At 47.7% G+C, this 72089-nt stretch overlaps 1 protein-coding gene across 1 annotated transcript; it reads left to right on the top strand.

The window, feature by feature from the left end:
- The first annotated feature begins 49187 nt into the window (after positions 1–49187).
- Positions 49188–69863, top strand: LOC140492524 (G-protein coupled receptor 83-like). The gene is made up of 5 exons (XM_072591456.1): positions 49188–50444; positions 53686–53811; positions 55584–55717; positions 62895–63492; positions 66274–69863. The coding sequence occupies exons 1-5, from the start codon at positions 50118–50120 to the stop codon at positions 66301–66303; spliced, it is 1215 nt and encodes a 404-aa protein (XP_072447557.1). The 5' UTR covers positions 49188–50117; the 3' UTR covers positions 66304–69863.
- Positions 69864–72089: the final 2226 nt, after the last annotated feature.

The following is a 72089-nucleotide window of genomic DNA, read 5'->3' as shown; positions in this document are numbered from 1 at the left end:
AACTGGTTGCTGCCTTTCCCTCCCAACAGTGGGTGCTCTTTAAAAGTTCTTCAAGGTCTGCAAGAAGTGCTTTGGTACGGACTGAGGTAACGAAAGGCGCTACAGGAAAGCAAACCTCCCTTCTGTTATGACAGACCTGTTTGTCACTGCTGGAGCCTTTCTGACCATGTGACAAATTGCATTAATGTCAGACCTCCCCCCCCCCCCCCACTCCCCAGCCCCTGAGTCAAAACCCCAGGGGCTGTTGTCTTTGCTTCTGACATTGACACGTCAATAACATCAGCGCACGGTTCTCCATTCCTGTGCCGCCTGACACAAGAAATTGACAATAATCTTGTCTCAGCATGGGCAGAATGTCAACGGATTTGCGAGATGTTCACAACCGGAGTTGTTGGAGTGGGGGGAGGAATGTGGAGAGGTGCTGTGAGGCTAATGTCCTCAGCCAGCTCACTGTGCGCAGTGGTGTTGCAGTAACATTCAGTGTAGATTAGGTTTGGAGATAGAAATAAGCTACATGTCATTTGCTATGGAATCCACATTTGAGTATAAGCTCACATGCCCAACCAATTTCACAGCACAGCAGACACAGCAGGTCAGCGCATGTTGGCCATTGGTACGAGGAATGACGCCTTGTCTCAGTTGTGCATTGGTGTGGTGGCTCAGTGGTTAGCGCTGCTGCCTCATGGAGCCAGGGACCCGGGTTTGATTCCAGCCTCGGGCAACTGTCTGTGTGGTTTTTGCACATTCTCCTCGTTTCCTCCAGGTCCTCCAGTTTCCTACCACAGTCCACAGATATGCAGGTGAGGGTGGATTGGCCGTGCTAAATTGTCCCATTGTGCCCAGGGATGTGCAGGTTAGGGTGGATTGGCCGTGCTAAATTGTCCCATAGTGCCCAGGGATGTGCAGGTTAGGGTAGATTGGCCATGCTAAATTGTCCCAGTGCCCAGGGATGTGCAGGTTAGGGTGGATTGGCCGTGCTAAATTGTCCCATTGTGCCCAGGGATGTGCAGGTTAGGGTGGATTGGCCGTGCTAAATTGTCCCATAGTGCCCAGGGATGTGCAGGTTAGGGTAGATTGGCCATGCTAAATTGTCCCAGTGCCCAGGGATGTGCGGGTTAGGGTGGATTGGCCGTGCTAAATTGTCCCAGTGCCCAGGGATGTGCAGGTTAGGGTGGATTGGCCGTGCTAAATTGTCCCATAGTACCCAGGGATGTGCAGGTTAGGGTAGATTGGCCGTGCTAAATTGTCCCATAGTGCCCAGGGATGTGCAGGTTAGGGTAGATTGGCCATGCTAAATTGTCCCAGTGCCCAGGGATGTGCAGGTTAGGGTGGATTGGCCGTGCTAAATTGTCCCATAGTGTCCAGAGATGTGCAGGCTGGGTGGGTTAGCCATGGGATGCTCTTTGGACTTTGAAGAGAAGTGTCTTCACTTGGAGGTTTGTGAGTTGTTGGAATTTCTACGAATATCCCATTAAGGAACAAGAGTAGGCCAATCGGCCCATCATGACTGCTCTGCCATTCATTAAGATCATGGCTGATTCAAGTGTGATCCCCCATAATCGTTTATCCCCCTACGGTCGTCAAGAATCTACCTAGCTCTGCCTTAAAAAAAGGGAAACATTCTGAATCCTTGGCCTTTTGAGGGAGAGAATTCCAAAGACCCTCAATCCTCTGAGAGAGAAAAAAAAAACATCCTCATCTCTTTCTTAAGTGGGGTGATTGTTTAAACGAGGGGAGAGAAGGCTGGGGATGCTCGCTCATCGACAATATCCGAAGGTGAAATTGATCGGAAGTTTCAGGTTCTGGGGAAATCGACAGATACCAGGATGAGGCAGGAAAGGGGGAGTTGAAACTGCAGTTATCACTCAAGAGAAAGACTGAGTGGTTTTGCCAGACTCCTATTTCTCTTTGTCATTCACCGATGTCTGCTCCTTCAAATGTCTGGAGTCACGCCTGGTGTCTGCTGTCTTTTTGGGACTATCTCTAGCCATGCAAGCTGCCTACCCTGACACAGGCAGATCAGTCACAGCCCGGCGGGGTGGGGGGTGGGAGGAGGTTGGGGGATGGATGCAGTGTCTCTGACATCAGGGTCAGCAGACCTGTTATTACAGTAATGGAAGATGTGGAAGGTGGAAGTACTAATCTGAGGCTTTTTTTAGGCACTGGGCAGAGGGAGGAGAGATTGGACCATCATCGTGCAGTTAGCCCTGAATGTCATCGTGACAGTACTGTAGCTCTGAGGCTGATGCTAATTTCAGGGGGTGTGGGGCCTTCAGTTAACCTCAGGGATCTTACTCCTCCAAAACAAGAGCAACAGGTGATGGCTGGGACATGAGATAGAGAAAGGGGGCCTGAAATCTAACTGAAACTGACAAGTCCTTCTCCTGGGACTCTGAGGCTTCAGGTGGTGTGGAGCTGATTGCTGAATTTGCCAGAGTCTGCGTTAATTCAAAATGCTGGCTGCAATTAATTCACAGACCTCCCGAGTCTGTCACTGTCCTACTGTCGGACAGCTACCGAGAACTGGAGAGGCTGGAAAGCTGACGGCGATATTTATAAATCACCTTGTTTCTCAGAGAGTCATCCAGCACAGAAACAGGCTCTTCGGCCCAACTCATCCGTGCCGACCAGGTTTCCCGAACTAAACTTAGTCCCATTCACCTGCGTTTGGCCCATAGCCCTCCAACCCCTTAGTTCAGAAGAAGGGTCACTGCACCCAAAATGTTAACTCTGCTTTCTCTCCACAGATGTTGCCAGACCTGCTGAGCTTTTCCAGCAACTTCTGTTTTTGTTCCCTCTCGGCCCTTCCTGTTCATGTACCCATCCAGATGCCTTTTAAATGCTGTAACTGTACCAGCCTCCACCACTTCCTCTGGCAGCTCATTCCATACACGTACCACCCTCTGTGTGAAAAAACCCTCAGGTTCCTTCTAAATCTTTCCCCCTCATCATAAACCTATGCCCCTCTAGTTTTGGACTCGCTTACCCTGGGGGAAACGACCGTGACTATTCACCTTATCGATGCCTCTCATGATTTTATCTCGATGACTGCTTTGAGGCCATTGGCAATGAGACCCTCTCAAGCTCTGGAATACACTTTCCCTTACACCTTTTCCTCCTTTAAGACACTTTGCAAAAGAATATTATTTTAACTGCTATCCCATAATGACATTGTTCTTTATTTGATTATTTAATTAAGCAACTAAAGGTTTCCTGAACTGCACTGGTCCCATTTGCCTGTGTTTGTTCCATATCCCTCTTAAACCTCTTCATCTCCCTGTCTTTTAAATGTTGTAACTGTGGGAGCAGATGAGCCTGGTATATTTGGAGAGGGAACAATCAACATCCAGAGATTTCCTCTCGATCTCCTCTGACTGACTGGCCACGCGGGCTAAAGGATCTCATCACTTTGCAAAACCACACTCGCATTGAGATACAGAACATTTCCTTTGGAGTTCATGTTTTTTTCCTGACAGTGCTCCCTTTATAGTTTTTTTTTTGTTTTAAGAACATATCTCTGTGGCCTTATGTGAACCTAACCAGCTTCTCAGTCAACTGGGTTCGCACAGGATAGGAGCTTGGGCACACGTGAAAGCAAGAGTTGCATTCCTATAGCATCTTTGATATCCTCAGGACACCCGAAAAGCGTGTGACCACCAGTGACAGATTGTGCCAAGTGGAGTCTCTTAAAACCTTAAATCATGGGTTGTGGGCACCGTTGACTAGGCCCAGCATTTACTGCCCATCCCTAATTGCTCAGACAAAGGGTTTAAGAGTTAACTACACCGCTGTAGGGTGTAGAGTCACATTTAGGCCAGACACTGTAAGGGATGCAGATTTCCCCACCTCAAGGGCAATATTTCGAGTTGATTTATTATTGTCCCATGTATGTTGGAGCAGTGAAAAGTTTTCTTTTGCGTGCAATACAGTCCAATCATACCGTATAAAGTGCATGGTGATAGAACAGAATGAGGAACACTATGTTACAGCTGCAGAGAAGGTGCACAAGTAGCGAAATCAACATTAAATTTGAGAGGTCCGTTCAGAAGTCTAATGACAGCGGGGAAGAAGCTGTTCCTGAATCTGTTGGTACATGGGTTTAAGCTTCTGTATCTTCTGCCCGGCAGAAGAGATTATAACGGGGGTAGGAAGGGGTCTTTGAAGATGTTGGCTGCCTTCCCGAGGCAGTGGGAAGTGTAGACAGAATTAATAGATGGAAGGTTGCTTTGCGTGATGGGCCAAGCTGTGTTCACGCCTCTCTGTGGTTTCTTGGGATTTCGCCACAATTGACGGTGGTCACATGATTGCCATTGGTCAGCTTTTGAATTCCTGCGTTTTACTAAATTCAAACGTCAACATCCACTATGGTGCGATTCGAACCTGTGTTTCTCAGACATTAGCCTGAGGTTCTGGATTACTGGTCTGGTGACATTACCACAATGTCACAGCCTCCCTCCAGAGTGAAGACATCACTGCAAAAGAGAGGTAGGGAGTTGGAAATAAACACATCTCCACCTTCTGCATCTCTTTATATGGGGATTGGTGTGTGGAGTGAACTGTGAGAAGTGCTTAAGGCGCGTGCAGTTACAAGGACAGGGACATGAATAGGAAAGGTTTAAGAGGGATATGGACCAAGTGCAGGCAAATGGGGCCAGTGCAATTTAGGAAACCTGGTCAGAATGGATGAGTTGGGCTGAAGGGTCTGTTTCCAAGCTGCATGACTCGATATGATCCCAGTCCTGAATCGAACATCATAATTTCCCCTCTGCATCTTCAGTAATTTAATCAACAAGCATTGACAGTATTATTCAGTAGTGTAGGAGCTAGAGCAGCAGAATGGAACACAGCAAGATATGATAGTTGACCAGATAATGGATTTGTGTCTCATTGCCTGAATACTGGGGGTGGCAGTTACAAGACATGGATTTGTAAGGCTGTGCCTGGCTTGGATATGCTTAACAGGGGTGGTGGGGGGGGAGCGGTGGCAAATGTTGTCCCGGCGCATTGGGATATAACAATTCCACCTCTCTCTTTCCAAACGTTTTGTGTGATCTTTTCCCAGAGTGAGGATTGGAAAGATCCATTAAAGCAACCAGAGTGGCCACGTGTCAGCAAAGACAACAGCAGGGTATACCAGTCAGGCCGAAAGGGATCAGTTGAGAGTGCAGATGGGACCTGTCCAGAGAGGCAGCTCCTTGGACAGCACCACACCCCCTCTGCAGTAGTTGTTGGAGAATCAGCCTGGATGAGGCAATCCCATGTCTTGAATGAAACTTGAATCTGTGGCCTTTCTGACTCAAGTCGAGTGCCCTTCCCCTGGAATCGTGCTAAGCAACTGTTACCGGACAGTTTCACTGAATGCTGGCTGAGACCTCCACTGGTTAATCCCATTCCAGGGAACTGCCCATGCAGTTGCCAGAGAGTGGGCAAGATTTGCCCCCCGAGGGAGTGCAGGGAAGCTTCAAGTGTGATTACTCAAACATCGCGGTACTCATATCAGCACAACATGTTGGCTGGGAGAGGGAGATGCAGGGAGAGAAGTTTAGGCTGGAACGTTTTTCCCTGGAGCAGCAGAGGGTTGAAGGGTGACCTTGTAGAGGTTTACAAAATCATGAGGGCTGTGGATAAGGTGACTAGCCAAGGTCTTTTGCCAAGGTTCAAAACTAGAGGAGCATAGGTTTAAGGTGAGAGGGAAAAATTTAACAGGGACCCGAGGGACAACCTTTTCACGCAGAGGGTGGTGCGTGTATGGAACAATCTGCCAGAGGAAATGTTGGAGGCTGGTACAATCACATTTAAAAGGCATCTGGATGGGTACTTTATTGGGAAAGGTTCAGAAGGATATGGGCCAAATGCAGGCAAATGGGACTAGTTCAGTTTGGGAAACCTGGCCAGCACGGACGAGTTGGGCCGAAGGGTCTGATTCCACGCTGTATGATTCTAAAGTGTGGGATCTTCTGTAGGTTTGGTGAAGTTTTGGTTTAATATTGAGAAAAACACATCCAGAACCTCTTGCAGGAACCCACTGTAAATGTCAGCAGGTCAATGGGAGATGTTGGATGTAAGGTCTTTATAACTGGTGTGTAAATATCTTCATGCAGCGAGACATTGGGATATGGAATGTTCTGCTCAAGATGATGGGGGAAAGAGATTCCATTGAGGCTTGCGAAGAGGAAACAGGTCATTATTTAAAAGGAAAGAGTGTGGATGGGGCAAAGGCGGGGTTATGTGCACTGCTCAATCAGTGAGCCATGCAGGGATACTGGGCTGAATGGCCTCCCTCTGTGCTCTGGGGTAGCAATTGAACCTTCTGACACAAAGGCTCAGCTGATAACGGGCGTGGAATTGCCATGAGAGCCCCGAATGGGATTCTTGAGTGTATTCAACTGGATGTCACTGATAGATAATGATTAGCTTGTGAAGTGAAAGGTATCCATTAAAGAGAAAAGGGCACTCAGAGAGAGAGAGTTTGTGTTTTTGTGTGTGTATTTGTGTGTGAGAGTGAGAGTGTGTGTGTCCCTGTGTCTGTGTGTGTAAGTGTGTGAGCATGTATGTGTGTGAGAGTTTATGTGTGTCAATGTGTGTGTCAGTGAGAGTGTGTGTCTCTGTGTGAGTCTGTGTGTAAGTGTGTTTGTCTTGAGTACATCTGTGTGTGAGATTGTGTGCATGTATGTGTGCCTGCATGTGTGTGAGATTGTGTGTATGTGTGTGTGTCTGTGTGCATACATGTGTGAGTATATATGTGAGTATGAGAGAGAGAGAGACAGACAAACAGTTAGTAAGGCTAGGTACCCATTGTCAATCCATCCATGGCTGTAATATCTTGACTGCAGGCAGTCAGCTGTACCTCGGTAGGTGACAGTCACACCTCCGAATCAGAATGCTGGGGGGTTTATGTGGAACATCAGACACATGAGCACTGAACTTGGGCTGACACTGAAGGCTCCTCTCTTAGCTAGAGCTAAACCACGCCCTGTCAGAGGAGATTCCCCCGGCATCCTGATGATAGGAAATACTGCAGATAGAGACCATTCAGCAGCTTGATTCTATTCTGCCATTTTATAAAATTGTGGCTGATCTAATCCGGCCTTACCTCTACTCTCCTGCCTTAACCCTCTACCTATTACCAGTGATTCTCTTGTAGATCAAATACCTATCTAACCAGACCTGGAATAGATTCAGTGACGTACAGCATAGAAGATAGAACATGGAATGTTATAGCGCAGTACAGGCCCTTCGGTCCTCGTTGTTGCACCGACCTGTGAAATTAACCTGATGCCCATCTAACCTACACCACTCCATTTTTCTCCATATGTACGTCCAATGCCCATTTAAATGCCCTTAACGTCAGCGATTCTACTACTGTTGCGGGCAGGCCGTTCCACACCCCTACTACTCTCTGAGTGAAGAAACTACCCCTAATATCTGTCCTATCTCTACCACCCCTCACTTTAAAGCTGCGTCCCCTCATGTTAGCCTTCACCATCCGAGGAAAAAGGCTCTCACTGTCCACCCTATCTAACCCTCTGATTATCTTATACCTCTCGATTAAGTCACCTCTCAACTTTCTTCTCTCCAATGAAAACAGCTTCAATTCCTTTCCTTGTAAGACCTTCCTTCCATACCAGGCAACATCCTAGTAAATCTCCTCTGAACCCTTTCCAAAGCTTTCACATCCTTCCTATAATGTGGTGACCAGAACTGTACACAATACTCCAGGTGCGGCCGCACCAGTGTCTTATACAGCTGAAGCATGACCTCGTGGCTCTGAAATTCAATCCCCCTACCAATAAATGCCAACACACCATATGTGTTCTTAACAACTCTATGAACCTGGGTAGCAACCTTCCAGCGATCTCTGGACACCGAGAATCCCTCTGTCAAGAATTTTACCATTAGCCCAGTACTCTGCATTCCTGTTACTTATTCCGAAGTGACTACCTCACACTTTTCTGCATTAAACTCCACTTGCCACTTCTCAGCCCAGTTCTGCATCTTATCTGTGTCCCTCTGTAACCCAAAACAATCCTTCGGCACTATCCACAACTCTGCCTACCTTAGCATCATCCGCAAATTTACTAACCCATCCTTCTACGCCTACATCCAGGTAATTTATAAAAATGACAAACAGCAGTGACCCCAAAACAGATCCTTGTGGCACAGCACTGGTAACTGAGCTCCAGGATGAACATTTCCCATCAACCACCATCCTCTGTCTTCTTTGAGTTAGCCAATTTCTGATCCAAACCATTCACTCAACTTCAATCCCGAAACTCCATATTTTGTGCAATAGCCTAACATGTGGAACCTTATCAAACACCTTACTGAAATCCATATACACCACATCAACTGATTTACCTTCATCCACCTGTTTGGTCATCTTCTGGAAGAACTCAATAAGGTTAGTGAGGCACAACCTACCCTTCACAAAACCGTGTTGACTATCCCTAATCAACTTATTCCTTTCCAGATGATTATAAATCCTATCTCTTATAACCTTTTCCAACATCCTACCCACAACTGTTTTTACCTGTTTTTACCTACTCACAACTGAAGTTAGGCTCACTGGCCTATAATTTCCCGGGTTGCCCCGACTCCCCTTCTTAAACAAGGGGACAACATTTGCTATCCTCCAGTCTTCTGGCACTACTCCTATCGACAATAGTGACATAAAGATTAAAGCCAAAGGCTCTGCAATCCCCTCCCTGGCTTCCCAGAGAATCCGAAGATAAATTCCAGCTAGCCCCAGGATCTTATCTATTTACAGATCTTCCAAAATTGCTAAAACCTCCTCTTTGTCAACCTCAATCCCATCTAGCCTTGTAGCCTGTATCTCTGTATTCTCACTAACATTGCCCTTTTCCAATGTGAATACTGAGGAAAAGTATTCATTAAGCGCTTCCCAATGTCCTCAGATTCCACACACGAATTTTCACTGCTACCTTTGATTGGCCCTAATCTCACTCGAGTCATTCTTTTATTCCTGATATACCGATAGAAGGCCTTAGGGTTTTCCTTGATCCTATCCGCCAACAACTTCTCATGTCCCCTCCTGGCTCTTCTTAGCCCTCTCTTTAGATCTTTTCTGGCTAACTTATAACTCTTAAGCCCCCTAACAGAGCCTTCATGCCTCATCTCATATAGGTCTTCTTCTTCTTCCTCTTGACAAGAGCTTCAACTTCTTTAGTAAACCATGACTCTTTCTCTCGACAACCCCCTCCCTGCCTGATAAGTAAATACTTATCAAGGACCCACATTAGCTGTTCCTTGAATAAGCTCCACATTTCAAGTGTGACCTTCCCCATCCTGTGCATCCGAAATCGTGCCTAATTGCATCATAATTGCCTCTCCCCCAGTTATACCTCTTTCCCTGCGGTAGATACCTATCCCTGCGCATTGCTATTGTAAACATAACCAAATTATGCCCACTATTGCCAAAAGAGTGGCTCCTCCTGCTCTCTGAAGGGAGAAAATTCCAAACACTAATGCCCTTCTGAGAGAATAATATTCCTCCTCATTGCTGTCTTAAATGTGAGATCCTTTATTTTGAATCCGTACCCTTGGTTCTGGATTCTCATGAAGGGAACCGTTCTCAGGTCAAACCCCCATGGTACCTTAAAATAAAATCACCTCTCATTCTCCTAAACTTTAGTTCGCACTATTATGATTTATTTAAAAAGGTCAGTTGTGGGATGTGGTTGTGAGCTGCTGTTTTGAACTGCAATATTCCCACCAGTTGAGGGTTGATCACTAGGGAGGGAATTCCAGGATTTTGACCCAGCGATAGTGAAGGAATAGCGATATGTTTCCAAACAAGATGGTGTATGGCTCGGAGGGGAACTTGAAGGGAGTGGTGTTCCCATGTATCTGCTGCCATTGTCCTTCAAGATGGAAGTAGGGTTTGTACAGTGCTGTCTCAGGATCTTTGGTGAATTTCTAGTGGTTCCAACCCAGCTGATGGCACCGGACTGTGAGATTGCTGACAGAAAGCAAGCTTGGTAAGACCGTGCATTTTATTTTTATTTTGTTTCTTAAGTAAGTGAATTTTTACTAAAACGCATGCGTGCAATCTTTGTGGTCTTTGTTTTAACCCCAAAACAAATCAGAAGTTTATTAACATCAGAAATGAAGGTAGAGAGGGAACAAAAAAAATGCACTATTGCTTTGTAATACAGATTCAAAAACATAGTAAAAATACCTAATGCCTTATCTCCAGAAAGACCCAGCCCAGTTTATCTCTAAATACTTTGATGGTTGCAGGTTTTGAGAAGATTTGTAGCTCAGGTTGAGGTTCTTGATGCAGATTTGCTCGCTGAGCTGGAAGGTTCATTTTCCGACGTTTCGTCACCATACTGGGTAACATCTTCAGTGAGCCTCCGAATGAAGCACTTATGTGTTTGGGTTTCCTTGTATTGGTGGTGTCATTTCCTGTGGTGACATCATTTCCTATGGTGATGTCATTTCCTGATCTTTTTCTCAGGGGGGTGGTAAATGGGATCCAGTCAATGTGTTTATTGATAGAGTTTCGGTTGGAATGCCATGCTTCTAGGACTTCTTGTGCATGTCTCTGTTTCCATGCTGTATGACTCTATAACTTTGTAACTCAGCATAGAGAAAGGATGATTGGGGATTGCAGCGAATTGACTAGGTATATGAAACACAATATGCAATACAGTCAATGGTGTTTTTCTTTGGGGTGAAGCTATTAAATGATGACCTTCCATCCCACCCACTGTCCTCTCAGTTACCTGGCATAGGGGCAAGGTCTAAAAGTCCATCAAGTCAATCAATCACGTCCTTTAGGGAAGGAAATCTTCCATCCTCATCCGTCATTGCTTAGTTGCTTAAGCCTGGGTATGGGCTGACATTTGGATTTCCAATAGCCTGTTCCAAATGTTGAGGCATGGAGTTGAACCACTCTATTTTATTTTGCACTTGGTGACCTGATGATGAAAGCACTAAACTTAGGGGTCGAGAAATGGAAAAATAAACAAAACCAAAAAAAAATCGCAGGGAAACTCTAGGGACAGGAGAAGCTCAGCAGTTTCTGGAGACATCTGCCGACAAAAAGAGAGGGGAAGGCAAGACTCCTGCGAGACATGCTTGGACGTAAGTCCTGACAAAGGGCTTTGGCCTGAAACATTGTCTCTCCTGTTCCTCGGATGCTGTCTGACCTGCCGTGCTTTTCCAGCTCCACGTCTATTGACTCTAGCTTCCTGCGTCTGCAGTCCTTACTATCTACAGGACTTGTCACCAGTGAGGTGAAGAACAACGGTGCTATATAATCTACAACCTGCTATGGTATCATTGAAGCCAAGCTAACTTCCTTTCATAAGCAATAGCACTTCCTTATATCAAAGCTGTGCTCAAAAGGGGGTACAGTCAGAGCTAACCTTCAATACCACAGTAAGTACATTTTTTCTTTTAGTGAGTCATAGTACAAGGAAGATAGTCCTCCGTGCAAAAGCTGGCTTCTCAAAACCAGCTCCTTCATGGATGAATTGTAACTGAATATAACCGAACATTGACACAGATGTGAAGATGAAACAGAAACGATTACATTTTCCAAGCCCAGTAACAGAAACGGCTGGAAAAATGACTAGCAAGTCTTGTGATAAAGAATGTAATCGTTTCTGTTTCATCTTCACATCTGTGTCAATGTTCGGTTATATTCAGTTACAATTCATCCATGAAGGAGCTGGTTTTGAGAAGCCAGCTTTTGCACGGAGGACTATCTTCCTTGTACTATGACTCACTAAAAGAAAAAATGTACTTACTGTGGTGTTGAAGGTTAGCTCTGACTGTACCCCCTTTTGAGCACAGCTTTGATATAAGGAAGTGCTATTGCTTATGAAAGGAAGTTAGCTTGGCTTCAATGATACCATAGCAGGTTGTAGATTATATAGCACCGTTGTTCCTCACCTCACTGGTGACATTAGTGCAGTACATGTACAAATTAGAGATCTGAGACACCTCCTCTCTGTTTGCAGAATTCCGGGAACAAATGTTGACCTGCCAGATTGCCAATTTTGGATGTTAGCTTCACAAAAACACAAGCAGCGCTCAGGATGTACACTGATCATGACATGTTGTAGCTCACCCGAGGTGGGCTCCAGGTTACTGTGGTGGTATGCAACTTTTCACACAATCTGACACCTCAAGAGATGTGGGCAGACATACCCATTCTCTTTCCAGCGCATGGACTCGTCCGGAATCTCTCCCTCTCTTACTTCCTGCTCGTGGCATGTGCCATGCTCAGGTATCAAGTCCTGGAGTGGGTCTTGACATGGAACCTCTGAGCTAGAACCAAGGACATTACCCTCTGAGTCATAAGATGTCAATGTGATAGGATTAGGATGTTTAATCAGTCATCATAGACCGCTTTTGAAGTGGGAAAAAGTTTTTACTTTTGTATCAAATGTGTGTGTGTGTGTGAGAGTGAGTGTGTGTGTGAGAGAGAGAGTGTGTGAGAGAGAGTGAGTGTGTGTGTGAGTGAGTGTGTGTGTGAGAATGAGGGTGTGCGTGAGAATGAGTGTGTGCGTGTGAGTGTGTGTGTGTGTGTGAGAGAGAGTGTGTGCGTGTGTATGTGTGTCTGTGTGTGAGTGAGTGTGAGAGTGTGTGTGTGAGAGTGTTTGTGTGAGTGTGAGAGTGTGTGTGCGAGTGAGTACGTGTGTTTGAGTGTGAGGGTTCAGAAAAGATTTAACCCACCCTCCCATCCTGTCACCTTCCCCTGCCACCGCAGGAACTGCAAAACCTGCACCCACACCTCCTCCCTCACCTCTATCCAAGGCCCTAAAGGAGCCTTCCACATCCATCAAAGTTTTACCTGCACATCCACTAATATCATTTATTGTATCTGTTGCTCCCATTGCGGTCTCCTCTACATTGGGGAGACTGGACGCCTCCTAGCAGAGCGCTTTAGGGAACATCTCTGGGACACCCACACCAATCAATCACACCACCCTGTGGCCCAACATCTCAACTCCCCCTCCCACTCTGCCGAGGACATGGAGGCCCTGGGCCTCCTTCACCGCCGCTCCCTCACCACCAGATGCCTGGAGGAAGAACGCCTCATCTTCCACCTCGGAACACTTCAACCCCAGGGCATCAATGTGGACTTCAACAGTTTCCTCATTTCCCCTTCCCCCACCTCACCCTAGTTCCAAACTTCCAGCTCATCACTGTCCCCATGACTTGTCCTACCTGCCTATCTTCCTTTCCACCTATCCACTCCACCCTCCCCCCCCCCCCAACATATCACCTTCATCCCCTCCCCCATTCACCTATTGTACTCTATGCTACTTTCTCCCCACCCCCAGCCTCCTCTCATTTATCTCTCCACCCTTCAGGCTCTCTGCTTGTATTCCTGATGAAGGGCTTTTGCCCGAAACATCGATTTTCCTACTCCTCGGATGCTGCCTGAACTGCTGTGCTTTTCCAGCACCACTCTAATCTAGACTCTGGTTTCCAGCATCTGCAGTCAATTTGTTTACCTATAGGGAGAGGCTGAACAGGCTGGGGCTGTTTTCCCTGGAGCGTCGGAGGCTGCGGGTTGACCTTATAGAGGTTTATAAAATCCTGAGGGGCATGGATTGGGATAAATAGACAATGTCTTTTTCCCAGAGTCAAGTAATGCAAAACTAGAAGGCATAGGTTTAGGGTGAGAGGGGAAAGATTTAAAAGGGACCTGAGGGGCAACAGTTTCACACAGAGGGTTGTACGTGTATGGAACGAGCTGCCAGAGGAAGTGGTGGAGGCTGGTACAATGACAGCATTTAAAAGGCATCTGGATGGGTACATGGATAGGAAGGGTTTAGAGGGATATGGGCCATGTACTGGCAAATGGGACTGGCTGAAGTGGGGATATCTCGTCGGCGTGGAAGAGATAGGCCGAAGGTCAGTTTCCATGTTGTACAACTCTATGACTATGAAATATTTGAGATGAAGGCAAAAGGTGCTGGAAATACTCAGCAGGTCGGGAGAATGTGTGGACACAGAGAAGAAAACAGAGTTCAGGTTTCGAGTTAATAAGCTTTTATGAGTTCTAATTTCTGGCAGAACGGAGAGATCATTAACAGAACGGCCATTTTGTATTGGCTGCTAAGTATTTTCTTAGTTCGTCCTCTTGGAGTTTGACAAATTGACACAACTACATGGCATTATGTTGAAGAAATTCTCCAGACTCAGTCCTTGAGCATTGACAAACTTTATTGCATGAGATCATGGGGACCATACCTTTCCTTAGTATGGTCTAGCGCTACTTGAAAGTGCTGCAGATCGCCGCACTTTATATAGTACAACAGATTTTGAGCTGACAGTTGCTTTATCAGACACAAAACCATGAGATAGTCACTAGATAGTCACAATCGTTAAAATAACCAATTGCTATTCATTTGCCCTTTGGCCTTTGTTCTTCACCAACCTCTTTAACAAACTTAAATAATCCCTTTTATTATGAACAAAATTTATACTTAAAGCAAGTGGCAAACACAAGCTAATGCCTACGCTGTGATCTGGAATTAAAATTGTACCCATGTAGTCTCTCAGACAGACACCCTCACACAACACAAAAATACAAGTCTGCAGAGATGGTGAATTCGTTAATAAAAAGAGGCAAAATGGGGAAACAGAAAACTGTTCTTGTGGACCGAGGGTTGAAGGGAAAAGACTTCTCACATCCACAGGTTTTTCTGTTCATGAAAGCCAAATTTCTGAAAGCAGTAGATTAATAATGGATGTCCTCATGATTCTAGTCAACTTGGATTTGAGTTGTTGGTTGCTGCCCACTTGTTCCAGTTTTACCATATTTGTATATGGAAGCTTGATCAGGTTTGCTGGAGCTCAAACTAAGAAAGGAAATACAGGAAAGGTCGCATCTTACCTTTTTATTACTTTTGGATCTGTAACATGGAAATTTTAAGACCAGAAAAAGTTGTTAGGCAACTAATTGTAAACAATCCCCCCCCACCCTAGTCCTCTCAAAGCTGGGCTTTCCCATGAACTCCATCTGTTATCTCTTTGAAAGCTTTGCTAGGCTGTTTTCTCCAAAGTCGCTTGATTTCCTGTCAACAGGAAGTACGCCACAACACACTTGAAACTCGTGGCTTTACATTTCCAAGCAATCCCATGGTTCAAAACCTTTTTTTCATTCCAGAGAATGCCTAAATAATTCAAAATTGTCCTGTATTTCCTAGATGGCCTTAAATATAAGTAAGTTTTCCCAATAGATGTCCTGATTACAGTAAGATGCAGTGTCATGTGCCTGTTGGTATTGGGAACTTTGAGTTATATGATCAAGAGTAAGGTGCTGGGATCATTTATCTGAGTGATAATTCTAAACGCAGGAAGTAACCCACAACCACTTCCAGTTCTAACACGGATACTTTAAGACTTTAATGTAGAGGGGAAAGACCATAATATGGTATTTTGGTAAAACAAATAAGGACAGCACTTATGCAATTAAACACAGGGCCTTGGGTAGTGTTGTAGAACAGAGAGAAACCTCAGGGTTCAGGTCCATAATTGTTTGAGGTTTGTATCATACGTAGACAGGGTGGTTAAGAAGGCATTTAGTGCGATTATCTTCCTTGCTCAGACCTTTGGTTGTAGGCGTTGGGAACGTCATGTTGAGGTTGTACAGGACATTGGTGAGGCCTTTTCTGGAGTGGTGTGTCCAGTTCTCGTTGCCCTATTATATGAAGGATATTATTAAGCTTCAGAAGAGATTTACCAGGATGTTGGCAGGTATGGAAGGTTTGAGTTATAAGGAGAGGCTGAAAAGGCTGGGGCTTTTTCTCACAGGAGTGTAGGAGGTTGAGGGATGAACTTATAGAAGTTTATAAAATCATGAAGGGTATGGTTGAGATGAATAGCAGGTGTCTTTGTTTTTCCCCAGGGTGGGAGATCTCAAGACCAGGGACATATTTTGCAGGTGAGTGGAAAAAGATTTAAAAAGGACAGGAGGGGCAACATTTTTACACAGAGTGTGGAATGAACTTCCTGAGAAAGTGGTGGATGTGGGTACAGTTACAATGTTTAAAAGACATTTGGAGAAGTTCATGAATAAGAAATGTTTGGAGGGATACGAGCCAAGTGCAGGCAGGTGGGACTAGTTTGGTTTAGGATTTCACTCCGCATGGAATAGTTGGACCGAAATGTCAGTTTCCGCGTGACTCTATGATTTGAGGAGATATGGGAGCTGAAGGAGGCCATTCAGCCCACTGAGACTGCTCCCAACATTTGATATGATAATCCCCACCTCCACTTCTCTCTCACTTCTATATAACCCTCTTCAAATCCCGCCCAACCCACCTCCAGCAGGATGTGTGAATCCAGTATCAGACTGCTCAGTCACCTCAGGAGTGGAAGAAAGTTATCTTCAATCATGGGAGTCAGTTTGGAGAAGGTTTGTGAGGATTGTTGGGGTTGTCTTCTGAAGCTAAACAGATTGGGATTCCACTCCCTGGAGGTGAGAAGGATGAGAAGCGATCTCTTTGATTCTTATGGGGCTGAGAGGATGGGAGAGTCTCGAATCAGAGGGCACAGTCTCAGAATAACGGGCATCAATTTAAGACTGGAATGAGGAGGAACTTCCTCTCTCAGAGGGTTGTGAGTCTGTGGAACTCCTCACCATAGAGAGCGGTGGGGGCAGAGTCGTAGAGTTGTACAGCACTGAAACAGAACCCTTCGGTCCAACTCGTTCGCGCCGACCAGATATCCCAACCCAATCTAGTCCCACCTGCCAGCACCCGGCCCATATCCCTCCAAACCCTTCCTATTCATATACCCATCCAAATGTCTCTTAAATGTTGCAATTGTATTGAAGGCTGAGACAGAGGTTCCTGATCAGTTGGGGAATCAAGGGGGAAAAGGTAGGAAAGTGGAGGCATGTTGGATCAGCCTTGATCTTACTAAATGGCAGAGTAGGCTCAAGGGGCTGAATGGCCTCCTCCTGTTCCTATTCCTTAGGCTGTTACGGTCACAACAGAGTTGGCTAAGAAATAAAGAAGCAAACCTATTTTTGTACAAAACAACTTTTGTGCTAAACCTTTTCGACATGATTTAACATACCCTAGAAAAATCTGTCACTTCTCCTGATTTGTCTCTGAGTGCAGTCTTGCAACACTCCACACTCTCTCAGAACACTCCTTGATGACCTTCCAAAACTCAAGCTTGTCATCTGTAACTTTCGTAATCGCTTCATCAGACTCTTAACTGATCACTTACATTCAATCATTTACCATATTCAGGAAATCTCATCACATCTGAAGGAGTGGAAAACACTCCCTTTGCAATTGGACGCAATTTGCAGTCAACTCACAGAGTCGTACAGCACGGAAACAGACCCATCGGTTCAAATTGTCCATGCCAACCAGATATATAAATTAATCTAGTCGAATTTGTCAGCATTTGACGGGGGACAGTATGAAAGGAGCTTTACTCTGTATCTAACCCTGTGCTGTCCCTGTCTTGGGAGTGTTTGATGAGGGACAGTGTAGAAGGAGCTTTACTCTGTATCTAAGCCTGTGCTGTCCCTGTCTTGAGAGTGTTTGATGGGGGACAGTGTAGAGGGAGCTTTACTGTGCATCTAACCCCATGCTGTCCCTGTCCTCAGAGTGTTTGATGGGGACAGTGTAGAGGAGGTAAAAACAATGACTGCAGATGCTGGAAACCAGATTCTGGATTAGTGGTGCTGGAAGAGCACAGCAGTTCAGGCAGCATCCAAGTAGCTTCGAAATCGACGTTTCGGGCAAAAGCCCTTCATCAGGAATAAAGGCAGTGAGCCTGAAGTGTGGAGAGATAAACTAGAGGAGGGTGGGGGTGGGGAGAGAGTAGCATAGAGTACAATGGGTGAGTGGGGGAGGGGATGAAGGTGATAGGTCAGGGAGGAGAGGAAGCTTTACTCTGTATCTAATACCCATGCTGTTCCCATCCTGGGGAGTATTTGATGTGAACAAGGTAGGGGAGGTATTACTTTCAGAGTCAAAAAGTAGGGTAAGCTTTACTCTGTATCTAAACTTATGCTATATATGTCCTGGGGATTGATGATGATAGTGTGGAAGGAGCTTTACTCTATATCTAAATCTTTCCTATTCATGTACCCATTCTGATGCCTTTTAAATGCTGTAATTGTACCAGCCCCCACCACTTCCTCTGGCAGCTCATTCCGTACATGCACCACCCTCTGCGTGAAAAAGTTCCTCTGAGATGCCTTTTAAAGCTCTTAAATCTTTCCCCACTCACTTAAATCAATGCCTTTAGGTTTAGATTCCTCTAGCTTTGGGGAAAAGACATTGGCTATTCAGCCCATCTATGCCTCTCTTGATTATATACACTTCTATAAAGTCATTCCTCAGCCTCTGACATTCCAGGGAAATAAGCCTCTCCTTATAGCTTAAACCCACCAATCCCAGCAACATTCTTGTAAATCTTTTCTGAATGCTTTAAAGTTTAACAATATCCTCCTACACTCAATGCACTGACCAATAAAAGCAAGCGAACCAAACGCCTTCTTCACTATCCTGTCTACATGGGACTCCACTATGAACCTGCACTCCAAGGTCTCTTTGTCCAGCAACGCTCCCCAGGACCCTCTGTGACTCACAGGGCAATTTGGCAACAGGCAATGTTGTCATGTGACAGCTGTGGTGTCTCTTGATTCACCTCCAGGCTTTGGCTTTTTAGTAGGAACAGTATAGAGGAGGCTTTACGCTATATCTGACCCCGTGCTAACTCTGGTCTGGGACCGTTAGTTGGGTACAGTGTAGAGAGAGCGTTAATCTGTATCTAACCCCGTGCTGTCTCTGTCCTGGGAGTGTTTGATGGAGGGACACCGTAGAGGGAGCTTTACTCTGTAGCTAACCCCATACAATCCCTGTCCTGGAGGTGCTTGATGGGGAACAGTGTAGAGGGAGCTTTACTCTGTATCTAACCCCATGGCAGATTTCCTTCCTTAAAGGTGAACCAGATGGACTTTTCCCACAATCGATTCATGATCATTATTAGACCCTTAGTTCCAGACTTTTTTCTATTGAATTTCTGCCATGGCGGGATTTGAATCAGGGTTCTCAGAATATTAGCTGGATCTCTGGATTAATAGTCCAGCGATAATACCTTGAGGCCAGTGCCTGCCACTATTTTACCATGGCCCAATCTATCTAACCTGACACTGGGAGGAAACTAGACCACCTGCCAGAAACAGAGGAGAATGTGCAAACTCCACAAAGACCCCCAGTTGTCCGAGGCTGGAATCGAACCCGGGTCCCTGGTGCTGTGAGGCAGCAGTGCTAACCACTGAGACACCCTTCTTCAGAACTAACACAGTGGTCAGCTCCTCCCTGAACAACTGTCTTTTTCCAAAAGATTTGATCTTATCTTGGGGTGTTAGTAAAGCCTCCCAATCCCTGCCTGCCTTTTCCAGTAATAATGGACACCATAACGCTACAGGACCGTAGGCAAGGCTGTGAAGGAGAGGAAACCTCATGATAACCTCAGCTGGTGTGGGAATTGAACTGACACTGTTCACAGCAGGCTGCATTGCTAAGCAGCCTTCCAGACAACATTTTTCATTTATGGACGTGGGTGTCGCTGGCTAGGCAGCATTAATTGCCCATCCCTAATCGCCCAGGGGGCAGTTAAGAGTGAATCCCATTTCAAGTGATGAGGATGGGGCAGATGTTGCTTGCAATTGCTGATTCTCAGCATGCATCGTAATCCCCAAGCACCTCTGGGGGCTGATGCACATCAAGGGCTGTTAACATGGGCAATATTCTTCTATCCAATCCATTCAGCCTTGCACTGAGAAACAATAGCATTTGGCTGCTGCTGCCTGGGACTCACCTTGGGGCCCCTCCCAGGACCTTCACTGCTGCTGCTATTAGAGGCCCACCTCCACCACTGCTGCCCGGGACTAAATTTTGGGGCTGCCTGGGACTTGCCTTGGGGACCCTCCCCAACAGGTCTGCCCCCACCGCTGTGACCAGGGGCCTGCCTGGTCTGGGACCGTTAGTTGGGTACAGTGTAGAGGGAGCTTTACTCTGTATCTAACCCCGTGCTGTCTCTGTCCTGGGAGTGTTTGATGGAGGGACACCGTAGAGGGAGCTTTACTCTGTAGCTAACCCCATACAGTCCCTGTCCTGGAGGTGCTTAATGGGGAACAGTGTAGAGGCAGCTTTACTCTGTATCTAACCCCGTGCTGTCTCTGTCCTGGGAGTGTTTGATGGAGCGACGCTGTAGAGGGAGCCTTACTCTGTCGTTAACCACATACAGTTCCTGTCCTGGAGGTGTTTGATGGGGACACTGTAGAGAGAGCTTTACTCTGTATCTAAGCCTATGCTGTCCCTGTCCTGGGAGTGTTTGATGGGGACAGTGTAGAGGGAGATTTACTCTGTATTTAACCCCATGCTGTCCCTGTTCTGGGAGTGTTTGATGGGGGACAGTGTAGAGGAAGCTTTACTCTCTATCTAACCCTGTGCTATCTCTGTCCTGGGAAAGTTTGATGGAGCAACGCTGTAGAGGGAGCCTTACTCTGTCGTTAACTACATACAGTTCCTGTCCTGGAGGTGTTTGATGGGGACACTGTAGAGAGAGCTTTACTCTGTATCTAACCCCATGCTGTCCCTGCACTGGGAGTGTTTGATGGGGGACAGTGTAGAGAGAGCTTTACTCTGTATCTAACCTTGTGCTGTCCCTGTCCTGGGAGTGGTTGATGAGGGACAGTGTAGAAGGAGCTTTACTTTGTGTCTAACCTCGTGCTGTCCCTGTCCTGGGCGTGTTTGATGGGGACAGTGTAGGGGGAGCTTTACTCTGTATTTAATCCTGTGCTGTCCCTGTCCTGGGAGAGTTTGATGGGGGCAGTGTAGAGAGAGCTTTACTTTGTATCTAACCCCGTGCTGTCCCTGTCCTGAGGAGAGTTTGATGGGGACAGTGTAGGGGGACCTTTATTCTGTATCTAACCCAGTGATGTACTTTAGCTGGCAATGTATCAGGGTTGTGCCATGGTGTGCAGCGAAACACAATCCCGTGGAGTAACACTTTGACTTACTTGCCAGTTAAAATCTCAAAGCTCATCTTTTGTGCATCACACTTCAGCAGTCATTTACATGCTCAGACCTGCAGAGGCAAAGCATAGCACTAAGAGTTTAAGTCGGCCTGATCATTTGTTTGATCTCTGCGCAAATCATGCGATTACGTTTAGTTTATCATTTTATTTTGGATTATTGCCACTTGAATAATTTCGGACATGCAGGACGGGCTGCTGTCTGCCAGCGCTCACAGCAATGGAGCTATGATTCCTCTTTGAAGGCCTTGCGTGGCTGAGATGATTTTCTCACTGATGTAATTACCTTGTTATCAAGAAACGAGCTTCATTGAACCCTGTTGCAGTGAACAATTCAGTCTCTTGTCTCCACTCGAGTGAAGAGGCTTTGTTTTAATTAAAATGCCTCTACCACTCAGCTTTTAATCAATAATGTTGCCTTTGAAATATATGCTTTTTATTCTCAGGGGAAGAGTTCCTTCTGTCACAATAGAACCAAATGTTATTGTGTATTGCAGTGGTGGAGATCCTGGGAGGGTCCCAATGCGAGTCCCAGGCAGGCCCCTGGTCACAATGAGCTGCCAGAGGAAGTGGTGAGGGCTGGTACAATTACAGCATTTAAAAGGCATCAGGATGGGTACATGAAATAGGAAAGATTTAGATATAGAGTAAAGCTCCTTCCACACTATCGTCATCAACTCCCAGGACATGTATAGCATAAGTTTAGATACAGGGTAAAGCTTACCCTACTTTTTGACTCTGAAAGTAATACCTCCCCTACCTTGTTCACATCAAATACTCCCCAGGATGGAAACAGCATGGGTATTAGATACAGAGTAAAGCTTCTTCTCCTCCTTGACCTATCACCTTCATCTCCTCCCCCACTCACCCATTGTACTCTATGCTACTCTCTCCCCACCCCCACCCTCCTCTAGCTTATCTCTCCATGCTTCAGGCTCACTGCCTTTATTCCTCATGAAGGGCTTTTGCCCGAAACGTCGATTTCGCAGCTCGTTGGATGCTGCCTGAACTGCTGTGCTCTTCCAGCACCACTAATCCAGAATCTGGTTTCCAGCATCTGCAGTCATTGTTTTTACCGCCTCTACACTGTCCCATCAAACACTCTGAGGACAGGGACAGCATGGGGTTAGATGCACAGTAAAGCTCCTTCTACACTGTCCCCCATCAAACACTCCCAGGACAGGGACAGCACAGGGTTAGATACAGAGTAAAGCTCCTTCTACACTGTCCCTCATCAAACACTCCCAGGACAGGGACAGCACAGGGTTAGACACAAAGCAAAGCTCCTTCTACACTGTCCCCCATCAAACACTCCCAGGACAGGGACAGCAAGGGGTTAAATACAGAGTAAAGCACCCTCTACAGTGTCCCCATCAAACAATCCCAGAACAGGGACAGCATGGGGTTAAATACATAGTAAATCTCCCTCTACACTGGTTCATCTCCCTCTACAAAAGTCCATCTGGTTCACCTTTAAGGAAGGAAATCTGCCAACCTCACCTAGTCTGGCCTACATGCGACTCCAGATCCACAATGTAGTTGACTCTTAACTGCCCTCTGGGCAATTAGTATTGGGCAATAAATGCTGAGCCTGGCCAGTGGTGCCCTGATCCTGTGAGTGAATAAAGAAAAATCCACCCAAAGTATATCTGACAACACCAGAAGTGGTAACAGCACAATGCAAGTGTTAGGAGCTCTGTGTTGTACATGACCTGATGTGCTTCAGTAGCAGACACTGCATTCTCTGCCAATTTGGCTGAAGTGGGCTGACCTATTGCATTTGTGCTCACCACTTCCTTCAGTCAGTTTGTAGCGTAGAAATTCTAAGTTCTGAACTCCCATGAAATGGACAAAGTTGGTGCACAGTATCGTCTGCTTCTCAACTTGTGAAGTGTTTCAATGCTTTCAATTTAAAACGCAGTGGCATTAGTCAAAACCCAACTGCGTGATTGATCATTGAATTATTATCATGAACATGATATATAAACAAACAGATGGGTCAAATAGCCTGTCTTTCTGTTGTAGATTAAGGTCTGTTTCTCTATCCAGGAACAAATGTTGTCACTCTCTGAAGCCAGACCCCTTGCTTTTTCGTAAATAGGGAGTTGCTTCTGCGTTGAAATGGTACAGCACAGCTCAAGCTAAATGGCTTTCATTTATTCTATTTTATAATGGGTGGGTGGGTATGTGTCACACAGATCTCCCAGCTCCTTTCTGACACCTATCTTGTTTGCAGCTATGAGATCTTATGGACTGTATAAAGAAAATGAAAACGCTGAGTCATTCAAACACAGTTTATGCCTTGCTCCATTAATGCTACCTCATTATCTCTCTCAATAAGATGTCATTATGCAATCAGCATGATCCCAAAGCTTTTAGCAACTATGACCTTGTTCCACTTACCTTGTACCCACCAGACTGACACATCTACCTATTCACGTCATCCCTCAATATATTATATCAACGACCACAAGACTAACAAGTCATCAGGAAGGGAAGTGCACTGTTGGCCTTTATTTCAATGGGATTGGAGCGGGAAGGCTCTACAAGTTGGATGGTGAATTTTCAGGACAATGGAGTAAGCTTTTGGCACACTGGCTTTCATCAGTCAGGGCACTGAGTTTAGAGGTTGAGATGTCATGTTGCAGTTGTCCAGGACTTTGGTGAGGCCGCACTTTGGAGTAGAATAGATTAGATTCCCTACAGTGTGGAAACAGGCCCTTCAGCCCAACAAGTCCACACCGACCCTCCAAAGTGCAACCCACCCAGACCCATTCCCCTACAGTTACCCCTTCACCTAACACTACGGGCAATTTAGCATGGTCAATTCACCTGACCCGCAAATTTTTGGATTGTGGGAGGAAACCGGAGCACCCGGAGGAAACCCACGCAGACACGGGGAGAATGTGCAAGCTCCACACAGACAGATTCCTGAGGTGGGAATCGAACCCGGGTCTCTGGCGCTGTGAGGCAGCAGTGCTAACCACTGAGCCACCGTGTGGCTCCGTGGGAGGGAACCTGAGGGGAAACTGTTTTACACAGAGGGTGGTACACCTATGGAATGAGCTGCCAGTGGAAGTGGTTGAGGCAGCTTCATTAACAAAAACGAAAAGGCATTTGGACAAATACATGGGTAGGAAAGGTTTAGGAGGATATGGGCCAAGTGCAGGGAGATGGGGTTAGTGTGGATGGACAGTCTCTGTACTGTAGGACTCTATGACACTAAATTTTTAAAATTGTATCTGCCTCCACCCTTTAAGATCTATTCCCTCCATCACTGACACTCAGTAGCTGCACTGTACCATTGCCAAGAAATCCACTGAAGATCCTCAGACAGTACTTTCCAAACCCATACCCTCTACCAGCTAGAAGGATAAGAACAGCAGATACACAGGAACGCCAGCCCTCTGAAAGTTCCTCTCGTAAGCACTCAACATCCTGATTTGCAAATATATTGGCCGTTCCCTCAGTGTCGCTGGGTCAGAATCCTGGAGCTCTGTCCCTAACGGCGCTGTGTGGGTGTCCCTACACCACACGGGGCTCTGACGGGTCAAGAAGGCAGCTCACCACCACATTCACGGGGGTGGGGGGAGCATTCAGGGATGGGACACCAAATACTGACTCAGCCAGCGATGCCCACATCCCACAAAAAAATAAAAATAAATCCCCATGACACTTTTCAAAAAAAGATAAGGGCATGTTTGGACAGGACATTGGTGAGGCCTCTTCTGGTGTACTGTGTCCAATTCTGGTCACCCCTGTTATAGGAAGGATATTATTAAACTGGAGAGGGTTCAGAAGAGATTTATCAGGATGTTGCCGGGAATGGAGGGTTTGGGTTATAAGGAGAGGCTGTGATTTTTTTCACTGGAGCATAGGAAGCTGAGGGATATCCTTACAGATGTTTATAAAATCATGAGGGGCAGAGATAAGGTGAATGGTGGGTGTCTTTTCCCAAGGGTCGGCGATATCAAGACCAGGGGGCACATTTTTAGGGTGAGAGGAGTAAGTTTTAAGAAAGACATGAGGGGCATTTTTTTTTACACAGAGGGTGGTTCGCGCATGGAATGAACTTCCTGAGGAAGTGGTGGATGTGGGGACAGTTACAGTGTTTAAAAGATATTTGGGTAAGTACGTGGATAGGAAAGATTTGAAGGGACATGGGCTAAGCGCAGGCAGGTGGGACTAGTTTAGTTTGGGGAAATGACTGGTTGGACTGAAGGGCATGGACTGGTTGGACTGAAGGGTCTGTTTCCGTGCCGTATAACTCTATGACTGCATCTCTAATCCCCAGAACAATAATTACTCTTCGATCAACACCACCCCCAAAGTAAATTAACTACAGTGGACTATTGGCTGAGAACAGGTGAGTTGTGTTTGATCTATGGCAAGGTTATAGAGAGAAACCAAGGTGAGGCCACTCAAGACTGCAAGTTCCTTTTGAAAATATTGTTGAAAGATGTATGTGAGGAAAAATTCTGGCCGGAATTGTGTGATTACGCTGTCACATCTGAAAACACCAGCCATAGGCAATCGCAATGTTCACTTGTTTATCATCCTTTCTTCCTTATCTCACCTCTGTGTCTTGCTCGAGTCATACTGAGTTCCTGTTAATTCCTTTATGGCCGTGTAGATGAGTTCCCGATTAAATCTCTTTGTTCCACGTTTGAGGTGCTCTGTCATAATGCACATCTCATCGTTCTCAAAGAGTTGCAGAGATGTACAGGACAGAAACAGACCCTTCAGTCCAACATGTCGATGCTGACCAGATATCTTAAATTAATCTAGTCCCATTTATAGAGTCAGAGAGATAGACAGCACGGAAACAGACCTTTCGATCTAATTTGTCCAAGCCGCCCAGATATCCTCACCTAATCTAGTCCCATTTACCAGCACTTGGCCCAAAACCCTTCCTATTCATATACCCAGCCAGATGCCTTTTAAATGTTGTCATTGTACCAGCCTCCACCACATCCTCTGGCAGCTCATTCCATACACGCACCACCTTCTGATTGAAAACGTTGCCCCTTAGGTTCCTTTTATATCTTTCCCCTCTCACCCTAAACCTATGCCCTCTAGTTCTGGACTACCCCACCCCAGGGAAAAGACTTTGCTTATTCACCCTATCCATGCCCCTCATAATTTTATAAATCTCTCTGAGGTGACCCCTCAGCATCCAACGCTCCGGGGAAAACAGCCCCAGCCTGTTCAGCCTCTCTCTATAACTCAAACCCCTCCAACCCTGGCAACATCCTTGTAAATCTTTTCTGAACCCTTTCAAGTTTCACAACATCCTTTTTGCCAGCATTTGGCCCATATCCCTCGAAACACTTTTCATTCATATACCCATCCAGTTGCCTTTTAAATGCTGTAATTGTACCAGTCTCCACCACTTCCACTGGCAGCTCATTCCATACACACACTGCCCTCTGTGTGAAAAAGTTACCCCTTAGATCCCTTTTATATCTTTCCCCTCTCACTTTAAACCTATGCCCTCTAGTTTTGGACTCCACTACTCCAGGGAAAAGGCCTTGGCTATTTACCCTATTCATGCCCCTCATGATTTTGTAAACCTCTATGAGGTCACCCCTCAGCCTCTGACACTCCAGGGGAAACAGCCCCAGCCTATTCACCCTCTCCCTATAGCTCAAACCCTCCAACGCTGTGAACATCCTCGTTAAGCTTTTTGCACCGTTTCAAGATTAACCACATTTTTCCTATAGCAGGGAGACCAGAAATGAACACAGTATTCCAAAGGTGGCCTGACCAATGTCCTGTACAGCCGCAACAGGACCTCCCAACTCCTGTACTCAACGCACAGAACAATAAAAGCAAGTGAACCAAATGTTTTCTTCACTATCCTATCTACCTGCAACTCCACCTTCAAGGAGCTATGAACCTGCACTCCAAGGTCTCTTTGTTCAGCAACACTCCCCAAGATCTTACCATTAAGTGTACCATTAAGCCTATCCCAAAATGCAACCCCTGACATTTATTATTCCAAATTGGGAGGGATTTGGACAGAGTAATCAGGTAGAAACTGTCCCCATTGGTTGGATTGAGAGCCGGAAGGGGCACTGATTTCAAGTCGTTGACCAAAAAGGTAGTGGCAACATGAGGCGAAAGGTTTTTGTGGAGCAAGTGGTTCGGCTCTGTTGCGTGCTGCTGGGAGTGTGGTTGGGAGGGTCAATCGAGTTCAAAACAGAATTGGACCTTTACCTGATTGGGAAGAAAAACAAAGAAAATTGCAGTGGCCGAACTCCTAGTGATGAAGAACATGGCTTTGAGGGTGCCTCAGGAGAGGTGGTGGTAAGGTGAAGGAGACTGAGGCAGCAAGACAAGGCAGGACAGGGGTCCCAGGTGACAATCGGCCATGCATTACACAGGGATGGATTCCCTGGGCACAAGCAACTTTACAAGATAGAGCTCAAATTCTGTAAATAAAATAGATTGTTGCAGAAGTAAAGAATTCCCTTAAAGCAAAGCATTGGACACAACAGTCTGAAACTACCTACACCATTTTCCAACAATTATCGACTTACTCCCAAAGTCAGGTCATTACAGAGCCATTAGACTTCTCTTTTGATGATATGATATATTCTAAATTAGCCTAGTCCCATTTTCCAGCACTTGGCCCATACCCCTCTAAACCCTTCCTATTCAGGTACCCATCCAGATGCCTTTTAAATGCTGTAATTGTACCAGCTTCCACCGTTTCATCTGGCAGCTCATTCCATACACGCACCACCCTCTGGATGAAAATAATTCTTCTGGCCCAAGGGAAGGTTGTTCTGCCCATCCTGCAGGTTCTGGCCTACAGCAAGAGCGACTGAAGCAGTCCTACTGCCCGCAGATCTGCAGACCGTACTGCTTCCTCTTTCATGTTGCGGCTGTTCAGGGCATTGGTCAGGCCACGTTTGGAATACTGCGTTCAATTCTGGCCTCCCTGCTCTAGTAAGATGTTATGAAACTTGAAAGGGTTCAGAAAAGATTGACAAGGATGTTGCCAGGGCTGGAGGGTTTGAGCTATAGGAAGAGGCTGAATAGGCTGAGGCTATTTTCCCTGAAGTGTTGGAGGCTGAGGGGTGACCTTATAAGAGGTTAATGAAATCATGAGGGGCATGGATAGGGTAAATAGCCAGGGTCCTTTTCCAAGGACAGGCAAGTCCAGAACACTAGGTTTAAGGTTAAAGGAGAAAGATTTAAAAGGGACCTGAGGGGCAACATTTTCACACAGAGGGTGGTGCGTGTATGGAATGAGCTGCCAGAGGAAGTGGTGAAGACTGGTACAATTACAGCATTTAAAAGGCATCTGGATGGGTATATGAATAGGAAGAGTTAAAGGGGTATGGACCAAATGCTGGCAAATGGAACTAGATTAATTAAGGATATGTGGTTGGCACGGACGAGTTGGACCGAAGGGTGCGTTTCTGTGCTGTATATCTCTATGACTCTATATTTTCCCTCAGGGTTTTGCCTGTTTTTCTTCCAATATTTAGCTTCCTGGGTGTGGGGGGCTTTAGGGAGGGCTTTCTGGAGGTTAGGGCCCTGTCAGCTGACATCGGGAGTGTGGTGGATTACTCCCAATTGTCTGCACGGGGGCAGCTCCAAAAACACTCAAGAAGCTCGACACCATCCAAGACAAAGCCAACTCTTTCATGATAGGCATGCCGTGGTTGTGGGGTGTGGTGTGAGATGTTTGGCGAGGGTGGAGCGGGGGGGGGTCAATGCAGTGAGGGGGAGGGTAGGTTGAGGGCAGATGTCCTAGTGCTTGTTCTTGTACGGCAACCTCAAAGGGGAAGCGATAGCCTAGTGGTATTGCCCCTGGACTGTTAATCCAGAGACCCAGGCCACATTCTGGGGACCTGGGTTCGAATCCCATCACGACTGATGGTGGAATTTGAATTCAGTAAAAATCTGGAATTAAGAGTCTAACGATGACCCCCGAATCGATTGGTGGAAAAAACCATCTGGTTTGCTAATGCCCTTGAGGGAAGGAAGCTGCCATCCTTACCTGGTCTGGCCCACACTTGACTCCAGACCCACAGCAATGTGGTTGACTCTTAAACTGCCCTCTCGATGGGCAATAAATGCTGGGCCGAGCCAGCGACACCCTCATCCCATGAGTGAATTAATGAAAACCAGAACAGCACATGTCTTTGCTGTCAGAGAGGCCGGTCTCAATTGATCAGATCATCTCTCAGGATCCTCACACTGCCCATAGAACACGCTGTAAAGCCTCGACAAAAGGCCGGATGAGGGAGCTGCTGGTTGGTGATTGTGAAGCGTCAGTAAACGATGACTACAGGAGGTCAAATGTCTGGAAAGTTCTGCCTGTGTGAAGCCGTGAGAGAGACTGCCAGCTTGGCACTGTAATGTCTCTTGGCACCAGACCATTTTGCATTCAGCTCGATGCATCAATACACTGTCATCCTCTACAGCTGGGAAATTACCCCCTGGCGTCTTACCTCACAGCACGGATCCTTTGACTTGTTTCTCACATGTTAACCCCCTGAGTCCTGGAGGAATTCACTTAGATGTCCTCAGTCTTTCTCAAGGAGCAGCGATTTGTAAAAGAATTCATTCACAGGAAGTGCTCGTCCTGAATTGCCCTCTGAAAAAAGTGAGTGAGCTGCCTTCTTGACACCCACCCAGCGCCATTAGGGAGGTAGTTCCACAGATTTTGATCCAGCGACAATGAAGGAACTGCTGAAGTATTTCCAAGTCAGGCTGGTGAGGGGTTCAGCAACTGGAGCAACGTTAGTCAATTAAAAAAAGATTTAAGGAGTAGACACCACTGTAAACTTGAAAGGGCTGATGTTATGGGTCAAACGCAAGCAAATGGGATTAGTTTAGTTTGGGAAACTTGATCTGCATGGACGAGTTGGGCCGAAGGGTCTGCTTCCGTGCTGTATGACTCAATGACTCAATCCACTGCCCTTACCCTTCAAGGTTGTAGAGCTCTGAGGTTTTGAGCTGCGGTTAGAAGAGTCTTTGTGAGTTACTGCAGTGCATCTTGTGGGGAAAAGTCCAGTTACCAAAATGTTAATACTGGGAAATAAACATACTGGTCTTACTGGAGTTCTGGTATTGAAGTAAAAGAGAAGTGTTTGACCAGTATGTCTCAGTAACTTGCTTCATCCCTTCTCTACTGCTATTGAGTGTTGGTGGTGGAGGGAGTGGATGTCTGTGGGTGTGGTGTCAATCAAGCGGGGGGCTGCTTTGTCCCTGGTTGGCGTTGAGCTTCTCGAGTGTTGTCGGAGCTGCCCCCAGGCAGGGCAAGTGGGGAGCAGGCTCTCACATTCCTCAGTTGTGCCTTGTTGATGGTGGGACAGGCTTAGGGGAGTCAGGAGGGGAGTTACTCGCTGCAGGATTCCCAGCCTCTCCCCTGCTCCAGAAGCCTCATGGTTTATATTTCTGAAGAAGAGTCACACCAGACCTGAAATGTCACTGAATATTTGCGCACGTGTCCTTGCATTTGGCTGCATTTCCTACAGTTGCCTCTTCACAGATCTTTGCAGTCAACTGCATTTGGTCAATATACTGTACCAACTAGATTTCCCACATTATAACAGTGTCCACACCTTAAGTGTATTTTTAATTAGCTGAGGTTGCTCAAGGAGCTGTAACTTACCCAGAATAAAACACTTCTTTAAGGTCTATGCCGCCGAATTGTGTTTGGTGAGCACTGAATTGGAACAATAGAATCCCTACAGTGTGGAAGCAGGCCATTCGGCCCATCGGGATGCAGTAAGGATGTGATGCTAAGATCATAACAGTTGGTGGATCGGGAATTCTGGTCTCCTTCCTAATGGAAGGATGTTGTGAAACTTGAATGGGTTCAGAAAAGATTGACAAGGATGTTGCTAGGGTTGGAGGGTTTGAGCTACAGGGAGAGGCTGAATAGGCTGGGGATATTTTCCCTGGAGTGTTGGAGGCTGAGGGGTGACCTCATAGAGGTTTACAAAATTATGAAGGGCATGGATAGGATAAATAGCTGTGGTCTTTTTCCTGGGGTGGAGGAGTCCAGAACTAGAGGGCATAAGTTCAGGGTGAGAGGGGAAAGATATAAAAGGGACCTAAAGGGCAACTTTTTCACACAGAGGGTGGTGTGTGTGTGGAATGAGCTGCCAGAGGAAGTGGTTGGAGGCTGGTACAATTACAGCATTTAAAAGGCATCTGAATGGGTATTTGAATCGGAAGGGTTTAGAGGCATTTGGGCCAAGTGTAGGCAAATGGGACTAGATTAGGTTAGGATGGCATGAACGAGTCAGACCGAAGGGTCTGCTTCTGTGCTGTACATGTCTATGACTCTATGATTTTTATTGGTCGGGTGATTGAGGTAAATGAAGATAAAACCAGCTCCTTTCACAGTCAGAGCCTCTGCTTCCTTGGAAGGACAGTGCCACCTGCAGTGCAATACCTCCTCAGTCTGCACAGGGGGCAGTGGACTCCTGTTCTCTGCACATTTGAACCTTCCAACTCAGAGGGATGTATGTGGCTCAATGAGTCAAAAGAAGAAGGATTGACCAAACAGCAGAACAAGAGCAGGTCAGAGGTTGGAAATCCTCTGGCAAGTAACTCCCTCCTGACTCCCCAAGGCCTGTCCTACCATCGACAAGGCACAGGTCAGGAATGTGAGGGAATACTCCCTACTTGCCCTGGAATGGGGCAGCTCCAACAGCGCTCAAGAAACTAGACACCTTCCAGGGACAAAGCAGACCCCAGTTGATTGACACCGCATCCACTCCCTCGCAGTAGCAGCAGTGTGTACTAGCTACAAATAAAAGCAAATTACTGCGGATGCTGGAATCGGAAACCAAAAGAGAAGATGCTGGAAAATCTCAGCGGGTCTGGCAGCATCTATAAGGAGAGAAAAGAGCTGACGTTTTGAGTCTAACTGACCCTTTGTACTAGCTACAAGATGCACTGCAGAATCTCACCAAAGCTCCTTAGACAGTACTTTCCAAACCCACAAATAATACCATCCATAAGGACAAGGGGGCAACAGATACATGGTAATACCACCAGTTCCTCTCTGAGTCCCCCCCATCCTGACTTGGAAATATATCGGCCGTTCCCTCAGTGTCTCTGGGTCAGAATCTTGGAACTCCCTCCCTAACGGTGCTGTGTGGGTGTCCCTACACCACAGGGGGACTGCAGTGGGTCAAGAAGGCAGCTCAGCCCCACCTTCTCAAGGGGGCAACTAGGGATGAATAATAATACTGACCCGGCCAGCAACGTCCGTAAGTGAATTAAAAATATATTCAGCCTAACCTTGCAAATGGATGAATAAGGGAACCTGACTAGACCATTGAGCCCCTTGAACCTGTTCCTCCATCTAGTAAGATCATGGCTGATCTGATTGGAACCTTAAATCAGTACTGTTCCCTGTCCTGATAGCCTCTCACCTCCTTGCTTAGCAAGATGCGATTTACTAGGGTCCGATAAAGTATTCAAGGTCTCTTCTTCCAGGAAAAGACTTCCAAAGATTCAACCCTCAGAAAACTGTCAGCATTGTCTCTGTTTCGAATGGGTGACCCCTGACTGTTAGACAGTGACAGTTCGAGATTCTCGCTTAGATTTATAGAGCACAGAAACAGATCCTTCGGTCCAATTCATCCATGCTGACCAGATATCCAAACTTAACCTAGTCCCATTTGCCAGCATTTGGCCCATATCCCTCTAAACTTTTCTTATTCATATACCCATCCAGATGCCTTTTAAATGTTGTCATTGTACCAGCCTCCACCACTTCCTCTGGCAGCTCATTCCATACATGTTCCACCCTCTGCATGGAAATATTGTCCCTTAGATCCCTTTTAACTCTTTCCCCTTTCACCTTAAATCTAATCCCTCTAGTTTTGGACTCCCCTATCCTGGAGAATAAGATCTTGTCTATCCATGCCCCTCATGATTTTATAAACTTCTGAAAGGTCACCCCTTAGCCTCTGACGCTCCAGGGAAAACAGCCCCAGTCTATTCAGCCACTCCCTATAGCTCAAACCCTCCAACCCTGCTAGCATCCTTGTAAATCTTTTCTGAACGCTTTCAAGTTTCACAGCATCCTTCCTATAGTAGAGAGACCAGAATTGCACGCAATATTCCAACAGTGCCCTAACCAATGTCCTGTACAGCTGCAACATGGCCTCCCAACTCCTGTACTCAATACTCTGACCAATAAAGGAAAGCATACCAAACGCCTTCTTCACTATCCTATCTACCTGCGACTCCACTTTCAAGGAGCTATGAACCTGCACTCCAAGGTCTCTTTGGTTGTTGGAAAACCTCTTCTGGTTCGTACATCATCTGTTTGTCGTGTGCTGTGTTGCTCGTCAGTTCAGTATTTCTATTGGATTCTAATACCCATCTTTCCACTCTTCCCTATCCTTGTACTGCCTTCCCCATCTCCCTGAACATTCAAACACATCCTCTCCCACATCATTAAAGGCATTAGGTCAATGCAGATTGTTGATGCTGCCTTTGTCGCTGGCAATGAACATCTGGTCAGTTCAGGGTGACTCAGTCCTCTTCCCCCTGAAATACCACTACCAATTTCCTGGAGTTGAGTCAGTTTTCAGCTCATCACTAATTACTGTTTAGGAGGAGCTGTTTCTAAATGAAGAGATTGACTATTAGCAATCTTACAGCTCCCCTTCTTTTGTTTGCTTTCGTATATCATGCATCACATCCCCTTTTCCATGCGTTGCTCCATTTTACTAAGAGCGTGCACTGACTATAAAGAACACACAGTCCCTCTCTGTGAACAGAGATAGCACAGGGTTAGATACACAGTTAGTCTCCCTCTACTCTTTAAAACTGGAAATATAGCACCTTCTACACTTAATCTGACAGTAAGGGTAATTTGACTTTATTAAATTGCAAGTAAAGCTCCTTCTACACTGTCCCCTATCAAACACTCCCAGGACAGGGGCAGTACAGGGTTACATACAGAGTAAAGTTCCCTCTACACTGTCACCCCATCAAACACTCCCAGGGCAGGGACAGCATGGGGTTAGATACAGAGTAAAGCTGCCTCTATACTGTCCACATCAAACACTCCCAGGACAGGGACAGCATGGGATTAAATACAGATTAAAGCTCTCTCTACACTGTCCCCCCATCAAACACTCCCAGGACAGGGACAGCACGAGGTTAGATACACAGTAAAGCTCCTTCTACACTGTCCCCCATCAAACACTCCCAGGACAGGGGCAGTACAGGGTTAAATACAGAGTAAAGTTCTCTCGACACAGTCCCCATCAAACACTCCCAGGACAGGGTTAGCATGGGATTAAATACAGATTAAAGCTCTCTCTACACTGTCCCCAACAAACACTCCCAGGACAGGGACAGCACGAGGTTAGATACACAGTAAAGCTCCTTCTACACTGTCCCCCATCAAACACTCCCAGGGCAGGGACAGCATGGGGTTAGATACAGAGTAAAGCTCTCTCTACACTGTCCACATCAAACACTCCCAGGACAGGGACAGCATGGGGTTAAATACAGAGTAAAGCTCTCTCTACACTGTCCACATCAAACACTCCCAGGACAGGGACAGCATGGGGTTAAATACAGAGTAAAGCTCTCTCTACACTGTCCCCGTCAAACACTCCCAGGACAGGGACAGCTCGGGGTTAAATACAGAGTAAAGCTCTCTCTACACTGTCCCCATTAAACACTCCCAGGACAGGGTTAGCATGGGTTTAGATACAGAGTAAAGCTCCCTCTACACAGTCCCCATCAAACACTCCCAGGACAGGGACAGCACGAGGTTAGATACACAGTAAAGCTCCTTCTACACTGTCCCCCATCAAACACTCCCAGGGCAGGGACAGTATGGGGTTAGATACAGAGTAAAGCTCTCTCTACACTGTCCACATCAAACACTCCCAGGACAGGGACAGCATGGGGTTAAATACAGAGTAAAGCTCTCTCTACACTGTCCCCATCAAACACTCCCAGGACAGGGACAGCATGGGGTTAGATACACAGTAAAGCTCCCTCTACCTATCCCCATCAAACACTCCCAGGACAGGGACAGCACGGGGTTAAATACAGAGTAAAGCTCTCTCTACCAATCCCCATCAAACACTCCCAGGACAGGGACAGTACGGGGTTAAATACAGAGTAAAGCTCTCTCTGCACTGTCCGCATCAAACACTCCCAGGACAGGGACAGCACGGGGTTAAATACAGAGTAAAGCCCTCTCTACACTGTCCCCAACAAACACTCCCAGGACAGGGACAGCATGGGGTTAGATACACAGTAAAGCTCTCTCTACCTATCCCCATCAAACACTCCCAGGACAGGGACAGCACGGGGTTAAATACAGAGTAAAGCTCTCTCTACCAATCCCCATCAAACACTCCCAGGACAGGGACAGTACGGGGTTAAATACAGAGTAAAGCTCTCTCTGCACTGTCCCCATCAAACACTCCCAGGACAGGGACAGCACGGGGTTAAATACAGAGTAAAGCTCTCTCTACACTGTCCCCAACAAACACTCCCAGGACAGGGACAGTACGGGGTTAAATACAGAGTTCTGCTCTCTCTACACTGTCCCCATCAAACACTCCCAGGACAGGGACAGCTCGGGGTTAAATACAGAGTAAAGCTCTCTCTACACTGTCCCCATTAAACACTCCCAGGACAGGGTTAGCATGGGTTTAGATACAGAGTAAAGCTCCCTCTACACTGTCCCCCATCAAACACTCCCAGGACAGGGACAGCATGGGGTTAAATACAGAGTAAAGTTCTCTCTACACAGTCCCCATCAAACACTCCCAGGACAGGGACAGCACGAGGTTAGATACACAGTAAAGCTCCTTCTACACTGTCCCCCATCAAACACTCCCAGGACAGGGGCAATACAGGGTTAGATACAGAGTAAAGTCCCCTCTACACTGTCACCCCATCAAACACTCCCAGGGCAGGGACAGCATGGGGTTAGATACAGAGTAAAGCTCTCTCTGCACAGTCCCCATCAAACACTCCAAGGACAGGGACAGCACAGGGTTAAATACAGAGTAAAGCTTTTTCTACACTGTCCCCATCAAACACTCCCAGGACAGGGACAGCACAGGGTTAGATACAGAATAAAGCTCTCTCTACACTGTCCCCATCAAACACTCCCAGAACAGGACAGTACGGGGTTAAATACAGAATAAAGCTCTCTCTACACTGTCCCCATCAATCACTCCCAGGACAGGGACAGTACGGGGTTAAATACAGAGTTCTGCTCTCTCTACACTGTCCCCATCAAACACTCCCAGGACAGGGACAGCACAGGGTTAGATACAGAATAAAGCTCTCTCTACACTGTCCCCCATCAATTATTCCCAGGACAGATACAGTACGGGGTTAAATACAGAATAAAGCTCTCTCTACACTGTCCCCATCAAACACTCCCAGGACAGGGACAGCACGGGGTTAAATACAGAGTAAAGCTCCCTCTACACTGTCCCCCATCAATTATTCCCAGGACAGATACAGCACGGGGTTAAATACAGAGTAATGCTCCCTCTGCTCTGTCCCATATAGCACTCCCAGGGCAGGGTTACCATGGGGCTAGATACAAAGTAAAACTCCCTCTATACTGTTCCTGTGAAACATTCCTCAAACAGGTATCCACAGAGTAAAGCCTCTTCTATATGGTTAAACTGTAAGTAAAGATCCTTCAACTCAGAATGGAGGGACTGCGGACACAGGCCAGCACTTTTTACATGCCCCTAATTGCCTTCTGAATGGAGTGGCTTGTTCATCTATTCCAAAGGGCCACACCATCTGGGGGCCCGACCAGTTAAGGACGGCAGATTTACTTCCCTAACTGCAGACAGGGTTCTTTTTGATAACAATGACCGACGATACCTGTAACTGTCGCCATTGCTGAGACTAAATTTCAATCCCGGATTTATTCACTGAATTCAAATTCTGTTCAAACCCACATTTCCTTGGCGACTAATCTGGGTGCCTGGAAGGTTAGTTGGTGACATTGCCACCATCTCCCCCACCAGTGCCTCTCCTGAAAGCTCTATATAAATGCAGAACCTGTTATCTCTCCTGATGCGTGGTACACCGGAGAGCTTGAGGTTCTGACTAATTGCTAAATGACTGAATAAAAACTCAGCTATTCTCCCTTCGAATGGTTTAATACCCTGCTATGATATTTACAGCTGGTGTGATGATTTGGTAAATGAGGCTATGTCTTTAGTTTTGTCAGATACAACCCAATGACTGGATTCATTTTTCAATGCAGTTTGATTAACCAAGCTGATTCCAACCCCCAGACATAGAAATCTCATTCCCTATTCAGCTCACCTGTCACTCCTTCAGTATCTTCTTTCTTATTTTACCCCAGAGAGAGCTTTTGGAAAGATGTTTCTGATTCCCATTCATTGAAAAAAAAAGCAGAGATAAACACACAGAGGGAAAGTGAAAGAGTCAGAGAGAGAGAGAGGCAGACAGAGAGAGGGGGGCAGACACAGAGAAACGCACAGAGTCGAAGAGAAAGAGAGGGAGAGAGAGAGAGATAGAGACGCACAGAGTCACTGAGAGACAGGGAGACATAGGGAGAGAGACATACAGAGAGTAAAAAGAGAGAGGAGTAGAGGCACATAAAGTAACAGAGAGAGACAGGCGGAGAGTAGAGAGGAAAAATCAGACAGAGATATAAACTGATGGAGAGATGTGCCAACAGACATTAAATCTGCAGAAAAAGAAAGGCAGAGCAACAGACACAAAGGACAGAGAAGTACAGACAAAGGGCGGCAGGGAAAGTAAGGGGCAGAGGAAGAAAGGTAGTGTTTGAGGGAAACTCGGTGAGAGAGAGATACAGACAGAAAGAGAGAGAGAGATAGACTGAGAGAATCAAAGAGGGGTAAGTGTGCAGAATGTTTCTTTTAAAGAGTTGAACAAGCAAATTGCCTGCAGAACACATTTTCCACAAAAGTGAATGATAACGATTTGTTACCAGTAACGCAGACAGAGCTACACTGACAGGTACCTACACTTGCACATGCAATTACATAGAAAGTGTGTACTGGCATACAAGTCCATTCTCATTCAGAGGCACAGGGAGGTACCTAAAGAAATACACAGGTGCACACAGGTATGCAGGTGTACCCTTGTTCACACTGATATGATCACAAACATATACACTCACTCACTCATTCTCACTGACAGACACTGACTTATACACATGCATTCACTCATACACAACTCACACATGCTCACACACACATAAATTCACACACTTACATTCATTCACACACACTCACATACACACAACAGACCATTGACATACACACACACAATTCACACTCATGAACACACACAGTCTCACACACACAGACATACACACAAACATACACTCATTCATTCACACATACTGACATACACACGCACAATTCACACACACAGACATACATTCACACACAGTCAAGCACACACACTTGCACACACACACTTGCACACACACGCAGTCACATACACACACAATTCTCGCACACATATTCACAAACACATACAGTCACACATACACAACCACACACAGGCATATAAATACAGACATACACACACAAACGCAGACATACACACACACACACACAGGTATACACACACAGTCACACTCACAAATAGACAAACCCACACACTCAGGCACCCATGAACTCAAACACACTGGTGCTCACGTTTCTTCAGCTGTTTTGAGATGGGCCCATTGCTCCCCACACTGCCTTCCAGGTTAGAGTACCAGCTCCTATGGCCACCACCACATTCCATTGTGGCAGCTCCCTGCGTAGTCAACTGAGTGATCAGAGCAGGAACACAGCAATACTAACAGGACAAGCCACATCAATGGGCTGTCTCCCAGGTGACATATCGATTGAGACATAGGAAGTCTTACTGCATTAACCACTCGAGGATACAAAGCCTTCGAATCCTTATACAACAAACACATCACACAGATCATTGTGAATGGCAAAGAAGCTGCGAAATTAGTAAAACCATTGTAATTCACCAGCAACTCAGAAGATGTTAGTTCTACTCTTGGTGATGTTTGGCCTCTTCCATTCACTTTCCTCCTGGCTTCCTTCCTCTACCTTTGATGGTTGGGACCTTAACTTCTCTGGTTGTAGTTATGGAAAAGCAGATGTGTAATTGCATGGGCATTTATATCTCTGCTGTCACGCACAATTTCAACATTTCAGAACGAACACAGCCAGAGAAAGACACAGTCACATTCAGTAACAAGCAGACACGCACCCCTCTATCTCTCTGTCACGCGCACACACACACACACATGGACACACACCTCCTCCAGTAGTGAGACAATGATTGACTGACCCCACCCCCCCCCCCCCCCACTCCCTCTCACAAGGAGAGATATTTATTATTTATAGAATTCCTACAGTGTGAAAGCAGGCCATTCAGCCCATCGAGTATACACTGGCCCTCTGAAGAGCATTCCACCCAGACCCACCTTTTAATCCTGCATTTCCCGTTGCTAATCCACCTGACCTATACGTCTCTGGAATGAAAACAGAAAATCGCCGGAAAAGCTCAGCAGGTCCGGCAGTGTCTGTGGAGATGGAATCAGAGTTAACGTTTCGGATGCAGTGACCCTTCCTCAGGAGGGCATGCTGGCTCTCTTGGAGGATATAGCTCCATTCTGGATGATGGAAGGATGTCGAGGCCTGTGAGAGCATGCAGACAGGATTCTATACGAGACAGTTCTGGGATGAGGGGCTTGAGTCACGTGGAGAGGGTTGAGAGGAGATTTGATCAAGCTGTTCAGAACCAAGAGGGGTCTGGCCAGTATAAATGGGGAGAAACTGTTTCCAATGGATTGAGAATGAGAGGGCACAGATTTAAGGTGATTGGTAGAACAAGCAATGGCAACACAAGAAACTGTCACACAGGGGCAGCAGGGAATCAGGAAGGGTCATGGAACATTGGCCCTTATTTCAAGGGGCTTGGAGTATAAGAGTAGGGAAGTCTTACAGCAGCTGTACAAGGTGCTGGGGAGACCATATCTAGAGTACTGTGAGGAGTTCCTTATTTCAGGAAAGGTATAATTTTATTGGAGGCAGTTCAGAGGAAAGGGTCATTTGGATGATCCCTGAAGTGGAGGGATTGACTTCTGAGCAAAAGCTAAACAGGCTGGGACTCTACTCCCTGGAGTTGAGAAGAACAAGCGGGTGGTTTCATTGGGATATATTGGATTCTTATCCTTCAGTGCTGAGAGGATGCTCCCCCTCATGGGGGAGTCTAGGACTGAGGGCACCGTCTCAGAATAAAGGGGAAGGGGCTGATTTCAGACTGAGTTAAGGAGTAATTTACTCTCTCAGAGGGTTGTGAGTCTTTGGAGCTCCTTGCCACAGCGAGCTGTAGGTCGGAGTCCTTGTGGATATTCACCGTTGAGATAGACAGATCAGTCGGGGAATCAAGGGTTACAGGGAAAGGGCAAGAAAGTGGACTTGAGGAATGTTGGATCAGCCATGATCCTATTGAATGGCCGAGCAGGCTCGAGGGGCCAAATGGCCTCCCCCTGTTCCTATTTCCTATGGTTGTATGCACATAGGGATAAACCCTTCCCCACAATAAATGGTTATGGTCTGGAATGCATTGTCTGAGAGTGTGGGGGAGGCATGTTCACTCTAGTGTTTCAAATGGAGCAGAGACTAGGAACGATGTAGCTTTGACAATAAGAGAAACTGAAGGTAACAGATAGCACACACAACTTTATGAATTAAAAGTCAGGAAGTTTGTTTTTGTACAAACTCACAGTGGCAGAGATCTGTGAGAGGCAGTTTGATAAGTTTGGGAACAGGTAGCCCAAAGTTTGTAGTTTAGCAAGGATCAAAAGTGTGAAGCCACAGCAGTGGGGAATCTTTAGGTCATTGAATATTGAGAAATTAAGAAATGCAATCTATACCTAACAATCAGAGATTTGATTGAATTCCTACAGATAGTGAACAGGAGACCCGCTCCTGTTGGCAATGGCTGCTGAATGATAAAAGGAAAGGTGATAACCACTAAGGGGCACCAGCTTGAATCAGGGACAATAAACAATGGCAGAGAAAATAAACAAACTGAATAAATGAACTTAGATAATGATGAAGACAACTCAAATGAACCTTATGTCCAAGGATAAAGGGGAGAAGTTCAGAGATATCATGTTAAATCTTAGGAATTCAGCCAAAATTCCTGTGCTGGGAAAATGATTTCAGTCTTATTAATGGGATGGCACGGTGGGTCAGTGGTTAGCACTGCTGCCTCACGGTGCCAGGGACTCAGATTCGATCCCATCCTTGGGCGATTTTCTGTGTGGAGTTTGTGCGTTCTACCCCGTGTCTGCGTGGGTTTCCTCTGGGTGCTCCGGTTTCCTCCCACACTCCAAAGATATGCAGGTTAGGGTGGATTGGCCATGTTAAATTGTCCCATAGTGCCCAGGGATGTGCAGTTTAGGGTGGATTGGCTGTGCTAAATTGTCCCATAGTGCCCAGGGATGTGCAGGTTAGGGTGGATTGCCCATGTTAAATTGTCCATAGTACCCAGGGATGTGCAGTTTAGGGTGGATTGGCTGTGCTAAATTGTCCCATAGTGCCCAGGGATGTGCAGGTTAAGGTGGATTGGCCGTGCTAAATTGTCCCATAGTGCCCAGGGATGTGCAGGTTAGGGTGGATTGGCCAGGCTAAATTGTCCCATTGTGCCCAGGGATGTGCAGTTTAGGGTGGATTAGCCGTGCTAAATTGCCCATAGTGTCCAGGGATGTGCAGGTTAGGGTGGATTAGCCGTGCTAAATTGCCCATAATGTTCAGGGATGTATAGGGTTGGTGCATTAGTCAGGGGTAAAATATAGGGTGATAGGGTAGGGGAGTGGGTCTAGGTGGGTTACTCTTCAGAGGGTCGGTGTGGACTTGTTAGGCCGAAGGGCCTGTTTCCGCATTGCGGGGATTCTATGATTCCTTGATCTTATTAATGGAACTTTAACAGATGTCTTTTAAGTAAAATAGTATGAAAATAGTTAGAATAGAGACAGTGAATTTCATACTAGAAGCAGTCCATGTTCAAATGCTACAAGATCTTGACAATTTCCAGACTTGGGCTGACAGGAGGCAAGCAAAACTGGTGCCACAGAAATGCCAGACTCTGACCATCACCAATAAGAGACAATCCAACCACTGCCCCTTGACATTCATGGTGTTACCATCACTGAACTCCAGGATTGTGGTGGAATACTCCCCACCTGTCTGGATGAGTACAGCTCCAATATCATTTAGGAAGCTTGACACCACCCAGGGCTCTGTAGCCACTGCTTGTTTGGCACTAATCCCTCCACCACCAAAGCTTAGCAGTAACAGTATGTACCATCTACAAGATGCACTGCAGAAACTCACCAAAGATCCTCAGGCAGTACCTCACAAAGCCATAACCACTTCCAGCTAGACGCATAAGGGCAGCAGATATATGGGAACACCAGCACCTTCAAGTTCCCCTCCAAGCCACTCACTATCCTTTATACTTAACCTTATATTAGATAAGTGGGAGGTGTTGTATTCTGGAAAGTCAAATCAAAGTGAATGATGAACGGTGAATGGTAGGGCCTTAAGGAGTATAGTGGAACAGAGGGACCTTGGAGTTCAGATGCACGGTTCTCTGAAAGTGGAGTCCCAGGTAGACAGGGCAATGAAGAAGGCTTCTGGCACACTGGTCTTCCTCAGTCAGGGCATTGAGTGTAGAAGTTGGGAAGTTATGTTGCAGTTGTACGGGACGTTGGTGAGACTTGGAGTGTTGTGTTCAGTTTTGGTCACTTTGCTACAGGAAGGATGTTATTAAACTGGAAAGCGTGCAGAGGAAATGTACAAGGATGTTGCCAGAACTCAAGGGTCTGAGTTATAGGGAGAGGTTGGACAAGCTCATACTTATATCATTAAAGCGTAGGAGACCGAAGGGGGGGTGGGGGGGGGGATCCTACAGAAATGTATAAGATCATGAGAGGCATGGATTGGATGAATGCACTCAGTTGTTTTCCCAGGGTTGGGGAATCGAGGACTAGAGGACATCAGATTAAGGTTGGAGGAGAAAGAATAAAAGGGAACCTATGGGGAAACGTTTTTCCACAGAGGGTGGTAACGCATATGGAATGAGCTGCCAGTGGAAGTGGTTGAGGTGGGTACATTAACAACATAGAGTCATAGGGATGTACAGCATGGAAACAGACCCTTCAGTCCAACTTGTCCATGCCGACCAGATATCCTAACCCAATCTAGTCCCACTTGTCAGCACCTAGCCCATATACCTCCAATTCATATTCATATACCTAACCAGGTGCTTTTTAAATGTTGTAATTGTACCAGCCTCCACCACTTCCTCTGGCAGCTCATTCCATACACACACCACCCTCTGCGTGAAAAAGTTGCCCCTTAGGTCCCTTTTATATCTTTCCCTTCTCACCCCAAACCTATGCCCTCTAGTTTTGGACTCCTCTATCTTGGGAAGTCCTTGTTATTCACCCTATCCACATCTCTCATGATTTTATAAGGTCCACCCCTCAGCCTCCGCTGCTCCAGGGAAAACAGCCCCAGCCTATTCACCTCTCCCTGTAGCTCAAACCCTCCAATCTTGGCAACATCCTTGTTAATCTTTTCTGAACTCTTTCAAGTTTCACAACATCCTTCTGATAGGATCATGAGTGGCATGGATTGGATGAATGACTCTGTCATTTTCCCAGGGTTGGGGAATCGAGGACTAGAGGGCATCAGTTTAAGGTTAGAGGGAAAGAATAAAAGGGAACTTCCGACAGGAAGGAGACCAGAATTGCACACAATATTCCAACAGTGACCGAACCAATGTCCTGCACTGCTGCAACACTCCGGGCAATTCCGCAAGCCCGATTCACCTAACCTGCACATCTTTTGGAGAATACCCACTCAGACACAGGAAAAATGTGCAAACTCGAGGGTGGAATCGAACCTGGGTGTCTGGCACTGTGAGGCTGCAGTGCTAACCACTGAGTCACCATAGGCAAGCACTAATGTCAATGTTGCATGTAAACATTGCGTGGAATCCATAAATTTCCTGTACTTTATTGGGATAGTTAGAGTGTCCTGCAGAGCTGCGTCTGATCTGAGCTGTAGGAAAACTTCTTCAAGGATGCTGCCTGAACTGCTGTGCTCTTCCAGCACCACTAATCCAGTATTTGCTTTCCAGCATCCGCAGTCATTGTTTTTACCTCATTGATTTTAACCCGACTGCGAATCCTCTTGCAAGAATGCCTGCCTTGAAGAAGTTTTCCTCCTCTCTCTACAAGAATCTCAAGGAGTCCCTCTCCCACTGCAACTCCCAGGTCATTTACTCTATGCTACTCTGTCCCCACCCCCACCCTCCTCTAGACTGGACTCTGGTCAGGCCACAGCTAGAAACTGTGTGCGGTTCCTGTCCCCATACTGTGGGAAGGACGGGATTACACCAGAGAGATTCATCAGGATGCTGCCCTGGGATGGAGCAGTTCAGCAATGAACAGCTCAGGTTGTTTTCTTTGGAGTGGAGAAGGTTGAGAGGGGGAACCTGATGGAGCTTATGAGGGGCACGGACATGGACGATAGTAAAGGGGACATAATTTTAAAATGAAAGGTTTCGAAGGGAATCAAGAAAAACTTTTTCTTCAGGTGGGTTGATGGGGGTCTGGAAAGCACTGCCTGGGAACACGGGAAATCTCGCAATCTTTAAAAAAATACTTGAAAGTGCATTTGACACTCACTCAGAACATTCGCTCATTTAAAGTATTTATGACAATTGGCAGAAGTTCCCTGGTCATCACTGTGCAACGTTTTGTTTCAGGTATTTAATGAATTCAAATTTCACCATTTGCCAATGGCAGGATTCAAACCAATATTCCCAGAGTATTAATCTGGGGTATTTCTTCTGGGAAGGGAAATCTGCTGCCTTTACACTTGACTCCAGAGCCATTGCAATATGGCTGACACATATGGTGGCACGGTTGGTCAGTGGTTAGCACTGCAGCCTCACAACACCAGGCACCCCAGTTCCATCCCACCCTTTGGACTGTCAGTGTGGGGTTTGTCACATTCTCCCCGTCTCTGTGGATTTCCTCCGGGTGCTCCCACAGTCCAAAGATGTGCGGGTTAGTGTGAATTGGCCATGCAAAATTGACCCACAGTGTCCAGTGGATGTGCAGGTTAGGTGGGGTTAGCCCTGGGGAATGCAGGGTTACAGGGATGGGATGCTCTTTAGAGTGTCAGTGTGGACTCAATGGGCCGAATGAAGTGCTCTCACAATGTGGGAATTGTATGATGCTGAACTGCCCTCTGGAATGGCCAAACAGGAGGCTGTAACAACACAGCAAGCCGGCCAGCATCAGGAGGTGGAGAAGACAATGTTTCAGGAAGATTGTAGGGGGAGCTACAGATAAAGGGAGAGAAGGAGGGATGGGGGATGGGAGGGGGAGAGTAGCAGAATGATTAAGGTTGTGATAAGTGAACTCAGGTAGTGGGTATGACTTGATTGGTCAATGAGGGGGATGAATCTGGTTGGTAGCTGGAAGGGAGGGGATGAGGCTTGAAAGGGAGCTGGGGGATGGGAAGGGAGGGTATTTGAAATTGGAGATCCCAGTGTTGAGTCCTCTGGGCTTTAAGCTGTCCAGGTGGAAGATGAGGTATTGTTCCTTCAATTTGTGTTCTGATTTGCTGTGGTAATGGTGGAGGCCCCCAAGGATGGACATATTGGAAAGGGATTGGAAAGGGATTGGAAAGGGATTGGAAAGGGGAATTGAAAGGGTGGCACGGTGGCTCAGTGGTTAGCACTGCTGCCTCACAGCACCAGGGTCCCAGGTTCGATTCCCAGCCTTGGGTGACTGTCTGTGTGGAGTTTGCACATTCTCCCGGTGTCTGTGGGGGTTTCCTCTGGGTGCTCTGGTTCCTTCCCAGAGTCCAAAGATGTGCAGGTCAGGTGAATTGGCCATGCTAAATTGTCCCATAGTGCTAGCTGCATTAGTCAGAGGGGAATGGGTCTGGGTGGGTTACTCTCCCGAGGGTTGGTGTGGACTGGTTGGGCTGAAGGGCTTGTTTCCACGCTGTAGGGAATCTAATCTAAATGGACGGGAGGTCAATGGGCAATAAATACTGGGCCTAGCCAGTCCCACCCACATCCTTTGACAACAAAGACCATAAAGGGAGGGAGAGTGAGGATGGTGTCGATAGACAAAAATGTGAATTTATTTTATAAAGTGCATTGTGTATACACCTATCCCAAAATATCACCACTTTCACACTCAGCTGAAGGACAATATGAGTTGGAAAGATAAACAAGTGAGGGAATGATACAAAGATAAATGGAGGAAACAAGCAGACAGAGATAGAAACGGAGGGAAGGAGTTCAAGATGGTCAGAGGGAGAGAGGAAGTGTGTGTGACTGAGAAATAGATAGAGTGAAAAAGAGATAGGGAGAGAAGGAGAGAGACAGAGAGAAAGGGGTGGGAGAGTCAGAGGGGGAGAGAGAGGGAGAATGAAAGAGGGAGAGAGAAAGGACGTGGAAGAGTCAGAGGGAGAGAGAAAAGACAGGAGATTTGGCAACAGGAGGAAGTTGGGGTCAGGGGAGAGAAAGAGACAGAAGGAGTCGGTGAAAAAGAGGAGGGAGAAAGAAAAAGGAAAGGTAGAGAGTCAGGAGAGAAAGAGAGACAGAGGGAGAGAGTGAGGCAGAGAGATAGAGGGAGAGTCAGAAAGGAGTAGAGAGAGAGGATAGACAAATGAAGTGGGGGGAGTAAGGCAAAAGGGTAAAATGAACAGAGAGACAAAGAGAGAGCTGAGTTCAGGGAAAAACAGAGGGAGGGTAAACAGGAGGAGAGAGAGGGTGGGTTTACAAGTCAGGCAGAGACAGAGTGGGAATTCCCAGGGTGCAGTCACTCAGTGAAGCTGGAGGGGGGGGGGGGGGGGGGGGGGGTGGTGGGGGGGAAGGGGGACAGGCTGCAAGAGCAACACAGACATGCCTTTCAGACTAGGACATTACAAACAGCTCAGCCCCTCCCCCACCCCCGTCTGGACCATCACACCACTCTGTCCCCAATCCCCTTCAATCCCCTCCCGCACCCTCACCTTTCTGTCCCCTCCGCTCCCCTCCCCCACTCCCTCCCAGACCCTCACTCCCCCATTCCCTCCACTCACTGCCCCATCCACTCCCAGACCCTAACCGCCACCCCCACCCTTCCTCTCCTCCTCTCTCCCTCCAAACCCCTCCTTTCTCCCTCTCCCCTCCTCCAAACCTTCTCCCCGAACCCCACTACACCACTCACCTCTCACTCTTCCTTCCCCATTCCCCTCTCCCCACACCCCCTCTCTCTCCCCATCCCTCCTCTGTCTATCTCCGCACACCCCTTCTCTCTCCCTTTCCCCCCACCCCTCCTCTCTCTCTCTCCCTCTCTCCCTGCTCTCTCTCCCTCTCTCCCCCACCCCTCCTCACTCTCTCCCCCACCCCTGCTCTCTCTCTCCCCCACCCCTCCACTCTCTCCCTCTCTCCCCTCATCCCTCCTCGCTCTCCCTCTCCCCCCACCCCTCGTCACTCTCTCTCCCTCTCCCCCACCCCTCCTCTCTTTCTACCTCTCCCCCACCCCTCGTCTCTCTCTCTCTCTCTATCCCTCTCTCCCGCCCACCCCTCCTCTCTCTCCCGCCCACCCCTCCTCTCTGTCTCTCCCCAACACCTCCTCTCTCTCCCTCTCTCCCCCACCCCTCCTCTCTTTCTCCCTCTCTCCCCCACCCCTCTACTCTCTTCCTCTCTCCCCATCCCTCCTCTCTCTCTCCCCAACACCTCTTCTCTCTCCCTCTCTCCCCCCTGCTCTCTCTCTCCCCGTCTCCCTCACCCCTCCTCTCTCTCTCTCTCCCCAACACCTCCTCTCTCCCTCTCTCCCCCTGCTCTCTCTCCCACTCTCCCCCACCCCTCCTCTCTCTCTCCACCACCCCTCTCTCTCCCTCTCTCCCCCCACCCTTCCTCTCTCTCTCTCCCTCTCTCCCCCACCCCTCCTCTCTCTCTTCCCAACACCTCCTCTCTCTCTCTCCCCCCTGTTCTCTCTCTCCCTCTCTCCCCCACCCCTCTACTCTCTTCCTCTCTCCCCATCCCTCCTCTCTCTCTCCCCAACACCTCTTCTCTCTCCCTCTCTCCCCCCTGCTCTCTCTCTCCCCCTCTCCCTCACCCCTCCTCTCTCTCTCCCCAACACCTCTCCTCTCTCCCTCTCTCCCCCCTGCTCTCTCTCTCCCCCTCTCCCTCACCCCTCCTCTCTCTCTCCCCAACACCTCCTCTCTCCCTCTCTCCCCCTGCTCTCTCCCACTCTCCCCCACCCCTCCTCTCTCTCTACCACCCCTCCTCTCTCTCCCTCTCTCCCCCCACCCTTCCTCTCTCTCTCCCTCTCTCCCCCACCCCTCCTCCCTCTCTCCCCCACCCCTCCTCCCTCTCTCCCCAATACCTCCTCTCTCTCTCCCCCCTGTTCTCTCTCTCCCTCTCTCCCCCACCCCTCCTCTCTTTCTCCCTCTCTCCCCCACCCTCCACTCTCTCTCTCTCTCCCCCACCCCTCCGCTCTCTCTCCCCAACACCACCTCCTCTCTCTCCCCCCTGCTCTCCCTCCCTCCTTCCCCCACCCCTCCTCCTCTCTCCCTCCCTCTATCTCTCCTTCAGCCTTAGTTGCATCCGAGCTGGAGCTGCGAGAGGCGGCGTCCCCAGGATCCCGTCAGAGAGAAAGACAGAGAGAGAGAAAGAGAGGGAGAGATAGAGAGACCGAGAGAGAGAGGGACAGGGAGGGAGAGATAGAGAGACCGAGGGAGAGAGAGGGACAGAGAGGGAGAGATAGAGAGACCGAGGGAGAGAGGGACAGAGAGGGAGAGATAGAGAGACCGAGAGAGAGAGGGACAGAGAGGGAGAGATAGAGAGACCGAGGGAGAGAGGGAAAGAGAGGGAGAGATAGAGAGACCGAGAAAGAGAGGGAAAGAGATAGAGAGAGAGAGAAAGAGGAGGCTGGGGGACGGGAGGAGAGAGAGCGAAAGCGAGAGAGGGAGAAAGAGAGAGAGAGACAGACAGACGGGGAGGGGGGGGGGGAGGTGAGCTAGAAAGAGAGCGAAAGAGACAGAGAGAGAAAGTGGGAAGAAAGAGAGAGAAAGGCAAAGAGAGGGAGAGAGAGAGAGAGAGAGAGAGCGAACGAGGCGGGCAGATAAATATCAGACCGGTTGGACCAACGCTGCCTTTAAATCTGAAACTAACCGGACCCTTCAGTTTCACCTCGCGCTGACCAGTCGGTTCTGACCAGTCCGGCCACTACTGACCGGACCTTTCCCTTTCATTCCATCTGACCCCGACACCCTGGCAATTCATCCGTGTGACTGACCGGAGACCCGTCCCCAAACCCAGCATTGGAGCAGCTCTCTCCCAGGGACACGGAGAGGAGACAGATCCACCCCCCAGGGACACAGAGAGGAGACAGGATCCACCCCCAGGGACACAGAGAGGAGACAGGATCCACCCCCCAGGGACACAGAGAGGACACAGAGCCACCCCCAGGGACACAGAGAGGAGACACAACCACCCCCAGGGACACAGAGAGGAGACAGGATCCACCCCCCAGGGACACAGAGAGGAGACAGAGCCACCCCCAGGGACACAGACAGGAGACAGGATCCACCCCCCAGGGACACAGAGAGGAGACAGAGCCACCCCCAGGGACACAGACAGGAGACAGAGCCACCCCCAGGGACACAGACAGGAGACAGGATCCACCCCCCAGGGACACAGAGAGGACACAGAGCCACCCCCAGGGACACAGAGAGGAGACACAATCACCCCCAGGGACACAGACAGGAGACAGGATCCACCCCCCAGGGACACAGAGAGGACACAGAGCCACCCCCAGGGACACAGACAGGAGACACAACCACCCCCAGGGATACAGACCCCTACCTCCCAGGGACACAGAGAGGAGACAGACCCTCAGGGATGGGGGGAGACTCTATCTGATGAGGCCGCTGACCCCCCGGTGAGGAGGGAGTCAGTGACCACCATGGCTAACGAGTCCGCCTTCTCCCGGGACGATCTCCTTCAGCCGGACGGAACCTTCAACGAGTCCACCTTCAGCAACGTCTCCCTGGAGCTGCTGAAGAACCTCATCCACTCGGTCCGGCACAGTACAGGCTCTCAGAGCCTAACGGTCAGGGCATTACTGATCGGCGCGTACACACTCACCATCACCGTCTCCCTATTCGGAAACCTCCTGGTGTGCCAAGTATTGCTGAAGAACAAGAGAGTTAACACAGCGACCGGCCTCTTCATCACCAACCTGGCCGTAGCAGACCTGATGATAACCCTGCTCAACACCCCCTTCACTCTGGTAGGTTGGAACTCACCTTCACTCGCTGGCTCATTGCTGCCTTGAGGGTGTCCCTACTCCTTACCTTCAACCCTGGCATCCATCCCCTCTACTCCCCTGTCATGGTATCATTGAATTCCTACAACCAGAATTACTCTGTATCTAACCCCGTGCTGTCCCTGTCCTGGGAGTGTTTGATGGGGGACAGTGTAGAAGGAGCTTTACTCTGTATCTAACCCTGTACTGTCCCTGTCCTGGGAGTGTTTGATGGGGGACAGTGTAGAAGGATCTTTACTCTGTATCTAACCCTGTACTGGCCCTGTCCTGGGAGTGTTTGATGGGGGACAGTGTAGAGGGATCTTTACTGTGTATCTAACTCTGTGCTGTCCCTGTCCTGGGAGTGTTTGATGGGGGACAGTGTAGAGGGAACTTTACTCTGTGTCTAACTCTGTGCTGTCCCTGTGCTGGGAGTGTTTGATGGGGGACAGTGTAGAAGGATCTTTACTCTGTATCTAACTCTGTGCTGTCCCTGTCCTGGGAGTGTTTGATGGGGGAAAGTGTAGAGGGAACTTTACTCTGTGTCTAACTCTGTGCTGTCCCTGTGCTGGGAGTGTTTGATGGGGGACAGTGTAGAGGGAGCTTTACTCTGTATCTACCCCCATGCTGTCCCTGTCCTGGGAGTGTTTGATGGGGGACAGTGTAGAAGGAACTTTACTCTGTATCTAACCCTGTACTGTCCCTGTCCTGGGAGTGTTTGATGGGGGACAGTGTAGAAGGAGCTTTACTCTGTATCTAACTCTGTGCTGTCCCTGTCCTGGGAGTGTTTGATGGGGACAGTGTAGAAGGAACTTTACTCTGTATCTAACTCTGTGCTGTCCCTGTGCTGGGAGTGTTTGATGGGGGACAGTGTAGAAGGAGCTTTACTCTGTATCTAACCCCATGCTGTCCCTGTGCTGGGAGTGTTTGATGGGGGACAGTGTAGAAGGATCTTTACTCCGTATCTAACCCTGTACTGTCCCTGTGCTGGGAGTGTTTGATGGGGGACAGTGTAGAAGGAGCTTTACTCTGTATCTAACCCCATGCTGTCCCTGTGCTGGGAGTGTTTGATGGGGGACAGTGTAGAAGGATCTTTACTCCGTATCTAACCCTGTACTGTCCCTGTCCTGGGAGTGTTTGATGGGGGAACAGTGTAGAAGGAGCTTTACTCTGTATCTAACCCCTTGCTGTCCCTGTCCTGGGAGTGTTTGATGGGGGACAGTGTAGAAGGAGCTTTACTCTGTATCTAACTCTGTGCTGTCCCTGTCCTGGGAGTATTTGATGGGGTGACAGTGTAGAGGGAGCTTTACTCTATATCTAACCCTGTGCTGTCCCTGTCCTGGCAGTGTTTGATGAGGGAACAGTGTAGAGGAAGCTTTACTTTGTGTCTAACCAATACAGTTCCTCTGACCCTGTTCAGGTGCTATGCTCTGAAGAGATAATTGTTGACCATGTGTTTTGGCCCATGGCTAGATTGTGAAGTTTTGCTGTGGTTAACCAGGTGGCACTGCCACTCTCACCAGCTGGCAAACCCTTTGTATGGTCACCAAGTTGTGGAGCTGCCAGTTTGGAGTTCCATCTCCATGCCGTTTCCAGGCAGTTTTGCTGCAGCCTTTAATTCTTGTCGTCAGTCTGGAGAGCGTTAGTTCAGAGCTGTCTCAACACCACCCCATGCTCAACCCCACTCATTTTCCAAGTGAGCCCTTCAACCCCTGCCATCAGTTCAAGGTCCAATCCAGAGCCCTCATAAACCAGGCTGACACTCCCACGGATGACCTGCAGGAGGTGCTGAGCTGTCCTCGAGCTTGGATGTTCAACCCTGCCTTACTCCAAAACGGAGTACGAATCTCTCCCAGTCACCAAATGGAGGATGGCACCTTCCATACGGCTTGCGGGATCTTGCTGTGTACAGCCTGGCGGCTGCAGCCCTCGCATTTGTGTTGGGCTGTGGAGAAGCAATGGGAGGGTCGGAGCTCCTGGAAGGCGCTACCCAACTGCAAAATCTTTCCTATCAACAAATCTCTGCAGTGTGGAAACAGGCCCTTCAGCCCAATAAGTCCACAGCGACCCTCCGAAGAGTAACCCACACATATCCATTCCCCTGCTACTCTACATTTCCCCTGACTAATGCACCTAACCCGCACATCTCTGAACACTATGGGACAAGTTAACACGGCCAATCCACCCTAACCTGGACATCTCTGAACACTATGGGACAAGTTAACACGGCCAATCCACCCTAACCTGGACATCTCTGAACACTATGGGACAAGTTAACAGGGCCAATCCACCCTAACCTGTACATCTCTGAACACTATGGGACAAGTTAACACGGCCAATCCACCCTCACCTGCACATCCCTGGTCACTATGGGGCAATTTAGCACGGCCAATCCACCCTAACCTGCACATCCCTGGGCACTATGGGACAATTTAGCACGGCCAATCCACCCTAAACTGCACATCCCTGGGCACTATGGGACAATTTAGCACAGCTAATCCACCCTAACCTGCACATCCCTGGGCACTATGGGACAATTTAGCACAGCCAATCCACCCTAACCTGCACATCCCTGGACACTATGGGACAAGTTAGCATGGCCAGTCCACCCTAACCTGCACATCCCTGGGCACTATGGGACAATTTAGCACGGCCAGTCCACCCTAACCTGCACATTCCTGGGCATTATGGGACAATTTAGCATGGCCAATCCACCCTAATCTGCACATCCCTGGTCACTATGGGGCAATTTAGCATGGCCAGTCCACCCTATCCTGTGCATCTTTGGATTGTGGGAGGAAACCCATGCAGACCAGACAAGGGGAGAATGTACAAACTCCACACAGGCAGTCACCCGAGGCTGGAATCGAACCTGGGTCCCTGGCGCCATGAGGCAGCAGCGCTAACCACTGAGCCACCATGCCATCCTATGCACTTCAAGGCAAGCAACGGGTTTACCAGAGGTTCCTGCGGTGCTAGTGTCCCAACCTCTGAGCCAGGAGACCCGAGTTCAAGTCTCACCTGCTCTAGAGGATATGCCTTAACATCTCTGAACAGGTTGGTGATAGAAAGTAGATTGACCTCGCTTAAAGCGGTTGTTGGCTGGGTATGGGTTGGTGAGGTCTTCTCAAGTCACAAAGGGGACCGTGGCTTGTAGGTGGGGTGGGGTGGGTGGAACAGGAAGACAGCATCACCTCCAACGCTGAGCTGTAATGTTCTCCCTTAGGTCCGGTTTGTGAACAGCACCTGGATCTTTGGCAAGACGATGTGCCACGTCAGTCGTTTCGCCCAGTACTGCTCGCTCCACGTCTCCGCGCTGACTCTGACCGCCATCGCCCTGGACAGGTACCAGGTAGGTCCACTGCGTGTTCATCCACAGGCTCCCCCACTCCCCACCACCCCCATCTCCCTTCAACCTTGGAGCCCTTGGACCCACCCACTCTTTCCCGAACCCAGGCACTGTCCCTGTCCTGCAATCAAGAATTTGAATGGAAACTCCTCCCCCTCCAGTGATCTCCAACATTCGTCCACGTAACTCCAGCCAGCTTTGGCCTGGGAGCCAGAAACCATAAATGGACGCCACACCGCAGTCACCGAAAAACCAACTATCCTTGACATTCCACCACCCCCCCCCCCCCCAAACCCACATCTGAGAGACATGTCTCTCTGATCCCATTCCTACCTCCTCAGTCCAACTGACAAGTAACTCCATTCACTCCTCACTCTGATCGTTCCCGCAATTTGTTCACCCAGGGTTATGCAGCACAGAAACAGACACTTCCTCCGCTAAATCAATCATCATGTTCCCTACTCCCTCAGCTTCCAGCTTCCACCAGTGGTAATCTATAATGCTCCCCTCAATGTCTCCCTGTGCAAGTGAGATTCACAGTCTCCTCACTGTCCGGGTGAAGACCAATCTCCTCAATACCTGATTGGATTCATTAGTGGTGGTCTCCTAATTTTCCCCTTCAGCACAAGAGGAGACATAGGAACATAGAAATTAGCTGCAGGAGTAGGCCATTCGGCCCTTCAAGCCTGCCCCACCATTCAATATGATCATGGTTGGCTGTGCAATTTCAGAATCCTGCTCTTGCTTTCTCTCCATTTCCCTTGATCCCTTTAGCCGCACGTCCAAATCTCTTTTGAATATATCTGATGAGCTATCCCCAACAGCTTCCTGTGGGAGAGAATTCCACAGGTTCCTAACTCTCTGAGTGAAGAAATTCTTCCTCATCTCCATCCTGAATGGCTTATCCCCTTATTCTTAGACTGTGACTCCTTAGTTCTGGACTTCCCTCAACATTGGGACCATTCCTCCGGCATCTAGCCTGTCCAGTCCCATCAGGATTTTATATGTTCCATGAGATTCCTCCTTCTAAATTCCAGCAAGTACAAGCCCAGTCGATCCAGTCTTTCCTCATACATCAGTCCTGCCATCCCGGGAATCAATCTGGTGTTCCTTCGCTGGACTCCCTCAATAGCAAGAATGTCCTTCCTCAGACTAGGAGACCAAACCTGCACACAATACTCAGGGTGTGGCCTCACCAAAGCCCTGTATAACTGCAGCAAGAGATGTTCCCCATGTCTCTGATCTCTGAAAAATCTTCCATTGTTTTCCTGACATTCACTCACCCCTGGGAGAGCCCTTCCTGATGAAGGGCTTTTGCCTAAAACATCAATTCTCCTGCTCCTTGGATGCTTTTTCAGCCACAATACCTTTGACTCTTAATCACCCCTCAGCCTTCCCTTTTCAAGAGAATAGAGTCCCAGAATGTCTATCTTTTTCTGATACCCTTTCCAGATATATTTCCTGTCATTATATGTGGGTGACCCCTAAAATGGCTAAATGGTCCACTCAGTTCAAAAGGGCTGAGAGTCGGGGCAGTAAATGCTGGCTTCCTCTGCATCCCAGACTGACTCAGCCTGGGGAACCAGGAAGAACTGAGGGGCCTTTGTCTTTGCTGAGGAAGTTGTTTTGAGCATAGGACACATCAGCAGCTCCACAGACTCATTGAAACACAGAGCGCGGACGGTGTGTCACAGACTGAACTGCGCAGGAGTCACTCTGTTAGGTTCAGTGAAAGCTGCAGTGGTAATTACTCGACTGTCGATGCTTGCTTACAGGCGATTGTGCATCCTCTGAAGCCTCGCATGTCGGTTCCCCGGGGTATCATCTGCGTCGCTGGGATCTGGGTCCTGGCCTCCTGCTTCTCGCTGCCTCACGCTATTTACCAAAGGCTCTTCCGCTTTGTGTACAGGTAGGCCAGGCTGCACAGTCCAGGAACGTGGGAGGCGATGGAACACAGAGCCGCGCAGTCAACAGCAGACCCTTTGGCCCTTCCAGGCCGAGCCCAAACCCTCCTCTTTCCGGGCCATGGGCCTTGAGTGTTGGCTGCAAGAGGTGATGGGCCCACTCCTCCACGGGTCAGGTAGTCGGTTGCCACAGGTGCCTGCTCATTAGGAGCAGGAATAGGCCATTTGGCCCATCTAGCCTGCTCCACTACTCGATGAGAGTGGGGCTGATCTGATTTTAGCCACTGTCCTCACTCCCACCCATCCCTTACAGCCTCTGACACCCAAAAATCTAACTGTCTCCGCCACACCTCCATCCAAATGATTCTCCATAACCCCACATCCACCATTCTCAGGGTGGGTGGAAAGACGTCTGCCCTTCAGAGAGGAAAGAAAATCTGCTCATCTCTACTGCAACACCATATTCTCTTCTATTACCCTGACATAGAATCCCTACAGTGTGGAACCAGGCCATTTGGGCCATACCGACCCCCCGAAGAGCATCCCAACCCCAAAACTCTGCATTTCCCATGGCTAATGCACCTAGCCTGCACTCTATGGGCAGTTTAGCATGGCTAATCCACCCTAACCCAATCCTCTTTGGACGGTGGGAGGAAACCCACACAGAGACGGGATAGAACGTGCAAACTCCAAGGATAGAATCGAACCCAGGTCCCTTCGCTGTCAGGCAGCCGTGCTAACCACTGAGCCACCATTTCTCCCATACCTGAACAGCACGGTGTAAGGTATGATCTGCTTGGACAGCATGCAAAACAATACTGTTCACTGTCTCTCAGTACACGTGAAATAATAAATCAAATCAAATCAAATCAAAAGCTTCAACCTTGAAGTGTAATTACTCAAAAATCATGGCACCCATTTCAAAGTAATGCGTTGGTTGGGGGATAGTTACTGACTCAGGGAGAGAAATCTCGGCTGGGATGGTTTTCCCTGGAGTGTCAGAGGCTGAGGGGTGACCTTATAGAGGTTTGTAAAATCATGAGGGGTATGGATAGGGTGAATAGGCACGGTCTTTTTTTTCCCCAGGGTAGGGGAGTCCAAAACTAGACGTCATAGGTTTAAGGGAGAGGAGAAAGATTTAAAAAGGAACTTCTTCACACAGAGGGTGGTGTGTGTATGGAATGAGCTGCCAGAGGAAGTGGTGGAGGCTGGTACAATGACAACATTTAAAGGGCATCTGGATGGGTACATGAATAGAAAGGGTTCAGAGAAATCTGGGCCAAATGCTGGTAAATGGGACTAGGTTAGGTTAGGATATCTGGTCAGCATGGACGAGTTGGACTGAAGGATCTAAATCAAATCAAATCAAATCAAAAGACTAGAGCCATGATCTTTAAGCTACTGACCCCGAGTTCTAGACTCTCTCACAAATGGAAGGAAACTCTTACCTTCAACCCTGAGGACCTCATTAGTCTCAATAAGATCACCACTCATTCTGGTATCGGCCCAGTCTCTATCCTCTCAGGATCACTCCTCCTATCCTGGGTGCCAGTCAAATGCAGTCCTCGAAACCGCTTCTAACATCTCCAGGAGCAATCATTGTGTGTCCTTACCTCAATAAAAAAAAAACAGGCTTGCATGTAACACTCATAGATCAATAAAAATGAACTGGGATCTTTCTGTGTAATGTAGTTACAGTGGCCTGTGGGGAAGTGGCGATGGAGTTGGTTGGAACAGCGGGTAATTAAAAATGGTAGCTCTCAGTTTACAGTTCTCAAGACGGGTCACTGGACCCGAAATGTTGACTTTACTTTCTCTCCATGGACCTGCTGAGTTTGTCGGGCAATTTCTGTTTTTGTTTGCGATTTCCAGCATCCACAGTTCTTTGGATTGTTTTGTTAAGCTGTCACCCTAGCTCCTGTCCACTCCGATTTCTGAATTTATCTTCTAACTTGCTTCGGGTACTGCAAGCGTTAAGTACACATGGAGGTGAGGCTCCTTGCTCATCTATCCTCCCTCGTTTTCAGCTGAAACCTCAAATCTGAGTTCCTACTACCATCTTGATTCATAGATTCATACAGCACAGAAAAAGCCCTTCGGCCCATCACATCTGCACTGACATTACCATTCAAAGTGCGCTAATCCCAATTTCCTGTCTTGTCTCATATCCCTGAATGTTATGATATTTGAAGTACTCATCCAAATAATTTTTAAAGGTTGCAAGGTTTCCAGCCACTACCTGAAGGTTTTACACTTCTTGTGAACCTCCTCTCACCCCAACTCCCCTCCCCTGTCAAGGCCAGTCTATCCTTGCTTGGATATAGGGCCCACAACACCTCACGATATTCCAAATGCGGGTCTGACCAGAACCTCAGCAGTACATCGCTGCCCTTGCTCTCCAGCCGTCTCGAGATGAATGGCAACATTGCATTTGTCTTTGTAACAACCTCCCTCCACTCTGTAACGATGCTGTGGTCCTGAGGTGGAGTTCAGGGAGGCGGTTCCAGAGCTTGGAAGCTAAAAGAACAGCGACCAATGTTGGGAGGATTAGCATTAACAATTCACGTCAGAGGCTGGCATTGGAAGAACATAAAGATCTCTCATTGGTGTTTTGGGCTGGAGGAGATTGCGGAGACAGAGATGACGAGAGCTCATAGGGACTCGAGTAGGAGGAAAGGTCACGATAAAGACAAGATGATGCTGGAGGAAGGGTAGGTCATTGGGAGAGGGTTGGTGGTGTGGGGGTGATGGGTGAACGAGATATGCTCCGAGTTGAGATTTTTACGACCTGAAGTTCACAGCATGTGGGAAAGAGGGCGTCTACTCAAGATGGCCGTCAACTAAGGTGACACAATATAGGAAATAGGAGCAGGAGGAGGCCAGTCAGCCCTTCCATCCTGACCCACTGTTTGATGAGGTCAGATCAGAAAGTGGCTTTAACCAACTCCCCTCATAGAGTCACAGAATCATACAGCATGGAAACAGACCCTTCTGTCCAACCCAGTTCATGTCGACCATAATCCCAAGTTAAACTAGTCCCACCTGCCTGCTCCTGGCCCATATCTCACCAAACCTTTCCTATTCATGGACGAATCCAAATGTCTTTTTAACATTGTAACTGTATCCCCATCCACCACTTCCTCAAGAAATTCATTCCACACACGAACTACTCTCTCTGTAAAAATGTTGCCCCTCCTGTCATTGTTAAATCTTTCTCCTCTCACCATATAAATACACCCCCTAGTCTTGATATCCCACACTTTAGGGAAAAGACTCCTGCCATTTCCCTTGTCTATGCCCCTCATGATTTTATAAACCTCAATGTGGTCACCCACCAACCTCCTAGGCTTCAAATAGAAGAAGTCCCAGTCTATCCAGCCTCTCCTTAAAATCCCATTCTGGGTAACATCCTCATAAATCGTTTTTGCACACTTTCCAGTTTAATAACATTCTTCCGAGAGCAGGGCGACCAGAATTGTATGCAATGTCCCACATTTAGAATTAGAATTAGAATCCCCACCATGTGGAAACAGGCCATTCGGCCAAACAAGTGCACACCGACCCTCCGAAGAGTAATCCACCCAGACCCATTCCCCTACATTTACCCCTGACTCATGCACCTAACCTGCACATCCCTGGGCACTGTGGGACAAATTAGCATGGCCAATCCACCCTAACCCGCAGATCTCAGGACACTGTGGGGCAATTCAGCACGGCCAATCCACCCTAACCTGCACATCCCTGGCCACTATGGGACAATTCAGCACGGCCAATCCACCCTAACCTGCACATCCCTGGACACTATGGGACAATTTAGCACAGCCAATCCACCCTAACCTGTACATCCCTGGGCACTATAGGACAATTTAGCACGGCCAATCCACCCTAACCTGCACATCCCTGGGCACTATGGGACAATTCAGCACGGCCAATCCACCCTAACCTGCACTTCCCTGGGCACTATGGTACAATTTAGCGCGGCTAATCCACCCTAACCTGCACATCCCTGGACACTATGGGACAATTTAGCATGACCAATCCATCCTAACCTGCACATCCCTGGCCACTATGGGACAATTTAGTACGGCCAATCCACCCTAACATGCACATCCCTGGGCACTATGGTACAATTTAGCACGGCCAATCCACCCTAACCTGCACATCCCTGGACATTATGGGACAATTTAGCATGGCCAATCCACCCTAACCTGCACATCCCTGGACATTATGGGACAATTTAGCATGGCCAATCCACCCTAACCTGCACATCCCTGGGCACTGTGGGACAATTTAGCATGGCCAATCCACCCTAACCTACACATCCCTGGACATTATGGGACAATTTAGGATGGCCATTCCACCCTAACCTGCACATCCCTGGGCACTATGGGACAATTTTGCACGGCCAATCCACCCTAACCTGCACTTCCCTGGGCACTATGGTACAATTTAGCGTGGCCAATCCACCCTAACCTGCACATCCCTGGACACTATGGGACAATTTAGCATGGCCAATCCATCCTAACCTGCACATCCCTGGCCACTATGGGACAATTTAGCACGGCCAATCCACCCTAACATGCACATCCCTGGGCACTATGGTACAATTTAGCACGGCCAATCCACCCTAACCTGCACATCCCTGGGCACCGTGGGACAATTTAGCATGGCCAATCCACCCTAACCTGCACATCCCTGGGCACCGTGGGACAATTTAGCATGGCCAATCCACCCTAACCTGCACATCCCTGGACATTATGGGACAATTTAGCACGGCCAATCCACCCTAACCTGCACATCGTTTGGACTGTGGGAGGGAACTAGAGCACCAGGAGGAAACAAATGCAATCACGGGGGGGAGAATGCGTAAACTCCACACAGACAGTCGCCCGAGGCTGGAATTGAACCTGAGTCCCTGGTGCTGAGAGGCAGCAGTGCTAACCCCATGCCTCCCCCCCAACCCCCGTCACTACTCCCATACGTGGCCTTGACCTAATACGCTACCTCTCTTGCAATGGAGGTCGTCACTTGCTTTCTTAATTTGTTGCCTGTTAAATGTGATTGATGTACAAAGATGCTCTGCACAGCAGCATTCCGAAAATGTGACATATCAATTGTAATGTGTAAAACCAATATCAACTCTGCTGAGAGTGCCTACAGCAACCCTTGCTGACCCATCTCGGTGGACAAACTGTGCCCACTTTGATTTCTAAATTGCAATACCCGCAGGCAAATCATTTCCAGCGTAGCCAAAGGAATAACCTCAAAAGCTTTTCTAATTGGTTTCTGAGGTGAAGTCCGTACAATTACTGTGTTACCTATCAGCTGGAGTGTATTGCATATCACTGACTTGAAAATTGTGTCTTGTAAATAAAGTGCAACTCATGCAGAGGGTGAGTGTTGCGTTAGATTGAATACTGGACTGAAGTGTCTGCTATCCACATTCTGTGCCTTTGACAACAAATACTTTGGTCGTGTTTGTGCCTGACCTGGTTTTGATCCTGTTGTAGAACAGAGAGTTCTACCTTGGAGTTCAGGTACATAATTCTTCAAAATTTACATCACAAAAAGGCAGGGTGGTTAAGAAGGCATTTGGCACGCTTACCTTCATTGCCCAGACCTTTGAGTACAGGAGTTGGGGCGTCATGTTGAGGTTGTACAGGACATTGGTGAGGCCTCCTCTGGAGAACTGTGTCCAGTTCTGGTCACCCTGTTATAGGAAGGATATTATTAAACTGGAGAGGGTTCAGAAGAGATTTACCAGGATGTTGCCGGGTCTGGAAGCTTTGAATTATAAGGAGAGGCTGGGACTGTTTTCCCTGGAGTGTTGGAGGTTGAAAGGTGACTTTATAAAGGTTTATAAAATCATGAGGGGTATTGAAAAGGGAGCTGTCTTTTCCCTGGGGTGGGGGTACAAGAATAAGGGGCACATTTAAAGGTCAGAGGAGAAAGATTGTAAAAAGACACAAGGTACAACTTTTTTTACACGGAGAATGGTTCGTGTGTGGAATGAACTTCCTGAGGCAGTGAAGGATGTGGGTACAATTGCAAAATTTAAAAAACATTTGGATAAGTCCATGAAGAGGAAAGGTTTGGAGGGATATGGGCCAGGAGCAGGCAGGTGGGACTAGTTTAGTTTGGGATTACGGTCGGCATGGACTGGTTAGACTGTAGGGTCTGTTTCTGTGCTGTATGACTCTATAATAACAGGAAATTTTTTTGGAAAGGATATCAGAAAAAGATCGATATTCTGGGACCCTATTCTCTTGAAAAGGGAAGGCTGAGGGGTGATTAAAAGTCAAAGGTATTTTGGCTGAAAAAGCATCCAAGGAGCAGGAGAATTGATGTTTTAGGCAAAAGCCCTTCATCAGGAAGGGCTCTCCCAGGGGTGAGTGAATGTCAGGAAAACAATGGAAGATTTTTCAGAGATCAGAGACATGGGGAACATCTCTTGCTGCAGTTATACAGGCCACACCCTGAGTATTGTGTGCAGGTTTGGTCTCCTAGTCAGAGGAAGGACATTCTTGCAATTAAGGGAATTGAGTGAAGGTTCACCAGACTGATTCCCGAGATTTCCCAGGATGTTGCCAGGTATGGAGGGTTTGAGTTATAAGGAGAGGCTGGACAGTGTGGGACATTTTTCACTCGTGTCAGAGGTTGAGTGGTGACCATATAGAGGTTTATAAAATCATGAAAAGCATGGATAAGATGAATGATAGGTGTCTTTTCCTAGGGTGGGGGGGAGTTCGAGACCGGGGTGTGGGGATGGGGGGCTGGCATACTTTTAAGGTGAGAGGAGAAAGATTTTAAAAAGATATGAGGGGTAGTTATTTTACACAGAGAGTGGTTCGTGTGTGGAATGACCTTCCAGAGAGAGTGATGGATGTGGGTACAGTTATAATGTTTAAAACATTACATTTGGGTAAGTCCATGAATGGGAAAGGTTCGGAGGGATATGAGATAGGAGCAGGCAGGTGGGACTAGTTTAGTTTGGGATTACGGTCGACATGGATTGATTGGATTGTACAGTCTGTTTCCGTGCTGTAGGACTGTATAACTGATGAAGGTTTTATGACTGAGCTGTACATTCTGGAGTGTAAGTGTGAACATGCCTGTGATTCTCTGAATGAAGACATTCCCCTTCCTCTCAATCCTTGACTATTGTCCGTTTGGCGATCCTAGGGAGACAACAGTCCGGAGCCTTTGCGTTCCCGCTTTCCCGCAGCCCTCCGACCTGGTCTGGAAGTACTTGGATCTGGCCACCTTTGGCCTGCTGTACGCTCTGCCGCTGTTGGCCATCACCGTAGCCTACACCGCGGTGGCCAAGAAACTGTGGCTGAGGAACGCCGTTGGGGACATCACCCTGGAGCAATACGCTGCCCAGCGCCACAAGAAGAAGAAGACCATTAAGATGATGATGCTGGTGGTGGTGGTCTTTGCCATCTGCTGGTCGCCCCTCAACTGCTACGTGGTACTCATCTCCAGTCAGCTCATCCAGAGCAGCAATGCCCTCTATTTCACCTTCCACTGGCTTGCCACCAGCAGTACCTGCTATAACCCCTTCATCTACTGTTGGCTCAACGACCGCTTTCGCTCCGAGTTGAGGGCACTGGCCGGCCGGTGCTGCGGGCCGAGGAGCTCGGAAGCCAAGATGGTGGCCCCCGTCTCCCACAGGGCAATTCGGAGGACCTGGCCAGAGGATCAGTGCAGCTTTGACCCACGTCCTCCTGACGCACTGTTGGGATCCAACCTGCCAGGCCCGTTGGGCAACAGCGGAGGTGTAAGTGTATGCCTTAACCCACATTCCTCAGTCAATTTGATCCCTTGATGTGCCAAAGAGGCAGGAGAGGGGCTTCGGGAAGTCGCTGCACAGCGCCACCCACTGGCCAGAGCCCGGGACTACACTGTTACTGTTTACATACAAAGTTTCCCATTTTACACAGAGGAGGGTGGGACTTTCCTCTCTTCGGAAATGGGGATAGGAGGAAATACTCGGGTGGGTTGCCCCTGGTGAGTTTATTGCCATGAAATTCCAGATGAAAAGCTTCAATTGATCCCCCATGCCCCCCCCCCCCCCAACCAATTGTGAGACCCTTAAAAGTGGTCAATCAATGGCCAGTTGAAAGGCCCTGTCTCACCACCTCCTGTACCAATTGCCCCCATTCCTAGTTGGAAAGGAAGACCGGGAAACTATGGTGACCTTCCTGAGTGTTTGGTGAGGTCTCCAAATACCCCATCCCAGGGGGTAATCGCAGGAAACAGATGACAGACGAGGCTGTAACCTTGGGAAGTAAACCTCTGCTCTTACCCCCGATGTCCCTGGCCCCGTGTCTCTCACCGAGAGAAAAAGAAACATTCCACATCCAGCCATGGGTCCCAACTCTGCAAGGGGTAGGTACCAGGAAGATTCTGTTTAATAGAACAGGGTATCTCAACCATTTACCTACCAAGACCCCTCATCCATCTTAAAAACAAATCATAGGTTACTGTCATACCATTGAAGTGTGTTCTTTTCTAAAGAAGGTAAGTTCATGTACACAAATGCTCAATCATTTTATGTTTGAGTTGATGTGAAACTTAGTGCTGTTGAAGAGTGAGTGCCAAAACATTAAGGTAGTCTTGACAAACGTATGCAAAAAAAGTGAAAAAGAGTAACCAAAAGGTCAACCAATCTAAGAAGAGAACAAATCTGGGAGGGAAAATCAGCAGCGTGGTTAAGAAGGCATTTGCCGTGCTTGCCTTCATCACTCAGCCCTTTGAGTACAGGAGTTGGGGCGTCATGTTGAGGTTGTACAGGATGTTGGTGAGGCCTCCTCTGCAGCACTGTGTCCAGTTCTGGTCGCCCTGTTATAGGAAGGAGATTATTAAGCAGCAGAAGGTTCAGCAGGGATTTACCAGGATGTTGCCGGGAATGGAAGGTTTGAGGTATAAAGAGAGGCTGGGTAGGCTGGAGCATAGGAGGTTGGAGGGTGACTTTATAGAGATTTATAAAACCATGAGGGGCACAGATAAAGAGAATGGCAGGTGGGGCATTTCAACATTAGGGGGAGCATATGTTTAGGGTGAGATGCGTTAGATTAAAAAAAAAGACATGAGGCACAACGTTTTTACACAGAGTGTGGTTTGTGGCTGCAATGGACTTCCTGAGGAAGAGGTGGATGCAGGGACAGTTACAACATTTAAAAGATATTTCAATAAGTGCTGAGGGAGTGATGCAGTGCTGAGGGAATGATGCAGCACTGGGAGAGTGATGCAGTGCTGAGGGAGTGAGGCAGTGCTGAGGGAGTGATGCAGTGCTGGGGGAGTGAGGCAGTGCTGAGGGAGTGATGCAGTGCTGAGGGAGTGATGCAGTGCTGAGGGAGTGATGCAGTGCTGAGGGGGTGAGGCAGTGCTGATAGGGTCATGCAGTGCTGAGGGAGTGATGCCGTGCTGAGGGAGTGATACCGTGCTGAGGGAGTGATGCAGTGCTGAGGGAGTGATGCCATGCTGAGGGGGTGAGGCAGTGCTGATGGGGTGATGCAGTGCTGATGGGGTGATGCAGTACTGGGGGAGTGATGCAGTGTTGGGGGAGTGATGCAATGCTGAGGGAGTGATGCAGCACTGGGGGAGTGATGCATGCTGGGGGAGTGATGCAGTGCTGAGGGAGTGATGCAGTGCTGAGGGAATGATGCAGTGCTGAGGGAGTGATGCAGTACTGGGGGAGTGATGCAGTGTTGGGGGAGTGATGCAATGCTGAGGGAGTGATGCAGCACTGGGGGAGTGATGCATGCTGGGGGAGTGATGCAGTGCTGAGGGAATGATGCAGTGCTGAGGGAGTGATGCAGTACTGGGGGAGTGATGCAGCACTGTTGGAGTGATGCAGTGCTGAGGGAGAGATGCAGTGCTGAGGGGGTGATGCAGTGTTGGGGGAGTGATGCAATGCTGAGCCAGTGATGCAGTACTGGGGAGTGATGCAGCACTGTTGGAGTGATGCAGTGATGGGGGAGTGATGCAGTGCTGAGCCAGTGATGCAGCGCTGGGGGAGTAATGCAGTGCAGAGGGAGTGATGCAGTGCAATGCCTGGTGAGTGCAATGGTTAAACTGATCTGCCCCCACAATGTTGATTTTTCCCTCCAGTAGGTATTTGAAGTTGATGAGGCCCTACTTATATTAGCTTCTATAACATCAGAAGCAGAGAAGGAGTAACAAAGTATGGAAAGATTTTTCTTCCAGCTCCTGGTATGTTTCCGTGGTACCGTCAGTGGCACTGTCGTTCCTGGGCTATCTACCATCTGTTGCAAACAGTAGCCCAATCCAACAGCATGCCATGCTTCCAGAGGCCCCAGTTAAGATGGAGTCTGAGATCCTGCTCTCCTCAGGTCACACATTATTGTACAGTGAGGATATCACAATTATCTCAGGGGTATACTACTTACTTGCTTTGAGCCAGTTTGACTTTGGCTGTGCCATCTGTAGGAGGAGCTGTATGCTTGATATCTTTTAACTACATTGTAAGGGGCAACCACGATGTGCCGCCAGTCTCTTTTTTTTCTACACTTACCTGATTGTCTTTCTCCTGCAGACCAATCCATCGAGCCCTCGCAATCTGTGACAGCCGTGTGCAAGTGCAATATCGAGGGAACACCTGGAAATAATACCTCCACTCCAAACCTCGACGGTTTGCAAACCAAGACCCACTCAAGATTTGAACCTCGTGTTCACCTCTGGGGTTCATTCCAGATATTCAGAGAAGCCCTTTTTGTTTCACAATGCTCCACCTTTCACCTCTGGTCGCCAATCTCAGTTCACCTCTATCTTTGCTATTTTTGTTCATACAGCGTTTGTCACTGGATATTTCGCCCCTGCCTTCTGTCTAATGACCTTGTACAAAATGTTATGGACCAGGCCAGACCCCCTCAAACTATTTTGGTAGCCTAGACCCTAACCTTTTCTTATTTTGAAGGAAAATGTGAAGTGTCTTTCCCAAATGCGATGGTCAAATTTCTTGATGTTAGCTAAAGCGCAATTTATTTAAACATTGTGGTTAAAATACAGAAAAAAAAGAGGAATTTAGAATAACTTAACTCTATTGGAAAGCTTAACCAACTAGTAGATACAGTGCCCGTTATTAATTAACTGTTCCAATACAATAACATCCCATAAGTACACCCCTTGGCAGAAAGGCAAATTCAGACAGAGATTCTCACATGCAGTTCTCCAATGCAGGAGGAAAGAAGATATCAAGAGAAAATTCAGAGAGCAGCTCAGAGACATTCACTGAAGCGTCTAACTGTTTTCAGACCCCAATATTTTCTGATGTGACCCAGAAATCCTGATCTGTCAGAGCTAGCCACATGCATTCAGACTTCATTAAAATGAGCTATTTACCAGACCCCAGACAGTTCTGCACCTCTGCCTTTTAAACTCTCTTCAAAAACACCAGGACATAATAACCTCCCAATGCCACTGCATCATCACAAGAATCTTCTTCTTTACAGCTGTGTTTAAATCGAGAGACTCCTGGATGGTGTCCATATGACGCAGGAACAGAATATGGCCATTTGACCCATCGAATCCTTTCCGTCATTCAATGAGACGATGTGGATTGGAATGGGTTGAGGATAAATTATAACAGAAGGTGACAGATGTGATGCAGGGGTTAGAAGCAGGCTAAAGAGTTGGAATTAGCTTTGTTGTCACAGGTACCCAAATGAGTACAAAGAAACGTACAGTGAAGAGAGGGGAGAGTAATTCTGCAAAGATGAATGACCTATAACGAGGAGAATCCTCCCAAGGCGCATCATTCTATCCACTTTCCTGAAGGCCTCCCAAGTCTGGATAATAAATAAAGATCTGTGGGAGCAAATAGAGGTCTTTGAAACACAGATGCTAAGTCTTTGCTGCATATTCCTTATGCAGACCATGCAACAATGGAAAAGGTACTTGAAATTGCAAAAGAGGAAAAGAATCTGAAGGAGCAGCATACAGAGAAGAGAATGTCAGAATTTCAGCTGTTCGATCAGAATCGTAAACCTACAGACATCCTCCTGGAGGGAACTTCGTGTGCAGATTCATAGTTCCTTGAGAGTGGAGTTGCAGATAGACAGGATAGTGAAGGAAGCATTTGGTATGCTTGCCTTCATAGGACAGTGCATTGAGTACAGGAGTTGGGAGGTCATGCTGTGGCTGTACAGGATATTGGTGAGGCCACATTTGGAGGAATACCTCACACAATTCTGGTCTCCCTGCTGTAGGAAGGATGTTGTGGAACTTGTAAGGGTTCAGAAAAGATTTACAAGGATTTTGCTGAGATTGGAGGATTAGAGGCTTGAATAGGCTGGGGCTGTTTTCCCTGGAGCATCGATGGCTGAGGGGTGACCATACAGAGGTTTATAAAATCATGAAGGGGATGGGTAGGGGGAATAGACAAAGTCTTCTTCCCCAGGGTTAGGGAAGTCCAGAACTAGAGGGCATAGGGTTAAGATGAGAGGGAAGGATTTAAAAGGGACCTAAGGGACAAATCTTTCAAACAGAGGGTGGTGTGTGTGTATGGAATGAGCTGCCAGAGGAAGTGGTGGAGGCTGGTACAATTGCAACATTTAAAAGGTATCTGGATGGGTATATGAATAGGAAGGGTTTGGAGGGATATAGGCCAAAAGCTGGCAAATGGGACGAGATTAGTTTAGGATACCTGGTTGGCATGGACAGGTTGGACTGAAGGGCCTGTTTCTGTGCTGTACATCTCTCTGACTCTATGACACGGTCTGCAAATAGTTGGACATCCCTGTGTTACTCCTACAGCCGTCCACTCAAACGAATTATTCTGTCTCTTCTGTTTCCTATCTGCTTAATAATTTTTCCATCCTAGCCGGTATCTGACCTCCAAACCTGTGTGCACTGAATTCACATAATGACGTCTTCTGTAGAATTTCTCAAAGCCTTTATGAAAACTTCAATCCATCACATGCACTTGTTCTTCCTCATCTATTCTGCTCATTAGAAATAAACTCTGATAGTTTTGCCAAGCACAATTTCCCTTTTGTAACTCCAGGCTGGCTTTGTCTAATCCCGATGGTATCTTTTCAGTGTCCTGTCATCACCTCCTCTATAATACAGGAATTTTCCCTTCTGCTTGTGTTCGGCTAACCAGTCTCTGATTCTGATTTATTCCCTGTCTCCTTTTTTCAAGCAGTATACAGTCAATTTGTCACCCTCCAGTTTCCCAAGACTGTTCCAGAACATACAGAATTCTGTAGATGACAGCCAATGTATCCAATATCTTCATGGCCAATTTTTCCTTTCGTACCCTAGGATGTAGATTATCAGGCCAGGCAATTGATCAGCTATCAGTCCCATTAATTTCTCCAGCACCTATCTTGTTTTTACTAGTACTAGTTTTCTCCTTTCCTAAAGGTGTGTGCTTCAAGAAATTCCTTTTGTTTGCAGACAGTGAGTCCCTGTGAGTGACTGCATGTCGTTTCAAGTTTAGTGTCAACGGATGACATTATGAGCTCAACTCGTTATCTTAAATAGGTGGTTGGTGTAGCTTGGGATTCTTCATCAAGTGTTGCCTTGGGAACCTGTAGTTCCCTGTTTTGTTTTCCATGGGAGTAACTTGGACAATCAGGATCAACTTGCCAACCAATCAGCACACCTTTCTCCAGCAATACAATTTGTTTTGTTCATTTGAAATTTGGCATTCTTGAGTTGTGTCCTGACGAGTACCAGGACGAAAAGCATTTGCAGAATGCTTCTCTATACAATCGCACAGAAAATGAGATAGCGAGGTGTCAGGACAGATTTTGTCAAGGAGAAATATTTGATCAGCAAGGTGAGAAAGGGTTATAGGGGGGGGGGGGGTCAGGTACTAAAGTCCAGTTGATCGCTGGCACAGTTACTGATGGTGTAGAGGAGAAATTGATTCAAACTGGAGGAACACAGAATAATTGGAGACTGCAGAAAGTTAAGAAAGGCTGAAGTCATGGAGGGTTTTGAACACAAGAATGTGAATTCTTAAATCTTGGTGTTTCTAGAGTGGTAACCAATACTTTCTCGTTAATCTTAAATTGAAGACTGAAGTTTGCCAACTCCAAACGTAAATATTAGCTTGTGATGTGATATGTCCCTGTGTTTCTTCCTTTTTTTGTATTCTTGACAGTAATAATTTGAATAAACTTGTGGAAAGTGGTTTATCTTGTCTAAAGTTGTTTTTTAAAATATATTGAAAACTAGTTATACAGGGGCACATGACGAATCCAAGTTTATTTATCCAGGAGACAGCAACAGAGTGGCAAAATCCTGCAGAAATTAACTACACGGTGCCACCTAATGCCCAAAGGCTGTAGTTGCACTGTTACAGTTGACAGGGCAGAATTGGGTGGGAGACATTGACAGAGGAATTCACAACAGGAGAAATGCGATCAAGGATCAGGACAATAGCGCAGGAAGTGCAGAACCTGTGTAATTCTCACAGGAGAGCAGAATCGAGCGTAGTTGGAGAGGGGAAGACAGACTGGAGATGGAATTTAATGGGAGTGGTGGCAGTGAGGCTAAACAATGGAACAAGCACAAAAATGTTCCCAGAAATAGAATAAATGCAACAAAATCAAACTGAGACATCACAGGAGAGAGCAGTGATGTAACTGATGGGTATTCTTTGCATCTCCTGACTTAAGCTACGACACTGAACAGTGTAAAAAACTTTCCAGAGATAATTAATAGAACTTCAACACAAGGTTTGCTCATCCGTTCGAATTAAAGGGTCTGAGTTTGGTCTGATGAGCAAACAGAAGACTTTTCTGGCCTACGCTAATGGAGAAATAAGGGTAAAATAAAAGCAAGAGCACATTTTCTGTTTAGTGAAGATAAGATTGAGGAGCTCAGTCCCGTAAATTGCAAGATGTGGGAAATCAGACATTCACCTGGTGGTCTGGATGACCTGGGGCACAGGAGGGATCTCCACCTGGAGAAACTCAAGCTCTGGGGTTTGGAGTTCGAGGGCGCAGCCACACATTCAGAAGGCACGTCCAGCTTTCAGGAAGCACAGGAGGAAGAGGGATTAGGTGGCCACCAGAAAGAAGAAAGGGACCAGGCAGGCAGAGATGGAAGGCCAGATCTCACTCATAAATCATTTCTCAGGCCTGGGAAAATGGGGAAAGTGATGGTTCCTCTGTGGAGGCCAGGCAGAGCTTACTCAAGGAAGGATGTGCAACACTAATAAAGGTGGGCAATTCATTCTCTAGAGGAGGAGGCAGACTCGTTTGCAACCGTAGATGCGATGAAGATGGCATGTGGCTTGGAATCATAGAATACTTACAGTGCAGGTAGAGACCATTCAGTCCATTGAGCCTGCACCAATCCTCGGAAGATCATCAATCCTGGATTTCCCATGGCTAGACTCTCTAACCTACACACCCCTGGGCACTATGGGACAATTTAGCACGGCCAATCCACCCTAAACTGCACATCCCTGGGCACTATGGGACAATTTAGCACAGCCAATCCACCCTAACCTGCACATCCCTGGACACTATGGGACAATTTACCACAGCCAATCCACCCTAGCCTGCACATCCCTGGGCACTATGGGACAACTTAGCACGGCCAATCCACCCTAACCTGCACATACCTGGGCACTATGGGACAATTTAGCATGGCCAATGCACCCTAACCTGCACATCCCTGGGCACTATGGGACAATTTAGCACGGCCAATCCACCCTAACCTGCACATCCCTGGACACAATGGGACAATTTAGCATAGCCGATCCACCCTAACCTACACATACCTGGGCACTATGGGACAATTTAGCGTGGCCAATCCACCCTAACCTGCACATCCCTGGGCACTATGGGACAATTTAGCATGGCCAATCCACCCTAACCTGCACATCCCTGGACATTATGGGAGAATTGAGCATGGCCAATTCACCCTAACATGCACATCCCTGGACACTATGGGAGAATTGAGCATGGCCAATCCACCCTAACCTGCACATCCCTGGACACTATGGGAGAATTGAGCATGGCCAATCCACCCTAACCTGCACATCCCTGGACACTATAGGACAATTGAGCACGGCCAATCCACCCTAACCTGCACATCCCTGGACACTATAGGACAATTGAGCACGGCCAGCACAACTGACATTGTTTGATTGTGGGAGGGAACCAGAGCACCCAGAGAACATGCAAACTCCACACAGACAGTTACCTGAGGGGGAAACCAAACTGGTTCTCTGGCACTGTGAGGCAGCAGTGCTAACCACTGAGCCACAGTGCTTCCCAAGTGTAGTGTGAGGTGCATTAGCAGTGCTTCCCAAGTGTAGTGTGAGGTGCATTAGGGAGCGCCGACAAGTTCTACTCCCGTCATTCAGAAGCACATCTTCATCCCACATTG

The sequence above is a fragment of the Chiloscyllium punctatum genome, chromosome 21 (genome assembly GCF_047496795.1).
Source record: "Chiloscyllium punctatum isolate Juve2018m chromosome 21, sChiPun1.3, whole genome shotgun sequence".
NCBI classification, from domain to species: domain Eukaryota; kingdom Metazoa; phylum Chordata; class Chondrichthyes; order Orectolobiformes; family Hemiscylliidae; genus Chiloscyllium; species Chiloscyllium punctatum.
This window is presented reverse-complemented; position numbering and strand designations above follow the sequence as displayed.

What these genes read in the sequence shown, in the direction of transcription:
- LOC140492524 (XM_072591456.1), top strand. Translation starts at nt 50,118, where the DNA reads ATGGCTAACGAGTCCGCCTTCTCCCGGGACGATCTCCTTCAGCCGGAC. An exon ending in TCAACACCCCCTTCACTCTG is followed by an intron (nt 50,445 to 53,685) that starts GTAGGTTGGAAC and finishes GTTCTCCCTTAG; the next exon opens with GTCCGGTTTGTGAACAGCAC. An exon ending in CGTTGGGCAACAGCGGAGGT is followed by an intron (nt 63,493 to 66,273) that starts GTAAGTGTATGC and finishes TTTCTCCTGCAG; the next exon opens with ACCAATCCATCGAGCCCTCG.